This window comes from Arachis stenosperma, chromosome 1 (genome assembly GCF_014773155.1).
Source record: "Arachis stenosperma cultivar V10309 chromosome 1, arast.V10309.gnm1.PFL2, whole genome shotgun sequence".
NCBI classification, from domain to species: Eukaryota; Viridiplantae; Streptophyta; class Magnoliopsida; order Fabales; family Fabaceae; genus Arachis; species Arachis stenosperma.
This window is the reverse complement of record NC_080377.1, coordinates 75,284,565-75,352,159: the sequence shown is the minus strand read 5'-3', so window position 1 is coordinate 75,352,159 and position 67,595 is coordinate 75,284,565. Positions and strand designations below refer to the sequence as shown.

Sequence of the window (67,595 nt, the reverse complement as noted above, 5' to 3'; positions counted from 1 at the left end):
GTTGTGATGAGCGGATAATTTGTACGCTTTTTGGCATTGTTTTTAGTATGTTTTTAGTATGATCTAGTTAGTTTTTAGTATATTTTTATTAGTTTTTAGTTAAAATTCACTTTTCTGGACTTTACTATGAGTTCGTGTGTTTTTCTGTGATTTCAGGTATTTTCTGGCTGAAATTGAGGGACCTGAGCAAAAATCTGATTCAGAGACTGAAAAGGACTGCAGATGCTGTTGGATTCTGACCTCCCTGCACTCGAAGTGGATTTTCTGGAGCTACAGAAGCCCAATTGGCGCGCTCTCAACGGCGTTGGAAAGTAGACATTCTGGGCTTTCCAGCAATATATGATAGTCCATACTTAACCCAAGTTTTGATAGCCCAAACCGGCGTTCAAAGTCACCCTCAAGATTTCCAGCGTTAAACGCCGGAACTGGCACCAAAATGGGAGTTAAACGCCCAAACTGGCATAAAAGCTGGCGTTTAACTCCAAGAAGAGTCTCTACACGAAAATGCTTCAATGCTCAGCCCAAACATACACCAAGTGGGCCCGGAAGTGGATTTTTATGTCATTTACTCATCTTTGTAATTCTTAAGCTACTAGTTCCCTATAAATAGGACCTCTTACTATTGTATTTTACATCTTTTGATCATGTTTTGATGATTGAACCCTCTTTGGGAGGCTGGCCTCACGGCCATGCCTAGACCTTATTCTTATGTATTTTCAACAGTGGAGTTTCTGCACACCATAGATTAAGGTATGGAGCTCTGCTGTACCTCGAGTATTAATGCAATTACTATTGTTCTTCTATTCAATTCCGCTTGTTCTTGTTCCAAGATATCACTTGTTCTTCAACTTGATGAATGTGATGATCCGTGACACTCATCATCATTCTCACCTATGAACGTGTGACTGACAACCACCTCCGTTCTACCTTAGATTGGGTGAATATCTCTTGGATTCCTGATACACGATGCATGGTTGATCGCCTGACAATCGAGCGCTCGCCTGACAACCGAGCCAGCCATTCCGTGAGATCAGAGTCTTCGTGGTATAGGCTAGAACTGATGGCGGCATTCAAGAGAATCCGGAAGGTCTAACCTTGTCTGTGGTATTCTGAGTAGGATTCAATGATTGAATGACTGTGACGTGCTTCAAACTCCTGAAGGCGGGGCGTTAGTGACAGACGCAAAAGAATCACTGGATTCTATTCCGGCCTGATTGAGAACCGACAGATGGATAGCCGTGCCGTGACAGGGTGCGTTGAACATTTCCACTGAGAGGATGGGAGGTAGCCACTGACAACGGTGAAACCCTTGCATAAGCTTGCCATGGAAGGAGTAAGAAGGATTGGATGAAGACAGTAGGAAAGCAGAGAGACGGAAGGGACCAAGCATCTCCATTCGCTTATCTGAAGTTCTCACCAATGAATTGCATAAGTATCTCTATCTTTATTTATGTTTTATTCATATCACCCATACCCATTTGAGTCTGCCTGACTAAGATTTACAAGGTGACCATAGCTTGCTTCATACCAACAATCTCCGTGGGATCGACCCTTACTCACGTAAGGTTTATTACTTGGACGACCCAGTGCACTTGCTGGTTAGTTGTGCGGAGTTGTGATAGAGAGTTGAGATTGCAATGAGCGTACCATGTTGATGGCGCCATTGATGATCACAATTTCGTGCACCAACCGTCCACATAGAGATTCCATTCTGTGAGGGTTTCCAGGACATATGTGAATTCTGCGATAAAGTCGGCCAGATACTGTGATTTGATGGCCGTCCGAGCTTCATATTGGAGGTCGAATTCTGACAGCTCGACTGCCCATTGTAGAATTCTGCCTGCTAAGTCTATTTTCTGCAATATTCCTTTTAGAGGCTGGTTAGTTCGAACCTTAATGGTGTGAGCCAGGAAGTAAGAGTGGACGTCAGGATGTTAGAATGAGAGTATAGGCAAATTTTTCTATTTTTTGGTAGTTCAGCTCGGATCCCTGTAGTGCTTTGCTGATGAAGTAGACGGGTTGTTGTCCATTCTAGTCTTCTCTGACTAGTGCTGAGGCTATTGCCCGGTTTCCTACTGCGAGATATAATATGAGTGGTTCTCCTTCTCGTGGTCGAGATAGGATAGGTGGCCGTCCTAAGAACTTCTTAAAGTCTTGGAAGGCTTGCTCACATTCTGTTGTCCATTCGAACTGTTTTCCCTTTCTTAAAGTAGCATAGAAGGGGAGAGATCTTATCGCAGCTCCTGCTAAGAATCGGGATAAGGCGGCCAATCTCCCGTTGAGTTGCTGATAAGCGGATAATTTATACGCTTTTTGGCATTGTTTTTAGTATGTTTTTAGTATGTTTTAGTTAGTTTTTATTATATTTTTATTAGTTTTTAGTTAAAATTCACTTTTCTGGAGTTTACTATGAGTTTGTGTGTTTTTCTGTGATTTCAGATATTTTCTGGCTGAAATTGAGGGACCTGAGCAAAAATCTGATTCAGAGGCTGAAAAGGACTGCAGATGCTGTTGGATTCTGACCTCCCTGCACTCGTAGTGAATTTTCTGGAGCTACAGAAACCCAATTGGCGCGCTCTTAATTGTGTTGGAAAGTAGACATCCTGGGCTTTCCAGAAATATATAATAGTCCATACTTTGCCCGAGATTTGATGGCCCAAACCGGTATTCCAAATCAGCTCAAAACTGCCCGGCGTTAAACGCCGGAACTGGCAAAAGAATGGGAGTTAAACGCCTAAACTGGCACAAAAGCTGGCGTTTAACTCCAAGAAAAGTCTCTACACGAAAATGCTTCAATTCTCAGCTCAAGCACACACCAAGTGGGCCCATAAGTGGATTTTTATGTCATTTACTCATCTTTGTAAACCTTAGGCTACTAGTTCTTTATAAATAAGACCTTTTGCTATTGTATTTTCATCTTGGTTCTTCTGGTTCCCTCTCTGGGGCCGAAGCCAATGATCACCATTATCACTTATGTATTTTCAACGGTGGAGTTTCTACACACCATAGATTAAGGTGTGGAGCTCTGCTGTACCTCGAGTATTAATGCAATTACTATTTTTCTTCTATTCAATTCAGCTTATTCTTGTTCTAAGATATCACTTGTTCTTCAACTTGATGAATGTGATGATCTGTGACACTTATCATTATTCTCACTTATGAACGTGTGCCTGACAACCACCTCCGTTCTACCTTCGATTAAGTGTGTATCTCTTGGATTCTTTAATCAGAATCTTCGTGGTATAAGCTAGAATTGATGGCGGCATTCAAGAGAATCCGGAAGGTCTAAACCTTGTCTGTGGTATTCTGAGTAGGATTCAAGGATTGAATGACTGTGACGAGCTTCAAACTCGCGATTGTGGGGCGTTAGTGACAGACGCAAAAGAATCAATGGATTCTATTCCGACATGATCGAGAACCGACTGCTGAATAGCCGTGCTGTGACAGAGCGCGTTGAACATTTTCACTGAGAGGACGGGACTGTAGCCACTGACAACGGTGATGCCCAATGTACAGCTTGCCATGGAAAGGAGTAAGAAGGATTGGATGAAGACAGTAGGAAAGTAGAGAGACGGAAAGGACAAAGCATCTCCATACGCTTATCTGAAATTCTCACCAATGAATTACATAAGTATCTCTATCCTTATTTTATATTCTATGTTATCCTCCATAACCATTTGAGTCTGCCTGACTGAGATTTACAAGGTGACCATAGCTTGCTTTATACCAACAATCTCCGTGGGATCGACCCTTACTCGCGTAAGGTTTATTACTTGGACGACCCAGTGCACTTGCTGGTTAGTTGTGCGAAGTTGTGATAAAGAGTGAGATTGTAATTGAGCGTACATGTTGATGGCGCCATTGATGATCACAATTTCGTGCACCAAGTTTTTGGCGCCGTTGCCGGGGATTGTTTGAGTTTGGACAACTGACAGTTCATCTTGTTGCTTAGATTAGGCATTTTTCTTCAGAGTTCTTAAGAATGAATTCTAGTGTTTCAAGGTGATGTTCTTATCATCACCAAAGCTGATTGATTCTTATCAATTTAGCTCTTGAATATAATGTCCTGCTGAAGCTTGGCTAGCCATGTCTAATTTCTTTAGACTAAAGCTTTAGACTAACATTGCATGATTCCTGGAATTCTCATTAAGAATTTTGATATCTTTATTTTCTTTTCCATATAATTTTCGAAAAAAATCCAAAAAAATTACAAAATCATAAAAACCAAAAATATTTTTATGTTTCTTGTTGAGTCTACTGTCTCATTTTAAGTTTAGTGTCAATTGCATGTTTCTATTCTTCTTGCATCTTTCGAATTCATGCATGTGTCTTCATTGATCTTCAAGTTGTTCTTGATGATTTCCTTACTCTAATCTTTAAATTCTCTTGTCTTGAGTGTTTTGTTGTTTCTCATATGCATTCTCATTTTGTTAGTGTCAATAGTATACAAACTTCTAAGTTTGGTATCTTGCATGCATTGTTTATTTGATTTTAGTTGCATTTTAATTATTCCTCATCATTAAAAATTTAAAAATTTTTTTTTATGTCTTTTCAAGTCAATAATACAGAGAATTGAAGATTCAGAACATACAGCAGAGGAATTACACAGAAAAAGCTGGGCGTTCAAAATGCCCAGTGAGGAAGGAAAACTGCGTTTAAACGCCAGCCAGGGTACCTGGCTGGGCGTTTAACGCCCAAAAGGGTAGTGTTTTGGGCGTTAAACGCCAGAATGGATACCATTCTGGGCATTTAACGCCAGGATGGCACTAGAGGGAAGATTTTGTTTTTAATTCAAATTTTTTTTTTCAGGTTTTCAAAATTTTTCAAAATCAAATCTTTTTCCAAATCATATCTTTTCAATCATATGTTTTCAAAATCAATTTCTTTCCATTTTCAAAAATACTTGCTAACAATTAAGGATTTGATTCAACATTTCAAGTATGTTGCCTTTTCTGTTGAGAAAGGTTTAATGTCTGAATCATATCTTTCTTGTTAGGCAGGTCATCAATTTTTCAAAATCAAATCTTTTTAAATTGTTTTTCAAATCATATCTTCTCAATCATATCTTTTTAAAACAATATCTTTTCAATCATATCTCTTAATCACATCTTTTTCAAAATAGTTTTCAATCATATCTTTTTAATTTCTAATTTCAAAATCTTTTTCAAAAATCACTTGATTTCTTTTCCACTCTTAGTTTTCGAAAATCAATTAGTATTTTTCAAAATGTTTTTTTAAAAAATCTTTTTAATTAATTTTTCGAAAATTTCTTCCCCTCTTCTCACATCCTTCTATTTATGGACTAACACTCCTCCTTAATGCACAATTCGAACTCCATCTTTCTTGATAAGTTCAAATTTTCTACCTCTTCCTTCTAATTTTCTTTTCCTCTGACACCTCAAGGAATCTCTATACTGTGATATAGAGGATTCCATATTTTTTTGTTCTCTTCTCTTTCATATGAGTAGGAGCAAAGACAAAAGCATTCTTGTTGAGGCTGACCCTGAACCTGAAAGGACGTTGAAGCGAAAGCTAAGAGAAGCTAAGGCACAACTCTCCATAGAGGACCTAATAGAAATCTTCAAAGAAGAAGAACCCATGGCAACCGAAAACAACAACAATGCCAACAATGCAAGGAAGGTGTTGGGTGACTTTACTGCACCTACTCCTGACTTCTATGGGAGAAGCATCACTATCCCTGCCATTGGAGCAAACAACTTTGAGCTTAAGCCTCAATTAGTTTCTTTAATGCAACAGAATTGCAAGTTCCATGGACTTCCATTGGAAGATCCTCATCAGTTTTTAGCTGAGTTCTTGCAAATCTGTGACACTTTCAAGACTAATGGGGTTGACCCTAAGGTCTACAGACTTATGCTATTCCCTTTTCCTGTAAGAGACAGAGCTAGGATATGGTTAGACTCACAACCTAAAGAAAGCCTGAACTCTTGGGAAAAGCTAGTCAATGCCTTCTTGGCAAAGTTCTTTCCACCTCAAAAATTGAGTAAGCTTAGAGTGGAAGTCCAAACCTTCAGACAGAAGGAAGGTGAATCCCTCTATGAAGCTTGGGAAAGATACAAACAATTGATTAGAAAGTGTCCTTCTGACATGCTTTCTGAATGGAGCATCATAGGTATCTTCTATGATGGTCTGTCTGAACTATCCAAGATGTCATTGGACAGCTCTGCTGGAGGATCTCTTCATCTGAAGAAGACGCCTACAGAAGCTCAAGAACTCATTGAAATGGTTGCAAATAACCAATTCATGTACACTTCTAAAAGGAATCCTGTGAACAATGGGACGAATCAGAAGAAAGGAGTTCTTGAGATTGATACTCTGAATGCCATATTGGCTCTGAACAAAATATTGACTCAGCAAGTCAATATGATCTCTCAAAGTCTGTCTGGAATGCAAGCTGCACCAGGCAGTACTAAGGATGCTTCATCTGAAGAAGAAGCTTATGATCCTGAGAACCCATCAATGGAAGAGGTGAACTACATGGGAGAATCCTATGGAAACACCTATAATCCGTCATGGAGAAATCATCCAAATCTCACATGGAAGGATCAACAGAGACCTCAACAAGGTTTCAACAACAATAATGGTGGAAGAAACAGGTTTAGCAATGGCAAGCCTTTTCCATCATATTCTCAGCAACAGACAAAGAATTCTAAGCAGAGCCACTCTGACTTAGCAACCATGGTCTCTGATCTAATCAAAACCACTCAAAGTTTTATGACTGAAACAAGGTCCTCCATTAGGAATTTGGAGGCACAAGTGGGACAGCTGAGCAAGAAAATTACTGAACTCCCTCCTAGTACTCTTCCAAGCAATACAGAAGAGAATCCAAAAGGAGAATGCAAGGCCATTAACATGAACCACATGGCCGAACTTGGAGAGGAGGAAGAGGCAGTGATCGCCACTGAGGAAGACCTCAATGGACGTCCACTGGCCTCCAATGAGTTCCCTAATGAGGAACCATGGGAATCTAAGGCTCATAATGAGACCATAGAGATTCCATTGGATTTGCTTCTGCCATTCATGAGCTCTGATGAGTATTCCTCCTCTGAAGAGGATGAATATGTCACTGAAGAGCAAGTTGCTAAATACCTTGGAGCAATCATGAAGCTAAATGACAAGTTATTTGGTAATGAGACTTGGGAGGATGAACCCCCTTTGCTCACCAAAGCACTGGATGACTTGACTAGGCAGAGATTACCTCAAAAGAGACAGGATCCTGGGAAGTTTTCAATACCTTGTACCATAGGCACCATGACCTTTAAGAAGGCTCTGTGTGACTTAGGGTCAAGTATAAACCTTATGCCTCTCTCTGTAATGGAGAAGCTAGGGATCTTTGAGGTGCAAGCTGTAAGAATCTCACTAGAGATGGCAGACAATTCAAACAAATAAGCTTATGGACTTGTAGAGGATGTTCTGGTAAAGGTTGAAGACCATTACATCCCTGCTGATTTCATAGTCCTAGAGACTGGGAAGTGCATGGATGAATCCATCATCCTTGGCAGACCCTTCCTAGCCATAGCAAAGGCTGTGATTGATGTTGATAGAGGAGAATTGATCATTCAAGTGAATGAAGAATCCCTTGTGTTTAAGACTCAAGGATATCCCTCTGTAACCATGGAGAAGAAGCATGAAGAGCTTCTCTCAAAATAGAGTCAAACAGAGCCCCCACAGTCAAACTCTAAGTTTGGTGTTGGGAGGCCACAACCATCTTCTAAGTTTGGTGTTGAACCCCCACATTCAAACTCTAAGTTTGGTGTTGGGAGGTTCCAACATTGCTCTGAACATCTGTGAGGCTCAATGAGAGCCAACTGTCAAGCTACTGACATTAAAGAAGCGCTTGTTGGGAGGCAACCCAATGTTATATTTATCTATTTTCTTTTGTTACTTTATGTTTTCTGTAGGTTGATGATCATGGGAAGTCACAAAATCAATTGAAAAAGTAAAAACAGAATGAAAAACAGAAAGAAAAATAGCACACCCTAGAGGAAGATCTTGCTGGCATTTAAACGCCAGTAAGGGCAGCAATTGGGCGTTTAACGCCCAGTCTAGCACCATTCTGGGCGTTTAACGCCAGAAATGGGTACCAGACTGGCGTTAAACGCCAGGAAAGGGCAAGAAGCTGGCGTTAAACGCCAGAAATGGGCACCAGCCCGGCGTTTAATGCCAGAATTGGCATAAAGAGCATTTTTGCTCGCCACTTGGTGCAGGGATGAATTTTCCTTGACACCTCAGGATCTGTGGACCCCACAGGATCCCCACCTACCCTACCACTCTCTCTCTTCTTCACCCAATCACCTCAACACCTCTTCCCCAAAAACCCCCCACCTATCAAATCTCACTATTCTCTTCACCACTCACATCCATCCTTAATAAAACCCCACCTACCCTACCATCCAAATTCAAACCACTATCCCTCCCAAACCCACCCATACATGACCGAACCTTACCCCTCTCCCCACTCCTATATAAACCCATCTTCACTCCTTCATTTTCACACAACCTAAACACTACTTCTCCCCCTTAGCCGAACCACAAAGCCACCTCCATCTCCTCTATTTGTTCTTCTTCTACTCTCTTCTTTCTTCTTTTGCTCGAGGACGAGCAAACCTTCTAAGTTTGGTGTGGTAAAAGCATTGCTTTTTGTTTTTCCATAACCATTTATGGCACCTAAGGCCGGAGAAACCTCTAGAAAGAGGAAAGGGAAAGCAAAAGCTTCCACCTCCGAGTCATGGGAGATGGAGAAATTCATCTCAAGGGTGCATCAAGACCACTTCTATGAAGTTGTGGCCATGAAGAAGGTGATCCCCGAGGTCCCTTTCAAACTCAAGAAGAGTAAATATCCGGAGATCCGACATGAGATCCGAAGAAGAGGTTGGGAAGTTCTTACCAACCCCATTCAACAAGTCAGAATCTTAATGGTTCAAGAGTTCTATGCCAATGCATGGATCACCAAGAACCATGATCAAAGTGTGAACCCAGACCCAAAGAATTGGATTACAATGGTTCGGGGGAAATGCTTAGATTTTAGTCCGGAAAATGTAAGGTTGGCATTTAACTTGCCCATGATGCAAGGAGATGAACACCCTTACACTAGAAGGGTCAACTTTGATCAAAGGTTGGACCAAGTTCTCATAGACATTTGTGAAAAGGGTGCTCAATGGAAGAGAGATTCAAGAGGGAAGCCGGTTCAACTGAGAAGGCATGACCTCAAGCCCGTGGCTAGGGGATGGTTGGAGTTTATCCAACGCTCAATCATTCCCACTAGCAACCGGTCTGAAGTTACTATAGACCGGGCCATCATGATTCATAGCATCATGATTTGAGCGGAAGTAGAAGTTCATGAGCTTATAGCCCAAGAACTTTATAAGGTGGCGGACAAGTCCTCTACCTTGGCAAGGTTAGCCTTTCCTCATCTCATTTGTCACCTCTGTTATTCAGTTGGAATTGACATAGAGGGAGACATCCTCATTGATGAGGACAAGCCCATTGATAAACCACTATTTTATGGTTTATATTATGTTTAATTGTGTGGTTTTATCGTGATCCTTACCCACTTATTCATTAAAATAGCATGCATTTAGATTTCCTTCCTGAATTCATTACATGTTTGAAAACTGCTTCCTAAAGACTTTAATTATGTAGTTTTAATTCTCCTTTATCCCATTCAATGCCGTGATCTGTGTGTTGAGTGTTTCAGACTTTACAGGGCATGAATGAGTTAGAGATTGGAAAGGAAGCTGGCAAAAAATGGAAGGAACACAAGAATTTGAGGAGATAACCAGCGAGAAGTGACGTGGTCGCATGGCTCACGCGACCGCACGAAGGAGAGCAAATCGCAGTGACGCGACCGCATGGATCGCGCGGCCGCACGGATTGGAAAAGCTCAAGCGACGCGGTAGCGTGGACGACGCGAACGCGTGGCATGGAAAAGCGCGAGTGACGCGTCCGCATGAGTGACGCAATCGCGTGACATGTGCGATCTGCATAATCTGCAGAATTCGTTTGGGGCAATGTTGGACCCTATTTCGACCTAGTTTTCGGCCCAGAACAGCAGACTAGAACCAGAGAATATGCAGAAACAAACACAACATTCATTCTACACAGTTTGGAGTTTTTAGATCTAGTTTTACTCCTCTTCTAGGTTTTCCTTCTCTGAAAACAATTGATACTTTTAGGATTTTATTTTTCTACTATCTTTTGCATTGGGATATTGAGAAGAGTCATTGCCTCATCAAAACTTCGTCACTCTAGTTCGTTTTCTTAACTTGGTTTTATTCTTCCATGTTCTTTGCTTTGTTCAATTTTATCAGTTAAATATTTTTATGATTATTTAATACGATAATTATTCCTTTCATTTTAATCCATTTTACATTCCAATAATCATGTCTTCTTTTAATTCCTTTTCATATGTTATGGATTTGTTATTTACAATGAGCGAGTAGTTCCCCTCACTTGATGGGGAGTTGATTGAAAGGAACTCTTGAGTTGGAAGGATTGAAAGAGAATTTGTAATTGGGATAATTATTGGATTGCTCTCTAGTCACTAATACCAACTCATTTTTATTAATTGAATTACAACTTGTGAACAGACATAGCATTCCAATTTGTTTGACTTTCCCTTACTTAGTAAGGGATAATTAAACAAACCAATTTTTAATTATCAATTACTTTGAGAGAATTCTAGCAACATTAGAGATTCTAACTGATCAACTCCCAGTCAAGGCTTTTTTTTACATTATTCAATTCTATTAACTTTAAATTTTCCTGTTACAAAATTCACTTCTTTGAAAACCTCTGGTTAATAAAATAGCACACTTTCTGCAACTCGTTGGGAGACGACCTGGGATTCATACTCCTAGTAATTTTTAATTTAAATTTTCTGTGACACATTTTAAATTGATAGGCAGATTTTGGTGAGTTAAGAACTATACTTACAACGGAACCATTTTAATAATTTTTAATTCACTGATTTCTGCTGACATCAATTTTTGGCGCCGTTGCCGGGGAGTTGCAATAGTGCTTAATTTATTGATTGGTATTTATTTTTATTGCAAAAATTTTTTCTTTTCGTTTTATCATTATGAACTGCACGTTTCTTTCGTTAAATGACGCGTTCGCTTCTTGATCCAAGCTTGCCAGCAATTGACCCTGAAATTGAAAGAACTCTTTCACATATAAGGCGAGTTAGGCGTAGGCGACTCCTCTTTGAGGACGAACCGGAACCGTCATTTAAGGAAGAAACAACCCCCCTTTCTACTGATCCAGTTCATTTACGTGCAGGTGACATGGCTGCACTCAGAAGAGTTACCATCCAGGAGGAAGGAGCCCCTGATTTTACGCTCCAACCATTCCAGGGGCACTACCCAGCAGTAGCTGTAGATTTTGAAATAAAATCTTCACTACTCAACTTGATGCCCAAATTTCATGGCTTACCTGCTCAAGAGCCTATCAAGCATCTTAGGGATTTCCACACCGCTTGCTCTACTGTTAAGTGTGATGGATCTGACGAAATCTCTATTCTATTAAAAGCCTTCCCGTTTTCTCTGCAGGAAAAGGCAAGAGACTGGTACTACACTCAACCCAGAGAAACTATTTCCGACTGGGATACACTTAGGAGAGAATTTCTGGATAAATTCTTTCTAGCTGAAGTTGCTGACAAGCTAAGGAAGGACATGTCTATGATCGTCCAGGATGAATCTGAGACCCTCTATGAATACTTAGAACGCTTTAATACACTTCAAAATGCATGTCCCCATCATATGATTGACAAGGTCGTCTTACTCGGTTACTTTACACAAGGTCTGAAACCTCAGGATAGAACCACACTGGAAGGTGCTTGCAATGGTTCTATGAAAAAGCACAAGACTACAGACGAAGCATGGGAATTGATCAGAGACTTAGCTAACTCCACTAGGAATTATAGACAAAGACAAAGTCGATCAAGAGCTGTTGCGGAGGTATCCACTAATACAGAGACTACCGCTATAACCCATAGTCTTGTGAAATTACTAACTTGCTGAAGCAGATGCAACTGAATCAACGACAATCTCAGCAAGTTTAGCCTTCTCCACCACAGCACAGCCAGCAGTTAGTCCCACAAAGAGTGTGCGGCGTCTGTGCAGATTATAGTCACTATACCGATGAGTGTCCGCAGCTCCAACAAGAAGACAATACTGTAGCAGCCACTCACAATTTTTATGACCGCCCCAATCAAGGGTACAGTCAAGGTGGCAACTATAATCAAGGATGGCAAGATAATTCCAACCAAGGCTGGAGAGATAATTCCAACCAAGGCTGGAGAGACAATTCTAACAGAGGAGGCGGAGATAACAATGGAAACCAGAGGTGGAACAACAATCACAACAGGCAGCAGAATCAACCTTACAGAGCACCTCATTTAAGACAACCTTAAGCCCCTCAACAAATCTCTCAGGCCACCAGCATCTCTTCATCTCCTAATGCTGACTTACTATAAACCATTGTTCAGAGACATCAGGCTATGGAGGATCATCTTAAAACAACCCTGGATACTTTCACTTCTACTGTCACTTCTACTTTACAAACTCTTGTCTCACAGAAGAGATCAATGCAAATTTCCAATAACCAGTCCTCAAGCTCTGGTGGACTCCCCTCTCAACCACTCTCCAACCCGAAGGGTGGTATTAATGCCGTCACCCTAAGGTCTGGAACCACACTGCAGGAGAGAAGTCAGGAGGAACCACGCCACACAGAACACGCCTCAGCTGAAGAGGTTGTGGAATTAGAAGATGTTGAAGAGGAAGAGGACATACAGGACATAGCTGAGAGAGAAGAGGCTCAACCATAGGAGAAAGCACCGAAAGGCGCAGACCCTACAGAAAACACCACTCCTATTCCATTTCCACAACTTGCAAGGAAGCCCAAGAAACAATTGGAACCTGACCCCAAAATGGTAGAAATCTTCAAAAAGGTTGAGGTAACTGTTCCCCTTTTTGACGTCATTCAACAGGTACCTAAATATGTAAAGTTTCTAAAAGATTTATGTATACATAAGGACAAAATTAATGAATTAGAAACTATTCCTTTAGGAAGTGCCATATCTGCTTTAATGGGAAGTTTACCTGAAAAATGTAGTGACCCAGGCCCTTGTATAGTTAGTTGTACTATTGGTGGTGTAGTAATTTATGATTGCATGTGTGATTTGGGAGCATGTGTTAGTATTATGCCTTTATCTGTATATGATGTTTTAAGGCTCCCTCCCTTGAAAAGGTCGACAGCTCGTTTTATGTTGGCAGATAAAAGCATTATTACGGTAGCTGGAGTTGCTGAAGATGTTTTAGTAAACATTAAAGGGCTCACATTTCCCACTGATTTCTATATCTTGGAGATGCCCAATAATGACTCAGATAAGCCATCATCAATCTTACTTGGCAGACCATTCCTGAAGACATCAAGATTCAGATTAGATGCCTTTTCCGGAACATATTCCTTTGAAATAGATGGCCGAATAGCAATCTTCAATTTGAATGGAGTCACAAACAACCCTCCAGAAGATCATTCCATCTTCCAATGTGATGTCATAGATGAAACTGTAGCTGAAATTCACCAGGAAGAACTGGAAGAGAAGTACACAGAACAAAGTCCAAGTGTGGGGACTCTATTAGCTAACAATAAGGACACTTCTGGATTTTCATAAGCTCCAGACAATCAGAGCCTACCCATGACCAGAAGACTGAGTTGAAACCTCTCCCTCCACATCTCAAATACGCTTATCTTAAAGAAGGGCAGAAGTTTCCAGTTATTATTGCACAGGATCTCACTCCTGAACAGGAAGAGCAGCTACTTAATGTGTTGAGGAAGCACAAGAAAGCAATTGGATGGAGTTTGGCAGATATCATAGGCATCGACCCTCAGGTATGTGAGCACAGAATATTTTTAGAGGAAGGAGCAAGACCTGTCCGCCAACCCCAGAGAAGATTGAATCCCACTATCTTGGAAGTCGTCAAAAAGGAGTTGACCAGACTATTGGAAGCAGGTATCATATATCCCATTTCAGACAGTGAATGGGTAAGCCCAGTACAAGTGGTGCCCAAGAAGTCTGGAGTCACTACAGTGAAGAATGAGCATGGAGAGCTCATAGCAACTAGAGTTCAGAATGCTTGGAGAGTGTGCATTGATTACAGGCATCTCAACCAAGCTACCCGTAAGGATCACTACCCACTTCCATTCATTGATCAAATGCTGGATCACCTGTCAGGTAAATCACATTATTGTTTTTTAGATGGTTACACAGGTTATTTCCAAATTCATATAGCCCCTGAGGATCAGGAAAAGACCACTTTTACATGTCCCTTCGGAACATATGCTTATAAGAGAATGCCCTTTGGCTTGTGCAATGCACCAGCTACCTTCCAAAGGTGCATGATGAGTCTTTTCTCTGACCTTATTGAGGATTGTATGGAAGTTTTTATGGACGATTTTAGGTTTATGGTGATTCTTTTAGCCTTTGCTTAGATGGATTATCTAGAGTTTTAGATAGATGTGTTAATACAAACCTTGTATTAAATTTTGAAAAATGTCACTTTATGGTAAAACAAGGGATTGTATTAGGACATGTGGTATCTAATAATGGCATTTCTATAGACCCAGCAAAGGTGAATGTTATTTCTAGTTTACCTTACCCCTCTTCTGTGAGGGAAGTCCGTTCGTTCCTTGGCCATGCAGGTTTTTACAGGAGATTTATCAAGGACTTTAGTAAGGTAGCACTTCCCTTATCCAGATTACTGCAGAAGGATATTGAGTTCGAGTTCAGTGATGATTGCAAACAAGCGTTTGATAAGCTGAAGACTGCTCTGACTCAAGCTCCAATTGTGAGAGGACCAGACTGGAGCCAGCCGTTTGAAATCATGTGCGATGCTTCCAACCATGCAGTAGGAGCAGCGCTGGCTCAGCGTAAAGGTAAGGATCCTTTTGTTATTGCTTATGCGTCTAAAACTTTAGACGCTGCCCAGTCCAATTATACTACTACTGAGAAAGAGCTTCTTGCTATTGTTTTTGCTCTGGATAAATTTCGAGCTTATCTACTTGGTACTAGAGTAGTAGTGTATTCGGACCATGCAGCTTTGAAGTATTTATTAGCCAAAAAGGAGTCCAAACCAAGGCTCATACGTTGGATACTGCTTTTACAAGAATTTGATTTAGAAATAAAGGATAGGAGTGGCAATCAAAATCTAGTGGCAGACCACTTGAGTCGCCTTGAGCACATTAAGGATGATTCTACTCCTATAGATGATAATTTTCCATTTGATAACCTGCAAGCAGTATTTGAGGTAGCACCTTGGTACGCACCTGTAGCTAATTATCTAGTTCGCCGCACATTTCCTCCACATTTTTCTAAGCATCAAAGGGACAAGCTGAAAAGCGAGTCTAAATATTATATATGGGATGACCCATATTTGTGGAGATGTGGTGCTGATCAGGTAATTAGACGTTGTATACCCCAATCAAAATTCCAGTTCATTTTGGAGGCCTGTCACTCATCTGAGAGTGGAGGACATTTTGGCCCTCAAAGAACAGCTAGAAAGATCATAGACTGTGGATTCTGGTGGCCTACTCTTTTTAGAGACGCTGCTGAGTTTTGTAAATCTTGTCTTCCATGCCAAAAATTTGGTAATATATCCAGAAGGGATGAGATGCCTCAACAATTTATGCTTTTTTGTGAAATTTTTGATGTTTGGGGCATTGACTTCATGGGTCCGTTCCCAAATTCTAATGGTCAATTTTATATATTGTTAGCTGTGGATTGTGTTTCCAAGTGGGTGGAAGCAATTCCCACCCACACTGATGATGCTAACACTGTAGTTTCCTTTGTGAGAAACCATATTATTTGCCGCTTTGGATCACCACGAGCAATCGTGAGTGATCAAGGCGCCCATTTCTGTAACAGGAAACTAGCAGGATTGATGAAGAAGCATGGGATAATTCATATGGTTGCAACAGCATACCATCCTCAGACCAATGGGCAAGCCGAGGTGTCAAACAGAGAGATAAAGCGTATCTTGCAGAAGATAGTCAAACCGCATAGAAAAGACTGGAGCACCAGGCTGCAAGATGCACTATGGGCATACCAGATAGCATACAAAATACCCATTGGAATGAGCCCTTTCCGCTTAGTTTATGGAAAAGCTTGTCATCTCCCAGTTGAGATAGAGCATAGAGCCTTTTGGGCAGTCAAGGAGTGCAACATGGGAATTGAGCAAGCTGGAGCTGAAAGGAAGTTGCAACTGCAAGAATTGAAGAGCCTTCGCCTAGAAGCCTATGAGAACTCAAGAATATACAAGGAGAAGATGAAGGCTGTACATGATCAAAACATCAAGAAGAAAGAGTTCCAACCTGGAGATTTAATCCTCATTTACAAATCTTGACTAAGGCTCATGCCAGGTAAGTTGAGATCAAGATGGGAAGGTCCATATAGAGTAGAGAAGGCAGAACCATACGGAGTTTGTCACCTAAGCCATCCTTCAAGCTCTGAACTCAATAAAGTTAATGGACAACGCCTGAAGCTATACCATAGCGAGCAGAGGCAGAGAAACAAGGAGTTTGAGATCTTTCTCTTGGAAGATCCCTACACAGCAGAAGACTGAGCTAGTGGAGCGTCCAACTTAAGGACGTTAAAGCAAAGTGCTAGGTGGGAGACAACCCACCATGGTATGATCGTTCTTTTCCTTATTTTTAGTTTTTCCTATTCAATAACTATTTTCTTTATTAGTATTTTTGTGCATTTTCATTTACATGTTTCATAAATATATATATATATATATATATATATATATATATATATATATATATATTTCGCTACGCAACGCGATCGCATCAGCGACGCGTCCGCGTTGCCTGGAGAGCGAAGAAAAATAAAAGTGAACAGAGAGTCACGTTGGAGCGTGGCTGGAGGCGTGCCTTTGGCACGGATCAACCCACGCTACCGCGTCCCTAACGCGTTCGCGTCGCATGGGAATCATGGCCTCCCACGCGACCGCGTACCCCACGCGACCGCGTACCCCACGCGGCCGCGTACCCTGCATTTTCGACGTAAAAGGGTGCACACCCGAATGTTGTGCGAGAGTGGTGCTGAATTGGGGCTGAACGCACAATCCTACCCACGCGGCCGCGTGTCCCACGCGACCCCGTCACATTCCCCTAAAGGCCCACTCACGCGATCGCATGCCCCATGCGATCGCGTCACCCTATTTTGGCAAATAAATTAATTTGAACAGAGAGTTGTGCGGCTGCGAGGCTGTACTCGTGCCAGAAGCCTACTATGAGTCACGCGACCGCGTGCCTGACGCAATCGCGCGACCATACCCTAAAGCGCATCCACGCGAACGCGTGCCCCACGCGGCCGTGTCGCTTGCGCCGCACAGCCCCACTAGAACTGCCACATTATCTTATCTTTCTCTCCTCCAAATCCTCATTTTTATTTTCCCCCCTTATTTCTCCCCTCTCCCTTCCCCCTTCTATCCCACCCTTCACACTCTTTTTCTCTCACCTCCATTAACAAAGTTTTCTTTTCTTTCCCCCTTTTTTATCATTCTTCTTATTTTAGATGTTATTTTCTTTTCTTTTTCTTTTCTTTATCGTTATTTTCTTTCTTCTTCTTTCCTTTTTCCATGGTGCTAGCATATTATTTAAGTCATCATTCTTCATTATTTGCTTGTGGTTTATTCTATATTGTTTGGCACTTATATCTTATTCTCACTAAAGGATTGCTTACATGTTTACTTTAATACTTTCTATGCCTTATTTACCATGCATGCTATGTGTTTGTGAAAAGGCCCGTATGGCATCATGCACTTTTCTACATTATCCTACCATACTATTCCATGCATGTTTTTCACAACATTCATTTACTATTTTATTAATCGAATTTAATTGCCAATACAAATTATTACTTTGTTACGAAGTGGTGCTTGATCTATGCTACTCATGCCCTTGCCAGCATGCCAATAATCATCTTGCATCTACTTCCCTTTTTGTGCACCTATCCTATTTCCTTTCTTGATCTTTTCACATGTTGTCTAGACCATGTGTTTAGTTCATTCATTTTTACCGTGCACTGTTTATTACCCACCCCATCTTTTCCCTTGCTATTTATCTATTTGAACTTAATTTACTTTCTCCTCCCTTTTTCAGGATGGCCACCAAGAAAGGAAAGGAGAGAGCAAATCTTAAACCCCCAGCAAGAAGAGGAACTACAAGAGCATTAGTGGCAGAGCCCCCTTCAACCGCAGTCAAGCCCTCAACAAAGAGAGTTAAGAGGATAATAAAAGTTGATGAAAAGGAGAAAGCCTTTCCAGCAAAGGACACTGCGCGATTTCCCAATCGTTACTGTGAGCAGATGTTCCCTATCCTCGCAGAAAGGAACTATAACAATGAATACCTTCTTATCCTCCCGTCCAATATTGCTTCCTTTGTTGAGCCGCAAATTGAACGAAGACAATGGGGTTTCCTACGGAGACAGCCGAGACAGGTCAATCTTTCTTGGGTGGTTGAGTTCTACTCTAACTTCTACATGCCAACCCTGCAATCTGTTTATGTCCGGCAGAAACAAGTCCCCATTACAGAAGAGGCTATTCAGCAAGCTCTGAGTCTTCCCCCTATTCCAGAAGGAATGGACGCCATCCAAGAAGCCGCACTTAAGCGCCAGAGGTACCAATTTGACTGGGACTCCGTTCTCGGAGTTATCGCTTTACCTGGCAGCCGTTGGATCTACGGATACCACCGTACCTTCCCTAAGGGAATCTTGGCTTCAGCACTTACTTTGGAGGCTCGTGTATGGGCACAGATCATGTCCCATTACGTCTTTCCGAGCACTCACGAGTCCTCCTTCACTGCAGACATGGCCGTTCTGCTATGGTGCATCCTTACAGGCCAACCTCTGAATCTCTCACGCCATATCCGGAATGCTATGGGACATGTACAAATTGCGGGCAATTTACCTTTTTCCCGCCTTGGTCTTCGATATTGTCTCAGCAGCCAGAGTCTCCTACAGAGCTGGGGACACCAAGGCCATGCTTCCACGGAATGATCAGTTTGTCCCTAACGGGAAATACCTCAGACTTCCAGCAGCCACTACAAGTCTTCCTACTGCTCTAGTTAAAGATAATCCTTCTTCAACCCCACAAGCACCTACAACTGATGAATTGCTCCAGCAGATAATCCAAAGGTTGGATCAGCAAGAACGCAAAGCTAAATTGAGAGAGAGCCGCAACAACCGAAGATTCAAACACCTCAGGGAGCTAATTAGAGGAGATTGCAAAGACTCAGACACCCCGGGCTCCACATCCTTCACCAGCACCGGGAGCCATGACGGCCCCAACTGCGGAGACACTGCCACCAGCCCACCATTGTTCTTGACAGATGGCACCGAGGATGGTGCAAAGCCTTAAGTGTGGGGAGGTCGGTCTGTACCTGACTTTCGGAGGTAAATTCTCTTTCCTAGCACCAATAATTAGGATATTTTTAGTTAGATTTTCTTTCTTTTATAGAATAGTATAATTTGCATAGGTTAGGATAGTTGCATGCATGTTCTACTTGATTGAAAAGACAATAAGTTTCTTCTAAGACTCTATCTTTGGAACAAAAATTTCACTAATTTTTCAAAAAAATTTTATGATAAATTTGCTTGAGTTGTATTTGGAACATGATGTTTGAGCTAAAGAACACACAACCTATGAAAGATTTGAACCTTTATATATGGTTACATTATTTAACCATAATTATTTTATCCTTGCGTGTTTACTTCTATATGATTGTAATCTATATTTTGTTTTATCTTATATGTCCAATATTTATTATATTTGCATGCTTGCACATGATTGAGGCCATTATTTGTTTAAACTCATTTATCCAAATTAAGCATACCCTTTTCAATTACCTTTGTTAACCACTTTGAGCCTTTAACTCCCATCTGTTCTATATTCTACCACATTAATAACCTTAAGCTGAAAAACAATTGTATATCCCATATTGAATCTTTGGTTAGCTTAAGATAAAATTGTGTGTGCTAGTTAAGTATATATGGGAAATTGTGGGAACAAAGGTTGTTAAAGAAATGTGTCATTTAATAGGAATTTGGATACCTACTCATGTGAAACTACAAGAACCGAAAATCAATGTGCATTGATAAGATATATTTATTTTAATCTTTCAAAAAAATACTAATAAATAAATGAATAAATAAGGGGACAAAATTTCCCCAATGTTGAATTCAAAATTCAAAGATCAATGCACATATGATAGAACCAAAATATAAGTTGAAACATGAGTATGGATTGGAAAAGGGAATTCTGGGTAGCTAGGTATGAACTTTAAGATTACATTAAAATATATAGGTTGGGTTGAAGCTTGTGTTAATCAAAGATTCAATTTATCAGCTCACTTAACCAAATGTATATCCATACCCTCACCTTGGCCCCAGTACAACCTTGAAAAGACCTCATGATGTTTGCATTGGTATTGATGAGCGGATGATTTGTACGCTTTTTGGCATTGTTTTTAGTATGTTTTTAGTAGGATTTAGTTAGTTTTTCATATATTTTTATTAGTTTTTAGTTAAAATTCACTTTTCTGGACTTTACTATGAGTTTGTGTGTTTTTCTGTGATTTCAGGTATTTTCTGGCTGAAATTGAGGGACCTGAGCAAAAATCTGATTCAGAGACTGAAAAGGACTACAGATGCTGTTGGATTCTGACCTCCCTACACTCGAAGTAGATTTTCTGGAGCTACAAAAGTCCAATTGGCGCGCTCTCAACGGCGTTAAAAAGTAGACATCCTGGGCTTTCCAGCAATATATGATAGTCCATACTTTTCTCAAGATTTGATGGCCCAAACCGGCGTTCAAAGTCACCTTCAGAATTCCCAGCGTTAAACGCCGGAACTGGCACAAGAATGGGAGTTAAACGCCCAAACTGGCACAAAAGCTGGCGTTTAACTCCAAGAAGAGTCTCTACACGAAAATGCTTCAATGCTCAGCCCAAGCACACACCAAGTGGGCCCAGAAGTGGATTTTTATGTCATTTACTCATCTTTGTAATTCTTAAGCTACTAGTTCTCTATATATAGGACCTTTTGCTATTTGTATTTGAATCTTTTGATCACTTCAGATCTCTATATCATCTTTGGATGTCTAGTTCATAGATCATTGGGAGGCTGGCCTCACGGCCATGCCTAGACCTTGTTCTTATGTATTTTCAACGGTGGAGTTTCTACACACCAGGAACTCCCTTTGAGTTCTGATTTTTCTTTCAGTTACTCCTAGACAGTGGTGCTCAAAGCCTTTGGCATACTCTGTTAAACGCGCTTGGTCTCGACTCTAAGTGTTTTGTCTCAAGGATTACTTGACACAATCACACCACAAGCATATGACTAGGGAAACAACTCTTTGAGCTTTTAATCATGTCCGACCTCCCTAGTCATTGATGCTCAGAGCCTTGGACCTTGCTTTTATTATTATTTATAATGATTTTTTTTCTTTTGCTATTTCTTTTGCTTCAAGGATTAAATTTTTGTTTACTTCAGAGAAGTCATAATAATTCTCTAAATTCCTGTTCCTTATACATCAACATCCCTTGATTCAGATTCAAATATGCACTGTTCATATCATGCATTCAAAAATTACAGAAAATACCACCACATTTAAGTAAATAAGACTATTCTTAGAATTAAACTCAATTTCTCATGCAATACATCACTTCTTTTTCTTTTCTTTTTAGATTCAAGTTCAGTGAGTGGTACATGAAACATCTTTTCAGCATTAAAGAAATTAAAAAAAACTAGTCCTAGAATTCTAACTAATAAAAGATCATGCAACAAACAAAGCAAAATAGTAGAAAGCCAGAACATAACATAGAAAAAAGAGGGGAGGAATAAAAATGAAAGGAACTCAACCACCTTAGTTATCCTAGCGGTCGCTTTATTCTTCAGGTTGTGCTCCTCTGTGAAGATGATTCGCCTCCCTTTTGGTGCCAGAAAACCAATAAGCGCAGCGTCCAACAACACCAAACTTAAAGGTTTGCTTGTCCTCAAGCAAATAAGAACTTAAAATAGAAGAGATAAATATTATGAGGAGAGAAAAATAAAAGGATAAAAGAATAGGAGAGAATTAGGATAGGGAGAGAGAGAAAGAAAACTGGGCGGCGCAAGCGACACGGACGCGTGCAGCACGCGTCCGCGTGGGTCGTGAATTCTTCATAATGACGCGTTAGCATCAGGCACGCGTCCGCGTGCCCTGGAGTTTGTGCGATTTGCGCGAAGCCAGCCGCGCGCCCGCGCAACTTTCTGTTCGCATGGCTTGGGAATCAAAATTTCATACGACGCGTTCGCATCACGCACGCGCACGCGTGGATGGCCAAATGTGCAATTGAAGAAGGCAGACTGGCGTTTAAACGCCAGCCAGGGTACCTGGTTGGGCGTTTAACGCCCAAAAAGGTAGTGCATTGGGCGTTAAACGCCAGAATGTGCACCATTCTGGGCGTTTAACGCCAGGATGGCACAAGAGGGAAGATTTTGTTTTCAAGTCAATTTTTTTTCAAGTTTTCAAAATTTTTCAAAATCAAATCTTTTTCAAATCATATCTTTTCAATCAAATGTTTTCAAAATCAATTTCTTTCTTTTTCAAAGATACTTGCTAACAATTAATGATTTGATTGAACAATTCAAGTATGTTGCCTTTTCTGTTGAGAAAGGTTTAATGTTTGAATCATATCTTTTCTTGTTAGGCAAGTCATTAATTTTTAAAATCAAATCTTTTTAAATTGTTTTTCAAATCATATATTTTCAATCATATCTTTTTAAAACCATGATTTTTCAAACATATCTTTTTAATCACATCTTTTTTAAAATAGTTTTCAATCATATCTTTTTAATTTCTAATTTCAAAATCTTTTTCAAAAATTACTTGATTTCTTTCCCACTCTTGATTTTCGAAAATCAATTAAAGTTTTTCAAAATGTTTTTAAAATCTTTTTAATTTAATTTTCGAAATTTCTTCCCCTCTTCTCACATCCTTCTATTTATGGAGTACCACTCCTCCTTAATGCACAATTCGAACTCTATCTGACTAAGTTCGAATTCTTCTACCTCTTCCTTCTAATTTTTTTTTCTCTGACACCTCAAGGAATCTCTATACTGTGACATAGAGGATTCCATATTTTCTTGTTCTCTTCTCTTTCATATGAGCAGGAACAAAGACAAAGGCATTCTTGTTGAAGCTGACCCTGAACCTGAAAGGACCTTGAAGCGAAAGCTAAGAGAAGCTAAGGCACAACTCTCTGTAGAGGACCTAACAGAAATCTTCAAAGAAGAAGAACCCATGGCAGCCGAAAATAACAACAATGCTAACAATGCAAAGAAGGTGCTGGGTGACTTTACTGCACCTACTCCCGACTTCTATGGGAGAAGCATCTCTATCCCTGCCATTGGAGCAAACAACTTTGAGCTTAAGCCTCAACTAGTTTCTCTAATGCAACAGAATTGCAAGTTCTATGGACTTCCATTGGAAGATCCCCATCAGTTCTTAGCTGAGTTCTTGCAAATCTGTGACACTGTCAAGACTAATGGGGTTGACCCTGAGGTCTACAGACTTATGCTATTCCCTTTTGCTGTAAGAGACAGAGCTAGGACATGGTTGGACTCACAACCTAAAGAAAGCCTGAACTCTTGGGAAAAGCTAGTCAATGCCTTCTTGGCAAAGTTCTTTCCACCTCAAAAATTGAGTAAGCTTAGAGTGGAAGTCCAAACCTTCAGACAGAAGGAAGGAGAATCCCTCTATGAAGCTTGGGAAAGATACAAACAATTGATCAGAAAGTGTCCCTCTGACATGCTTTCTGAATGGAGCATCATAGGTATTTTCTATGATGGTCTCTCTGAACTATCCAAGATGTCTTTGGATAGCTCTGCTGGAGGATCTCTTCATCTGAAGAAGACGCCTACAGAAGCTCAAGAACTAATTGAAATGGTTGCAAATAACCAATTCATGTACACTTCTGAAAGGAATCCTGTGAACAATGGGACAAATCAGAAGAAAGGAGTTCTTGAGATTGATACTCTGAATGCCATATTGGCTCAGAACAAAATATTGACTCAACAAGTCAATTTGATCTCTCAAAGTCTGTCTGGAATGCAAAATGCACCAAGCAGTACTAAGGATGCTTCATCTGAAGAAGAAGCTTATGATCCTGAGAACCCTTCAATGGAACAGGTGAATTACATGGGAGAACCCTATGGAAACACCTATAATTCTTCATGGAGAAATCATCCAAATCTCTCATGGAAGGATCAACAGAGACCTCAACAAGGTTTCAACAATAATAATGGTGGAAGAAACAGGTTTAGCAATGGCAAGCCTTTTCCATCATCTTCTCAGCAACAGACAGAGAATTCTAAGCAGAACCACTCTGACTTAGCAACCATGGTCTCTGATCTAATCAAAACCACTCAAAGTTTCATGACTGAAACAAGGTCCTCCATTAGAAACTTGGAGGCACAAGTGGGACAGCTGAGCAAGAAAATTACTGAACTCCCTCCTAGTACTCTTCCAAGCAATACAGAACAAAATCCAAAAGGAGAGTGCAAGGCCATCAACATGGCCGAATGTGGAGAGGAGGAAGAGGCAGTGAACGCCACTGAGGAAGACCTCAATGGACGTCCACTGGCCTCCACTGAGTTCCCCAATGAGGAACCATGGGAATCTGAGGCTCAAAATGAGACCATAGAGATTCCATTGGACTTACTTCTGCCTTTCATGAGCTCTGATGAGTATTCTTCCTCTGAAGAGGATGAGTATGTCACTGAAGAGCAAGTTGCTAAATACCTTGGAGCAATCATGAAGCTAAATGACAAGTTATTTGGTAATGAGACTTGGGAGAACGAACCTCCTTTGCTCACCAAAGAACTAGATGACTTGTCTAGGCAGAAATTACCTCAAAAGAGACAAGATCCTGGGAAGTTTTCAATACCTTGTACCATAGGCACCATGTCCTTCAAGAAGGCTCTGTGTGATTTAGGGTCAAGTGTAAACCTCATGCCTCTCTCTGTAATGGAGAAGCTTGGGATCTTTGAGGTACAAGCTGCAAGAATCTCACTAGAGATGGCAGACAATTCAAGAAAATAAGCTTATGGACTTGTAGAGGATGTTTTGGTGAAGATTGAAGACCATTACATCCATGCTAATTTCATAGTCCTAGAGACTGGGAAGTGCATGGATGAATCCATCATCCTTGGCAGACCCTTCCTATCCACAGCAAAGGCTGTGATTGATGTTGATAGAGGAGAATTGATCATTCAAGTGAATGAAGAATCCTTTGTGTTTAAGGCTCAAGGATATCCCTCTGTCACCATGGAGAGGAAGCATGAAGAGCTTCTCTCAAAACAGAGTCAAACAGAGCCCCCACAGTCAAACTCTAAGTTTGTTGTTGGGAGGCCACAACCAACCTCTAAGTTTGGTGTTGAACCCCCACATTCAAACTCTAAGTTTGGTGTTGGGAGGTTCCAACATTGCTCTGAGTATCTGTGAGGCTCCATGAGAGCCCTCTGTCAAGCTACTGACATTAAAGAAGCGCTTGTTGGGAGGCAACCCAATGTTATATTTTATCTATTTTCTTTTGTTATTTTATGTTTTCTGTAGGTTGATGATCATGAGAAGTCACAAAATCAATTGAAAAAGCAAAAACAGAATGAAAAGCAGGAAGAAAAAACAGCACACCCTGGAGGAAGAACCTACTGGCATTTAAACGCCAGTAAGGCTAGCAGGTGGGCGTTTAACGCCCAGTCTGGCACCCTTCTGGGCGTTTAACGCCAGAAAGGGGCACCAGACTGGCGTTAAACGCCAGGAAAGGGCAAGAACCTGGCGTTAAACGCCAGAAATGGGCACCAGCCCGGCGTTTAACGCCAGAATTGGCTCAAAACGCATTTTCTGCATGCCATTTGGTGCAGGGATGACTTTTCTTTGACACCTCAGGATCTGTGGACCCCACAGGATCCCCACCAACCCCACCACCCTCTTTCTTCTTCACCCATTCACCAATCACCTCAATACCTCTTCCCCAAAAACCCTTCACCTATCAAATCCCATCTATTCTCTTCACCACTCACATCCATCCTTCATAAAACCCCACTACCTCACCATTCAAAATTCAAACCACTCTCCCTCCCAAACCCACCCATAATGGCCGAACCCTACCCCTCTCCTCACCCCTATATAAACCCATCTTCACTCCTTCATTTTCACACACCCTAAACACTACTTCTTCCCCTTTTGACCGAATCACAAAGCCATCCTCTATTTCTTCTTCTTCTACTCTCTTCTTTCTTCTTTTGCTCGAGGACGAGCAACCCTTTTAAGTTTGGTGTGGTAAAAGCATTGCTTTTTGTTTTTCCATAACCATTTATGGCATCCAAGGCCGGAGAAACCTCTAGAAAAAGGAAAGGGAAGGCAAAAGCTTTCACCTCTGAGTCATGGGAGATGGAGAGATTCATCTCAAGGGTGCATCAAGACCACTTCTATGAAGTTGTGGCCATGAAGAAGGTGATCCATGAGGTCCCTTTCAAACTCAAAAAGGGTCAACTTTGATCAAAGGTTGGACCAAGTCCTCATAGACATTTGTGAAGAGGGCGCTCAATGGAAGAGAGATTCAAGAGGGAAGCCAACAAGAGATCCCACTCATGAACATGAGGAAATTCCTCATCATGAAATCCCTGAGATACCTCAAGGGATGCACTTTCCTCCACAAAACTACTGGGAGCAAATCAACACCTCCCTAGGAGAATTGAGTTCCAACATGGGACAACTAAGGGTGGAGCACCAAGAACAGTCCATCCTCCTCCATGAAATTAGAGAAGATCAAAGAATCATGAGAGAGGAGCAACAAAGGCAAGGAAGAAACATTGAGGAGCTCAAGCACTCCATAAGACCTTCAAGAGGAAGAACAAGCCGCCATCACTAAGGTGGACCCGTTCTTTAATCTCCTTGTTCTTTATTTTTCTGTTTTTTTCGAATTTTATGCTTATGTTTATCCATGTTTGTGTCTTATGATCATTAGTGTCTTAGTGTCTATGCCTTAAAGTTATGAATGTCCTATGAATCCATCACCTTTCTTAAATGAAAAATGTTTTAATCACAAAAGAACAAGAAGTACATGATTTCGAATTCATCCTTAAAACTAGCTTAATTATTTTGATGTGGTGACAATACTTTTTGTTTTCTGAATGTATGCTTGAACAGTGCATATGTCTTTTGAATTTGTTGTTCATGAATGTTAAAATTGTTGGCTCTTGAAAGAATGATGAAAAAGGAGACATGTTACTGAGGATCTGAAAAATCATAAAAAATGATTCTTGAAGCAAGAAAAAGCAGTGAATACAAAAAAAAACAAAAAAAGGAGAAAGAGAAAAAGAAGAAAAAGAAAGAAATAAAGTTGTGATCCAAGGCAAAAAGAGTGTGCTTAAGAACCCTGGACACCTCTAATTGGGGACTCTAGCAAAGCTGAGTCACAATCTGAAAAGGTTCACCCAATTATGTGTCTGTGGCATGTATGTATCCGGTGGTAATACTGGAAAACAGAGTGCTTTGGGCCACGGCCAAGACTCAATAAGTAGCTGTGTTCAAGAATCATCATACTTAACTAGGAGAATCAATAACACTATCTGGATTCTGAGTTCCTAAAGAAGCCAATCATTCTGAATTTCAAAGGATAAAGTGAGATGCCAAAACTGTTCGGAGGCAAAAAGCTACTAGTCCCGCTCATCTAATTTGGAGCTAAGTTTCATTGATAATTTGGAGTGTATAGTATATTCTCTTCTTTTTATCTTATTTGATTTTTAGTTGCTTGGGGACAAGCAACAATTTAAGTTTGGTGTTGTGATGAGCGGATAATTTGTACGCTTTTTGGCATTGTTTTTAGTATGTTTCTAGTAGGATTTAGTTAGTTTTTAGTATATTTTTATTAGTTTTTAGTTAAAATTCACTTTTCTGGAATTTACTATGAGTTTGTGTGTTTTTCTGTGATTTCAGGTATTTTCTGGCTGAAATTGAGGGACCTGAGCAAAAATCTGATTCAGAGACTGAAAAGGACTGCGGATGCTGTTGGATTCTGACCTCCCTGCACTCGAAGTGGATTTTCTGGAGCTACAGAAGCCCAATTGGCGCACTCTCAACGGCGTTGAAAAGTAGACATCCTGGGATTTCCAGAAATATATGATAGTCTATACTTTGCCCAAGATTTGATGGCCCAAACCGGCGTTCAAAGTCACCTTCAGAATTCCCAGCGTTAAACGCCGGAACTGGCACCAAAGTGGGAGTTAAACGCCCAAACTGGCACAAAAGCTGGCGTTTAACTCCAAGAAAAGTCTCTACACGAAAATGCTTCAATGCTCAGCCCAAGCACACACCAAGTGGGCCCGGAAGTGGATTTTTATGTCTTTTACTCATCTTTGTAATTCTTAAGCTACTAGTTCCCTATAAATAGGACCTTTTACTATTGTATTTTCATCTTTTGATCACTTTAGATCTCTAGATCATCTTTGGACATCTAGTTCTTAGATCATGGGGGCTGGCCTCACGGCCATGCCTAGACCTTGTTCTTATGTATTTTCAACGGTGGAGTTTCTACACACCAGGAACTCCCTTTGAGTTCTGATTTTTCTTTCAGTTACTCCCAGACAGTGGTGCTCAAAGCCTTTGGCATACTCTGTTAAACGCGCTTGGTCTCGACTCTAAGTGTTCTGTCTCAAGGATTACTTGACACAATCACACCACAAGCATATGACTAGGGAAACAACTCTTTGAGCTTTTAATCATGTCCGACCTCCCTAGTCATTGATGCTCAGAGCCTTGGACCTTGCTTTTATTATTATTTATAATGATTTTTTTTCTTTTGCTATTTCTTTTGCTTCAAGGATTAAATTTTTGTTTACTTCAGAGAAGTCATAATAATTCTCTAAATTCCTGTTCCTTATACATCAACATCCCTTGATTCAGATTCAAATATGCACTGTTCATATCATGCATTCAAAAATTACAGAAAATACCACCACATTTAAGTAAATAAGACTATTCTTAGAATTAAACTCAATTTCTCATGCAATACATCACTTCTTTTTCTTTTCTTTTTAGATTCAAGTTCAGTGAGTGGTACATGAAACATCTTTTCAGCATTAAAGAAATTAAAAAAAAAACTAGTCCTAGAATTCTAACTAATAAAAGATCATGCAACAAACAAAGCAAAATAGCAGAAAGCCAGAACATAACATAGAAAAAAGAGGGGAGGAATAAAAATGAAAGGAACTCAACCACCTTAGTTATCCTAGCGGTCGCTTTATTCTTCAGGTTGTGCTCCTCTGTGAAGATGATTCGCCTCCCTTTTGGTGCCAGAAAACCAATAAGCGCAGCGTCCAACAACACCAAACTTAAAGGTTTGCTTGTCCTCAAGCAAATAAGAACTTAAAATAGAAGAGATAAATATTATGAGGAGAGAAAAATAAAAGGATAAAAGAATAGGAGAGAATTAGGATAGGGAGAGAGAGAGAAAGAAAACTGGGCGGCGCAAGCGACGCGGACGCGTGCAGCACGCGTCCGCGTGGGTCGTGAATTCTTCATAATGACGCGTTAGCGTCAGGCACGCGTCCGCGTGCCCTGGAGTTTGTGTGATTTGCGCAATGCCAGCCGCGCGCCCGCGCGACTTTCTGTTCGCATGGCTTGGGAATTAAAATTTCATACGACGCGTTCGCATCACGCACGCGCACGCGTGGATGGCCAAATGTGCAATTGACGCGGACGCGTCCGCGTGACCAAATTTGTGCTTCTAGCACACTTCCTGCCCCAAGCTAGCACAACTCTCTGCGCAAACACTATTTTACGTCGAATTTGTAGGTCACGCGTCCGCGTCAGTGACGCGTCCGCGTGAATGGCGAAAATCACAAACGACGCGAACGCGTGGTATCGTTTGTGTGAAAGGCTCCATTCTGGCGCCACTCCTGCGCAACTCTCTGTTATATTTTTTTACTCACACATGATCGACGCGCTCGCGTCAGTGACGCTTGCGCGTCGTATGCGCCTTTTTTTTTTGAAATATATAGAGCTTGAGGTGTTCGGTTCCTGTGATAAAATAGCAGCATGATCAGAAAATTAGTAAGAACTCAACAAAAATCAAATAAGAAAATTACTACTACGAAAATTAAAAATAGCTAAGTGATGAGCGGATAATTTATACGCTTTTTGGCATTGTTTTCAAGTAGTTTTTAGTAAGTTCAAGCTACTTTTAGGGATGTTTTCATTAGTTTTTATGCTAAATTCACATTTCTGGACTTTACTATGAGTTTGTGTGTTTTTTTGTGATTTCAGGTAATTTCTGGCTGAAATTGAGGGACCTGAGCAAAACTCTGAAAAAGGCTGACAAAAGGACTGCTGATGCTGTTGGAATCTGACCTCCCTGCACTCAAAATGGATTTTCTGGAGCTACAGAACTCCAAATGGCGCGCTCTCAACGGCTTTGGAAAGTAGACATCCAGAGCTTTCCAGCAATATATAATAGTTTATACTTTATTCGGAAATTGACGACGTAACTTGGCGTTGAACGCCAAGTACATGCTGCTGTCTGGAGTTAAACGCCAGAAAAACGTCATGATCCGGAGTTGAACGCCCAAAACACGTCATAACCCGGAGTTCAACTCCAAGAGAAGCCTCAGCTCGTGGATTGATCAAGCTCAGCCCAAACATACACCAAGTGGGCCCCGGAAGTGGATTTATGCATCAATTACTTACTCATGTAAACCCTAGGAGCTAGTTTATTATAAATAGAACTTTTTACTATCATAATGGCATCCTGGATTGAATTTTGAATCCTGTGATCACGTTTTGGGGGCTGGCCATTCGGCCATGCCTGAACCTCTTACTTATGTATTTTCAACGGTGGAGTTTCTGCACACCATAAATTAAGGGTGTGGAGCTCTGCTGTACCTCAAGTATTAATGCAATTCTATTTTCTTTTATTCAATTCCATCTTATTCTCATTCCAAGATATACGCTACATTTAACCTTGATGAATATGATGATCCGTGACACTCATCATCATTCTCACCTATGAACGCGCGTGATTGACAACCACTTCCGTTCTACTCTAGGCCGGGCGCATATCTCTTAGATTCCCCAACAGAATCTTCGTGGTATAAGTTAGATAGATGGCGGCATTTATGAGGATCCGGAAAGTCTAACCTTGTCTGTGGTATTCCGAGTAGGATCCTGGGAATCTGGAAAGTCTAACCTTGTCTGTGGTATTCCGAGTAGGATTCCGGAAATGAATGACTGTGACGTGCTTCAAACTCCTGAAGGTTGGGCGTTAGTGACAGACGCAAAAGAATCAATGGATTCTATTCCAACCTGATTGAGAACCGACAGATGATTAGCCGTGCTGTGACAGAGCATTTGGAACGTTTTCACTGAGAGGATGGGATGTAGCTATCAACCAAGGGTGATGCCTCCAGACGATTAGCCGTGCAGTGACAGCGCATAGGACCATTTTCCCGAGAGGATTGAAAGTAGCCATTGATGATAGTGAACCCCTACATACAGCTTGCCATGGAAAGGAGTAAGAAGGATTGAGTTGAAGCAATAGGAGAGTAGGCGTTCTTGAGTCATACAGCATCTTCATGCACTTATCTGAAATTCCCACCATTAATTTACATAAGTATTTCTATCCCTTTTTGTTTTCCATTTATTTTATTTAAACCAATAATCTATTAATCATTTAAATCCGCCTGACTGGGATGTACAAGATGACCATAGCTTGCTTCATACCAACAATCTCTGTGGGATCGACCCTTACTCACGTAAGGTTTATTACTTGGACGACCCAGTACACTTGCTGGTTAGTTGAACGGAGTTGTGTTCACTCGTGCCAATTTCAAATTCCATAATTTTATAATGAGTACAACTTAAAGAATATGGATCACAATTTCGTCCACCAAGTTTTTGGCGCCGTTGCCGGGGATTGTTCGAGTATGGACAACTGACGGTTCATCTTGTTGCTCAGATTAGGTAATTTTCTTTTCAAAAATCTTTTTCAAAATTTTTCTTTTCTTTTTCGTTTTTCCAAGCCTTATTTTCGAAAAAAATTAATAAAAATTCAAAAAAATCATAAAATCATAAAAACCAAAAATATTTTGTGTCTCTTGTTTGAGTCTTGAGTCTATTTTTAAGTTTGGTGTCAATTGCATGCTTTAAAAATTTTTCTTGCATTTTTTCGAAAAATCCATGCATTCATAGTGTTCTTCATGATCTTCAAGTTGTTCTTGACAAGTCCTCTTGTTTGATCTTGATGATTTCTTGTTTTGTGTCTTTTCTTGTTTTTCATGTGCATCTTTGCATTCATATTTTTCATGCATTAAAGATTTCTAAGTTTGGTGTCTTGCATGTTTTTTTGCATTAAAAATTTTTCAAAAATATGTTCTTGATGTTCATCATGATCTTCAAAGTGTTCTTGGTGTTCATCTTGACATTCATAGTGTTCTTGCATGCATCATGTGTTTGATCCAAAATTTTCATGTTTTGGGTTATAATTGTGTTTTTCTCTCTCATCATAAAAAATTTCAAAAAAATCAAAAAAATATCTTTTCCTTATTTTTCTCATAATTTTCGAAAAGTTTGAGTTGACTTAGTCAAAAATTTTCAAAATTAGTTGTTTCTTACAAGTCAAGTCAAATTTTCAATTTTAAAAATCTTATCTTTTCAAAATCTTTTTCAAAAATCATATCTTTTCCAATTTTTCCTCTTTTTCGAAAATTCCAAAAATCTTTTTCAAATTATTTTCAAAATCTTTCTCTTATCTTTATATCATATTTTCGAAAATTAGCTAACAATTAATGTGATTGGTTCAAAAATTTGAAGTTTGTTACTTTCTTGTTAAGAAAGGTTCAATCTTTAAGTTCTAGAATCTTATCTTGTAGTTTCTTGTTAGTGAAGTAAGTAATTTCAAAATTTAAAAATTAAAATCTTTTTTATCTTTTCTATCTTATCTTGTTATATCTTATCTTGTTATCATATCTTTTTCAAAATTTTATCTTTTTCAAAAATTTGATTTTAAAATATCTTATCTTATCTTCTTATCTTCTTATCTTTTCAACTTTGACTTTAATATCTTTTTCAACTAACTAATTGACTTTTTGTTTGTTTCTTATCTTTTTCAAAACCACCTAACTACTTTTTCCTCTCTAATTTTCGAAAATATCTCATCCCTTTTTGAAAAATTCTTTTTTTTGTTTTAAATTTTAATTTTAATTATGTATTATCTTTAATTTTCGAAAATCACTAACCACTTTTTCAAAATTATTTTCAAAAATCTCTCTCTCCTCTTCTTCTATTCATTTATTTAATTACTAACACATCTCTTCACCTCTCTTCATCCAAAAATCCGAATCTCATTCTTCAATCTTCTACCCCTTTCTTCTTCTACTAACATAAAGGAATCTCTATACTGTGACATAGAAGATTCCTCTTTCTTTTCTTGTTTTCTTCTCTTTCATATGAGCAGGAACAAGGATAAAGGCACTCTTGTTGAAATTGATCCAGAACCTGAAAGGACTCTGAAGAGAAAATTAAGAGAAGCTAAATTACAACAATCCAGAAACAACCTTTCAGAAATTTTCGAACAAGAGAAGGAGATGGCAGCCGAAAATAATAATAATGCAAGGAGAATGCTTGGTGACTTCACAAAGCCAACATCCAAGTTTGATGGAAGAAGCATCTCCATTCCTGCCATTGGAGCCAACAACTTTGAGCTAAAACCTCAGCTAGTTGCTTTAATGCAACAAAACTGCAAGTTTTATGGACTTCCATCTGAAGATCCCTATCAGTTCTTAACTGAGTTCTTGCAGATCTGTGAGACTGTAAAGACGAATGGAGTTGATCCTGAAGTCTACAGACTCATGCTTTTCCCTTTTGCTGTAAGAGACAGAGCTAGAATATGGTTGGATTCACAACCTAAGGATAGCCTGGACTCCTGGGATAAGCTGGTCACGGCTTTCTTGGACAAATTCTTTCCTCCTCAAAAGCTGAGCAAGCTGAGAGTGGATGTTCAAACCTTCAAACAAAAAGATGGTGAATCCCTCTATGAAGCTTGGGAAAGATACAAGCAGCTGACCAAAAGATGTCCATCTGACATGTTTTCAGAATGGACCATATTAGATATATTTTATTATGGTCTCTCTGAATTTTCGAAAATGTTATTGGACCATTCTGCAGGTGGATCTATTCACCTGAAGAAAACGCCTGAAGAGGCTCAAGAACTCATTGACATGGTTTTAAATAACCAGTTCATGTACACTTCTGAGAGGAATTCCGTGAACAATGGGATACCTCAGAAGAAAGGAGTTCTTGAAATTGATGCTCTGAATGCCATATTGGCTCAGAACAAAGTGTTGACTCAACAGGTCAACATGATCTCTCAAAATCTGAATGGATGGCAACATGCATCCAACAGTACTAGAGAGGCAGCTTCTGAAGAAGCTTATGATCCTGAGAACCCTGCCATGGCAGAGGTTAATTACATGGGTGAACCTTATGGAAACACCTATAACTCATCATGGAGGAATCACCCAAATTTCTCATGGAAGGATCAACAAAAACCTCAACAAGATTTTAACAATGGTGGACGCAATAGGCTGAGCAATAGCAAGCCATATCCATCATCTTCTCAGCAACAGACAAAGAATTCTGAACAAAACAATTCTAATTTAGCAAATTTAGTCTCTGATCTGTCAAAGGCCACTTTAAGTTTCATGAATGAAACAAGATCCTCAATTAGAAATTTAGAGGCACAAGTGGGCCAGCTGAGTAAGAAAATCATTGAAACTCCTCCCAGTATTCTCCCAAGCAATACAGAAGAGAATCCAAAAGGAGAGTGCAAAGCCATTGATGTGATCAAAAAGGCCGAAAGCACAAGGGAGGAAGAAGACGAAAATCCTAGTGAGAAACACCTCCTGGGACGTCCCTCAAGCAAGAAGGAATCTCCTATTAAGGATCCAAGGGAATCTGAGGCTCATATAGAGACTATAGAGATCCCAATAAATCTCCTTCTGCCATTCATGAGCTCTAAAGAATATTCTTCCTCTGAAGAGGATGAAGATATAACTGGAGAGCAAGTTGCTCAGTATCTAGGAGCTATCATGAAGCTGAATGCCAAATTGTTTGGTAATGAGACTTGGGAAGGTGAACCTCCCTTGCTCATTAGTGAACTGAATACATGGATTCAGAAAACTTTACCTCAAAAGAGACAAGATCCTGGAAAATTCTTAATATCCTGTACTATAGGCACCATGACTTTTAACAAGGCCCTGTGTGACCTGGGGTCAGGAGTAAATCTTATGCCACTCTCTTTAATGGAGAAACTAGGGATCATTGAGGTACAACCTGCCTTATTCTCATTACAATTGGCAGATAAGTCAGTAAGACAACCTTATGGGTTAGTGGAGGACGTGTTAGTAAAGGTTGAAGGCCTTTACATCCCTGCTGATTTCATAGTATTAGACACTAGGAAGGAAGAGGATGATTGCATCATCCTTGGAAGACCTTTCCTAGCCACAGCAGAAGCTGTGATTGATGTCAAAAGAGGTGAATTAGTCCTTCAATTGAATGGGGACTACCTTGTGTTTAAAGCACATGGCCATCCCTCTATGACAAAAGAAAGTAAGCATGAAGAGCTTCTCTCAGTTCAGAGTCAAGAAGAGCCCACACAGTCAAACTCTAAGTTTGGTGTTGTGAAGCCACAACCAAACTCTAAGTTTGGTGTTAAGACCCCATATCCAAACTCTAAGTTTGGTGTTGGCAACTATACAACATTGACCTGATCACGTTGTGGCTCCATGAGAGCCACTGTCAAGCTATTGACATTAAAGAAGCGCTTGTTGGGAGGCAACCCAATTTTATTTATCTAATTTTATTTTATTCTATTTTATTGTTATTTTGTGTTTTATTAGGTACATGATCATGAGGAGTCATGAGAAAATCATAAAAATTAAAAACAGAATCAAAAACAGCAGAAGAAAAAAATCACACCCTGGAGGACGCACAGGCTGGCGTTCAACGCCAGTAAGAAGCATCTGGCCGGCGTTCAACGCCAGAACAGAGCATCATTCTGGCGCTGAACGCCAGAAACAAGCAACATTCTGGCACTGAACGCCAGGAATGTGCCCAGAGAAGAAAAACTGGCGCTGAACGCCAGTAACAAGCATGAAACTGACGTTCAACGCCAGAAACATGCTTTACATGGGCGTTGAACGCTCAGAATGTGCACCAATGGGCGTTTAAATGCCAGAATGGTGTGCCAAGGCATTTTACATGCCTATTTGGTGCAGGGATGGAATTCCTTGACACCTCAGGATCTGTGGACCTCACAGGATCCCCACCTACCTCGCCCTCTCTCTCTCCATTCATGGTCATCACTTCTGTTTTTCATTCACCACTCACTCTTTCCCATAAACCCCACTCACCTTCAAAAATTCAAAATTCTTTCCCACCCATATAGCCGAATCCATCTCCCCTCACTCTCCTCTATTTTCTTCTTCTTCGTCTTCTTCTATTCTTTCTTCTCTTGCTGGAGGGCGAGCAATTTTTAAGTTTGGTGTGGTAAAAGCATAGCTTTTTTTTGCCTTTCCATTACCATTAATGGCACCTAAGGCCAGAGAAACCTCAAAGGGAAGACAAAAGCTTCCACCTCTGAGTCTTGGGAGATGGAAAGACTCATACAAGCCGTCATAGCTCAGTGGTAGACCATGTGGCTGCAAATCAAGAGATCCCTGAGATACCTCAGAGGATAAGTTGTCCTCCACACAAAAATTGGAAGCAACTAAGTGTGGAACATCATGAGCACTCCATCATTCTCCAAGAAATAAGAGAAGATCAAAGAGCAATGAGGGAGGAGCAACAAAGGCAAGGAAGGGACATAGAAGAGCTTAAGAACATCATTGGTCCTTCAAAAAGAAGACGCCACTAAAGGTGGATTCATTCCTTGTTCTTTATTTCTTTCTGCTTTTCGGTTTTTAATATTGTGTTTATCTATGTTTTGTGTCTTTATTTCATGATCATTAGTATGTAGTAACTATGCCTTAAAGCTATGAATAAAATCCATTAATCCTTCATCTCTCTTAAATGAAAAATGTTTTAATTCAAAAAAAAACAAGAAGTACATGAATTTTGAAATTATCCTTGAATTTAATTTAATTATATTGATGTGGTGACAATACTTTTGTTTTCTGAATGAATGCTTGAACAGTGCATATTTTTGATCTTGTTGTTTATGAATGTTAAAATTGTTGGCTCTTGAAAGAATGATGAACAAAGAGAAATGTTATTGATGATCTGAAAAATCATGAAATTGATTCTTGAAGCAAGAAAAAGCAGTGAAAAAGAAAAAGGCTTGAGAAAAAAAATTTGGCGAAAAAAATAGAAAGAAAAAGAAAAAGCAAGCAGAAAAAGCCAATAGCCCTTAAAACCAAAAGGCAAGGGTAAAAAGGATCCAAGGCTTTGAGCATCAATGGATAGGAGGGCCCAAGGAAATAAAATCCAGGCCTAAGCGGCTAAATCAAGCTGTCCCTAACCATGTGCTTGTGTCATGAAGGTCCAATCATTCTAAACTTCAAGGGAAAAAGTGAGATGCCAAAACTGTTCAGAAGCAAAAAGCTACAAGTCCCGCTCATCTAATTAAATTAATATTCATTGATATTCTGGAATTTATAGTATATTCTCTTGTTTTATCCTAATTGATTTTAAGTTGCTTGGGGACAAGCAACAATTTAAGTTTGGTGTTGTGATGAGCGGATAATTTATACGCTTTTTGGCATTGTTTTCAGGTAGTTTTTAGTAAGTTCAAGCTACTTTTAGGGATGTTTTCATTAGTTTTTATGCTAAATTCACATTTCTGGACTTTACTATAAGTTTGTGTGTTTTTCTGTGATTTCAGGTAATTTCTGGCTGAAATTGAGGGAGCTGAGCAAAACTCTGAAAAAGGTTGACAAAAGGACTGCTGATGCTGTTGGAATCTGACCTCCCTGCACTCAAAATGGATTTTCTGGAGCTACAGAACTCCAAATTGTGCGCTCTCAACGGCGTTGGAAAGTAGACATCCCGAACTTTCCAGCAATATATAATAGTCCATACTTTATTCGGAAATTGATGACGTAACTTGGCGTTGAACGCCAAGTACATGCTGCTGTCTGGAGTTAAACGCCAGAAAAACGTCATGATCCGGAGTTGAACGCCCAAAACACGTCATAACTCGGAGTTCAACTCCAAGAGAAGCCTCAGCTCGTGGATTGATCAAGCTCAGCCCAAACATACACCAAGTGGGCCCCGGAAGTATGCATCAATTACTTACTCATGTAAACCCTAGGAGCTAGTTTATTATAAATAGAACTTTTTACTATCATAATGGCATCCTGGATTGAATTTTAAATCCTGTGATCACGTTTTGGGGGCTGGCCATTCGGCCATGCCTGAACCTCTTACTTATGTATTTTCAACGGTGGAGTTTCTGCACACCATAGATTAAGGGTGTGGAGCTCTGCTGTACCTCAAGTATTAATGCAATTCTATTTTCTTTTATTCAATTCCATCTTATTCTCATTCCAAGATATACGCTACACTTAACCTTGATGAATATGATGATCCGTGACACTCATCATCATTCTCACCTATGAACGCGCGTGATTGACAACCACTTCCGTTCTACTCTAGGCCGGGCGCATATCTCTTAGATTCCCCAACAGAATCTTCGTGGTATAAGTTAGATAGATGGCGGCATTTATGAGGATCCGGAAAGTCTAACCTTGTCTGTGGTATTCCGAGTAGGATCCTGGGAATCCGGAAAGTCTAACCTTGTCTGTGGTATTCCGAGTAGGATTCCGGTAATGAATGACTGTGACGTGCTTCAAACTCTTGAAGGCTGGGCGTTAGTGACAGACGCAAAAGAATCAATGGATTCTATTCCAACCTGATTGAGAACCGACAGATGATTAGCCGTGCTGTGACAGAGCATTTGGAACGTTTTCACTGAGAGGATGGGATGTAGCTATCAACCAAGGGTGATGCCTCCAGACGATTAGCCGTGCAGTGACAGCGCATAGGACCATTTTCCCGAGAGGATTGAAAGTAGCCATTGATGATAGTGAACCCCTACATACAGCTTGCCATGGAAAGGAGTAAGAAGGATTGAGTTGAAGCAATAGGAGAGTAGGAGTTCTTGAGTCATACAGCATCTTCATGCACTTATCTGAAATTCCCACCATTAATTTACATAAGTATTTCTATCCCTTTTTATTTTCCATTTATTTTATTTAAACCAATAATCTCTTAATCATTTAAATCCGCCTGACTGGGATGTACAAGATGACCATAGCTTGCTTCATACCAACAATCTCTGTGGGATCGACCCTTACTCACGTAAGGTTTATTACTTGGACGACCCAGTACACTTGCTGGTTAGTTGAACGGAGTTGTGTTCACTCGTGCCAATTTCAAATTCCATAATTTTACAATGAGTACAACTTAAAGAATATGGATCACAATTTCGTCCACCACTAAGGATACGAAATTATCGGGTTGCCTCCCGACAAGCGCTTCTTTATCGTCACTAGCTTGACGGTCAGCTCCTCTAAGGAGGAGGATCATAGGGTCTCAACTCTTCACCCCTTACTTTGAACTTTTTCCTATATCTCCATAACGTAGCTCAATATGCTCCAGAGAGAGGATTCTGATTACTGTATAAACCCATGCTGGATTGCTGGTCAATACTACCTTCATTCCTGGGGAGAAACCTTCAGTGGGGATCTTTTTGTTTCTCCATCCTCTGGGTACTTTCTTCTTTTTGGGAACCTCTTCCTTGGTAGAAGATGCATTCCCAACACCAAACTTAGGTTTGATGTCAGGAGGAATTTTATTGACTGTTACCAAGGGAGGTTTGAGTTGCAAATTCTGCTGTGTATCATCAGGCGGTTTTTGAAGGTTTGGATCAATAAGCTCAGCCTGCATGCACCTCTCTTCTTCACCTGTTGGATGTATATCTTTAAAGACATGAAAGACCAGTTGCTCATTATGCACTCTAAGCACTAATTCACCCACTTCTACATAAATCAGAACTCTTCCAGTGGCTAGGAATGGTCTTCCTAGAATTATAGAGGCATTCTCATCCTCCCGTGTGTCCAAAATCACAAAGTCTGCTGGGAGGAAGAACTTACCCACTTTGACCAAGATATTCTCCACTAATCCGTATGCAGGCTTCATAGATTTATCTGCCATCTGCAATGCTATCTTTGTGGGTTGTGCCTCTTGGATTTGCAGCTTTTTCGTCACAGATAAGGGCATTACATTTATGCTTGCCCCTAGATCACATAGGGCTTTCTCAAAGGTTGTGCTCCAAATGGTGCATGGAATTTGAAAGCTTCCTGGATCTGGCATCTTCTTTGGCAAGTTATTCTGAATTACAGCACTACATTCCTTAGTCAAGACTACTGTCTCATCTCCCTTTAAACGCTTTTTCTTTGACAACAGCTCCTTCATGAATTTGGCATAGATAGGCATTTGCTCCAAAACCTCAGCAAAAGGAATATTGATTTGTAACTTTCTGAAGATTTCCAAGAACTTTGAAAACTGCTTGTCCTTGTTCTCCTTTTGAAGTCTCTGAGGATATGGCATCTTAGGCTTGTACTCAGGAGCCTTTGGCAGTGTAGGATAAGTGTCAAGAGAGTCTGGGAATGGATTGTCCGCACGCTTTGGATGGGCGTGCTCCAACTCTCACCTCTTTTTCTCTGGAGCTTCCTTTTCAACTAGCTCTTCATTGACCTTGGTCTCAGAACCATCTACTTTACCACTTCTTAATTGAATAGCCTTGCAATCTTCTCCTGGGTTCACCACTGTATCACCTTGAAATGTACTTGCAGACCTCTCAAGTATTTGCTTGCTCAGTTGACCCACTAGTACTTCTAAATTTTTAATGGAGGCTCTGGTTTCCTGCATAGCTTGTGCTTCTTCACTTGCCACTTGTCCACTTATCACAGTGATAGCCTTACATTCCTCTCTTGGATTTGGAATTGTGTTACTAGGAAGGCTATTAGTGGTCCTCTGATCAATTTCATTAACTCTGGTGGCTATTTGACCCATTTGAATCTCCATGTTCTTGATGAATGCTCTGGTTTCCTGTCTAAAACCTGTCAATATTGCTTCCAAATTATTGTTCTATTGGAAGTCGCCCTGAGAATTATTGTTGAAGTTCTGAGGTCTCTGAGGTTGATCCCTCCATCCAAAATTTGGGTGATTCCTCCATCCCTAGTTGTATGTCTTAGAATATGGGTCATTGTTAGGATTTCTAGGACCACTCCCCATGTAATTCACCTGTTCAAAAGAAGGTTGAGCATAATCATAATTATTATTTTGCACAAAATTACCTGCCATGTCATAGGAGACTTCTTGTGGGGGATTTTGGGTGTTGATAGCTGAAACTTGCATGCCACCCATCTGTTGAGTTAGTAGATTTATTGGCTAAGACATCAGCTTGTTCTGAGCAAGAAGAGCATTAATAGCATCTACTTCCAACACGCCTCTCTTCTGAGGGTTTCAGAGTTCACAAGATTCATGTTAGAGGAGTATAAATGTTGGTTACTAGCAACCAATTCAATAAGCTCAATAGTCTCCTCCGGTGTCTTCTTCTTGTACAATGAACCTCCTACAGAATTATCTAAGCACATTTTGGACATTTCACCCAAGCCTTCATAAAATATGTCTATTTGTGTCCATTTGGAGAGCATGTCTGGAGGGCATTGCCTAGTCAGTAACTTGTATCTCTCCCAAGCTTCATACAGAGTCTCACCATCCTTCTGTCTGAAGGTCTGAACCTCCATCCTAAGCTTAGTCAGCTTCTTTGGTGGGAAAAATTTTGTGAGAAACTTAGCAACCACCTTGTTCCAAGTATCCAAACTGTCCTTGGGTTGAGAATCTAGCCATAGTTTTGCGCCATCCCTCAGAGCAAACGGGAAGAGAATTAGTTTGTACACATCTGGGTTCACTCTATTTATTTTCACAGTGTCACAAATTTGCAGAAAACTAGAAATAAACTGATTTGGATCTTCGTGGGGGAGACCGTAATACTAGAAGTTTTGTTGCACGAGAGTGACCAGTTGAGGCTTCAACTCAAAGTTGTTTGCAGTAATAGGAAGCACCACGATGCTTTTTCCATAAAGATCTGCGGTAGGAGAAGAGTAGGAGCCAAGCACTCTCCTTTGTTGCTCATTCCCATTCGGGTTTGTCGCATTGGGATTATCATTATTATTCGGATCCATAGTGGATTCTGTAGCCTTGTAAAGTCTTGCCTGTTGTAAATGCCGCCTGAAAGTCCTTTTAGGTTCAGGATCAAAGTCTAAGAGATGTTCTTCGTCTCTGTTCCTGCGCATAAACAACCAGAAAACAAAAAAGAATGGGAATCTCTACGTTAAAGTGCAGAGAATTCTCAGTGTGGTAACCTGTGTAAAGAGATAAAAATATTGAATAAAATAAATAGAAGAAAAATAATAAATAGTCAAAACCAAACTTAATTTCAGAAATTAAGAAAAATATTGGTGCTATTTATTTATTTAAAAATTTTTTTAAATTTTATTTTATTTTTTTTATTTTTTTTTATAAAAGGAAAAAAAACAAAAAGAAAAGAAAGAAGGAAAAACGTGACAGGGGAGGGGGAACAAAAGAATAAAAGAAGGAAGTGTAAAAAGAAAAAAATATTAACGTAAAAAAAGAGTTTTTTTTTTTGAAAAAATAATAAAACAATATTTAAATAAAAATTAAAACTAAAACGCCTAATCTAAGCAATCAAACAACTAATAGTTGTTAATCACTATCAATCCCCAGCAACGGCGCCAAAAACTTGGTGCGGAATTTATAACCCACACTTACTAACCGGCAAGTGCACCGGGTCGTACCAAGTAATACCTTACGTGAGTAAGGGTCGATCCCACGAGGATTGATGGATCAAGCAACAATGATTGGTTGATTGGATTAGTTAGGCAAGCGAAAATTGGTTTTCCAAGTTTTACAAGAACTCAATTAGAACATGGGTCATACTTCCGTTCCACCCAATATTCATTAAATTAAGAGCAAAAACAATTATTGAAATATAAATCAAAACATGAATAAATTAGAAAGATCAAACGAATTAATCCATTACAAATAGACAGAGCTCCTAACCTTAACAATGAAGGATTAGTTGCTCATGGTTCAGAGAAGAAAAATAAGGGTTCTCGTAACAATCTCCTACTTGTCTAAATGTACAGAGTTTCTATTTATTACTAATCCTACTAGGTTTAAAATCAAAAATTAAAAATAATATCTTTTCCTAAAAGATAAGATTTGAATTTAAATTCGAATTAATTAACAGATCTTCAGTTTATGGGTGGGGACCACTTGATTTGTCCATTCTGCAGCTTCTAATATGTGTTTTCTGGGCTGGAAACTGGGTCAATAACAGCCCAGAAATCGTAACCAGCATTTTCTGAATTATTGCAGATCGCGCATGTGACGCGTCCGCGTCGTCCAAGCGTTCGCGTCATTTGTGCATATTCCAGTCCAGGCGTTCGCGTCAGGCACGTGATCGCGTCATTGCGATATCTCCATTCCGCGCGGTCGCGTGAGCCATGCGTCCGCGTCGGCCTTCGCTGGTCATCTCTTTGGTTTCTTCTTTTTCTCTGCAGAAACTTCATCAAATCCTTCCGAATGCTACCTAAAATGAATAAATTTGCACAAAACTCAAAATAGCATCCATAGTGGCTAAAATATAATTAATTCTAAATTAAACTCAACAATTTAGATGCAAATTCACTAGGAAAAGATAGATAAGATGCTCACACATCATTCAACGCCCATTTGCAGCATGTTTCTGGCGTTGAACGCCAGTTCCATGCTTGTTTCTGGCGTTCAGCACCAACTTTCCTCAGGGTGTATTCCTGGTGTTTAAAAGCCAGGATGCTGCTTGTTTCTGGCGTTCAACGCCAGATCCATGCTCTGTTCTGGCGTTGAACGTCAGCCAGATGCTCCTTACTGGCGTTTAAATGCCAGTAAGCCCTTCCTCCAGGGTGTGCTTTTTCTTCTGCTATTTTTTATTCTATTTTTAATTTTAGTATTTATTTTGTGACTCCACATAATCATGAACCTAATAAAACATAAAAGAACAATAAAAGAAAAATAAAATTAGATAAATAAAAATTGGGTTGCCTCCAATAAGCGCTTCTTTAATGTCAATAGCTTGACAGTGGGCTCTCATGGAGCCTCACAGGTGATCAGGTCAATGTTGTAGACTCCCAACACCAAACTTAGAGTTTGGATGTAGGGATTCAACACCAAACTTAGAATTTGGCTGTGGCCTCCCAACACCAAACTCAGAGTTTGATTGTGGGGGCTTTGTTTGACTCTGCACTGAGAGAAGCTTTTCATGCTTCCTCTCCATTGTTAAAGAAGAACACCGTTGGGTCTTAAACACAAGGTAGTCCCCATTCAATTGAAGGACTAATTCTCCTCTGTTAACATCTATCACAATTCCTGATGTGGCTAGGTAAGGTCTTCCAAGGATGATTGGTGGACGAAATTGTGATCATCAATAATGGCTCTTTGGTATGTGCATTTATTAACTCAGCACTTTCTTTCCACAACTTCGCTCAACTAACCAGCAAGTGTACTGGGTCGTCCAAGTAATAAACCTTACGTGAGTAAGGGTCAATCCCACAGAGATTGTTGGTATGAAGCAAGCTATGGTCATCTTGTAAATCCCAGTCAGGTGGAATCAAATTTGATTGGATTAGATAATTAAAAGATAAATAAAATAGGATAGAAATACTTATGTAAATTAATGGTGGGAATTTCAGATAGGCGTATGGAGATGTTGTGCTCCTCCTGAATCTCTGCTTTCCTATTACTTTCGTCCAATCCTTCTTACTCCTTTCCATGGCAAGCTGTATGTAGGGCATCACCGTTGTCAATGGCTATATCCCATCCTCTCAGAGAAAAAGGTCCAAATGCTCTGTCACAGCACGGCTAATCATCTGCCGGTTCTCAATCAGGTTGGAATAGAATCCGTTATTCTTTTGCGTCTGTCACTAATGCCCAGCCTTCAGGAGTTTGAAGCTCGTCACCATCATTCAATCCCGGAATCCTACTCGAAATACCACAGACAAGGTTAGACTTTCCGAATTCCCATGAATGCCGCCATCAATTCTAGCTTATACCACGAAGATTCTGATTAAGGAATCCAAGAGATATGCGTCCGGTCTAGGTAGAACAGAAGTGATTATCAATCACGCGCGTTCATAGGTGAGAATAATGATGAGTGTCACGGATCATCATATTCATCAAGTTGAAGTGCAACGAATATCTTAGAACATGAATAAATCGAATTGGATACAAGATGATAGTAATTGCATTAAAACTTGAGGTACAGCAGAGCTCCACACCCTTAATCTATGGTGTGTAGAAACTCCACCGTTGAAAATACATAAGTGAAAGATGTTCAGGCATGGCCGAATGGCCAGCCCCCATGTGTTCACAAGACCGAATGATCAAAGAATCCCAATACACTAGTAAAAAAGTTCTATTTATAATAAACTAGCTACTAGGGTTTACAGAAGTAAGTAATTGATGCATAAATCCACTTCCGGGGCCCACTTGGTGTATGTTTGGGCTGAGCTTGATCTATCCACGAGCTGAGGCTTCTCTTGGAGTTGAACACCAAGTTGTAACTTGTTTTGGGCGTTCAACTCTGGTTCGTGACGTGTTTTTGGCGTTTGACTCCAGACAGCAACATGGAGCTGGCGTTGAGCGCCAGTTTACATCGTCTAATCATGAATAAAGTATAGACTATTATATATTGCTGGAAATCTCTAGATAACGCTGTTGAGTGCGCGTCATTTGGAGTTCCATAGCTCCAGAAAATCCATTTCGAGTGCAGGGAGGTCAGATTCCAACAGCATCAGCAGTCCTTTGTCAGCCTCCTATCAGAGTTTTGCTCAGGTCCCTTAATTTCAGCCAGAAAATACCTGAAATCACAGAAAAACACACAAACTCATAGTGAAGTCCAGAAATGTGAATTTAGCATAAAAACTAATGAAAACATCCCTAAAAGTTACTAGATCATACTAAAAACTACCTAAAAACAATGCCAAAAAGCGTATAAATTATCCGCTCGTCACAACACCAAACTTAAATTGTTGCTTGTCCCCAAGCAACTGAAATTCAATTAGGATAAAAAGAAGAGAATATACTATAAATTCCAGAATATCAATGAATATTAATTCTAATTAGATGATCGGGACTTGTAGCTTTTTGCTTTTGAACAGTTTTGGCACCTCACTTTTTCCTTTGAAGTTTAGAATGATTGGCTTCTCTAGGAACTTAGAATTTCGAATAGTGCTATTGATTCTCCTAGTTAAGTATGTTGATTCTTGAATACAGCTACTTTTATGAGTCTTGGTTGTGGCCCTAAGCACTTTGTTTTCCAGTATTACCACCGGATACATAAATGCCACAGACACATGACTGGGTGAACCTTTTCAGATTGTGACTCAGCTTTGCTAGAGTCCCCAGTTAGAGGTGTCCAAAGCTCTTAAGCACACTCTTTTTGCTTTGGATCACGACTTTAACCACTCAGTCTCAAGCTTTTCACTTGGACCTGCATGCCACAAGCACATGGTTAGGGATAGCTTGATTTAGCCGCTTAGGCCTGGATTTTATTTCCTTGGGCCCTCCTATCCATTGATACTCAAAGCCTTGGATCCTTTTTACCCTTGCCTTTTTATTTTAAGGGCTATTGTCTTTTTCTATTTGCTTTTTCTTTTTCTTTCTATTTTTTTCGCCAAATTTTTTTTCTCAAGCCTTTTTCTTTTTCACTGCTTTTTCTTGCTTCAAGAATCAATTTCATGATTTTTCAGATTATCAATAACATTTCTCTTTGTTCATCATTCTTTCAAGAGCCAACAATTTTAACATTCATAAACAACAAGATCAAAAGTATGCACTGTTTAAGCATTCATTCAAAAAACAAAAAGTATTGTTACCACATCAATATAATTAAACTAAATTCAAGGATAAATTCGAAATTCATGTACTTCTTGTTCTTTTTGAATTTAAAAACATTTTTTATTTAAGAGAGGTGAAGGATTAATAGAATTATTCATAGCTTTAAGACATAGTTACTAACTACTAATGTTCATGAAGTAGAGACACAAAACATAAACAAACATATAGCATAAAAATCGAAAAATAGAAAAATAAGAACAAGGAATGAATCCACCTTAGTGAGGGTGGCGCCTTCTTGAAGGACCAATGGTGCTTTTTGAGCTCCTCTATGTCTCTTCCTTGCCTTTGTTGCATGATCCTTAATAATTTTGGTGCTCTTATCCTTAGTTGCTCCCAATAATTGTGTGGAGGGCAATCTATCCCCTGAGGTATCTTAGGGATTTCTTGATTTGCAGTCAAATGTTCTACCACTGAGCTATAGATCCTTTAGATGAATCTTTCCATCTCCCATGACTCAGAGGTGGAAGCTTTTGTCTTCCCTTTTCTCTTTTTTTTTTTTTGAGGTTTCTCTGGCCTTAGGTGCCAACAATGGTTATGGAAAAACAAAAAAGCTATGCTTTTATCACACCAAACTTAAAATGTTGCTCGCCCTCGAGCAAAAAAGAAAGAATGGAAGAAGAAGAAGATATGGAGGAGAAGGAGAGAGGTGTATGTTTCGGCCATATGGGTGGGATTGGGTGGGGAAGAGATGGATGGATGTGAGTGGTGAAGATGTGATGGGGAAGAGAGATTGAGGTGATTAGTGAAGGGTTTTTGGGAAAGTGTGTTATAGGATTAATTAGGAGGTAAGGTGGGAATATGTTAGGTGGGGATCCTGTGGGGTCCACAGATCCTGAGATGATCTTGTGGGGTCCATAGATCCTGAGGTGTTAAGGATTTACATCCCTGCACCAATTAGTCATGTAAAATGCCTTAGCATGCAATTCTGGCGTTTAAACGCCGAAGTGATGCTCATTCTGGGTGTTCAACGCCCATGTGCAGCATGTTTCTGGCGTTGAATGCCAGGTCCATGCTTGTTTCTGGCGTTCAGCGCCAGATCCATGCTCTGTTCTGGCGTTGAACGCCAGCCAGATGCACCTTACTGGCGTTTAAACGCCAGTAAGTCCTTCCTCCAGGGTGTGATTTTTCTTCTACTATTTTTTTATTCTGTTTTTAATTTTAATATTTTTTTCGTGACTCCTCATGATCATGAACCTACTAAAACACAAAATAATAATAAAAATAAAATTAGATAAATAAAAATTGGGTTGCCTCCCAACAAGCGCTCTTTTAATGTCACTAGCTTGACAGTGGGCTCTCATGGAGCCTTAGAGAAGTTCAGAGCATGATGAAGGTCTCCCAACACCAAACTTAGAGTTTGAATGTGGGGTCTTCTCAACACCAAACTTAGATTTTGGTTGTGGCCTCCCAACACCAAACTTAGAGTTTGACTGTGGGGGCTTTGTCTGACTCTGTACTGAGCTAAGCTCTTCATGCTTTCTCTCCAGTGTTACAGAGGGATGGCCGTGTGCCTTAAACACAAGGTAGTCCCCATTCAATTGAAGGACTAATTCTCCTCTGTTAACATCAATCATAGCACTTGCTATGGCTAGGAAAGGTCTTCCAAGGATGATGCATTCATCCTCTTCCTTCCTAGTATCTAAGATTATGAAATCAGCAGGGATGTAAAGGCCTTCAACCTTTACTAACACGTCCTCTACTAATCCATAAGCCTGTCTTATTGACTTGTCTGCCAATTGTAATGAGAATAAAGCAGGTTGTACCTCAATGATCCCCAGCTTCTCCATTACAGAGAGTGGCATAAGATTTATCCCTGACCCCAGGTCACACAGAGCCTTGTTAAAGGTCATGGTGCCTATGGTACAGGGTATTAAAAATTTACCAGGATCTTATCTCTTATGAGGTAAAGTTTTCTGAACCCATGTATCTAGTTCACTAATGAGCAAGGGAGGTTCACCTTCCCAAGTCTCATTACCAAATAACTTGGCACTCAGCTTCATGATAGCTCCTAGATATTGAGCAACTTGCTCTCCAGTTATATCTTCATCCTCTTCTGAGGAAAAATAGTCTTCAGAGCTCATGAATGGCAGAAGGAGATTTAGTGGAATCTCTATGGTCTCTATATGAGCCTCAGATTCCTTTAGGTCCTCAATAGGGAATTCCTTCTTGTTTGAGAGACGTCCCAGGAGGTCTTCCTCACTAGGATTTTCGTCCTTCTCCTCCCTTGTGCATTCGGCCATATTGATTACATCAATGGCCTTGCACTCTTCCTTTGGATTCTCTTCTGTATTGCTTGGGAGGATACTGGGAGGAGTTTTAATGATTTTCTTACTCAGCTGGCCGACTTGTGCCTCCAAATTTCAAATGGAGGATCTTGTTTCACTCATGAAACTTAAAGTAGCCTTAGACTGATCAGAGACTATATTTGATAAGTTAGAAGGGCTCTGTTCAGAATTCTCTGTTTGTTGCTGAGAAGATGATGGAAAAGGCTTGTTATTGCTTAGCCTGTTTCTTCCACCATTATTAAAGCCTTGTTGAGGCTTTTGTTGATCCTTCCATGAGAAATTTGGATGATTTCTCCATGATGAATTATAGGTGTTTCCATAAGGTTCACCCATGTAATTAACCTCTGCCATTGCAGGGTTCTCAGGATCATAAGCTTCTTCAGAAGCTGCCTCTTTAGTATTGTTGGATGCATTTTGCCATCCATTCAGACTTTGAGAGATCATGTTGACTTGCTGAGTTAACACTTTGTTCTGAGCCAATATGGCATTTAGAGCATCAATTTCAAGAACCCCCTTCCTCTGAGGCGTCCCATTATTCACAGAATTCCTCTCAGAAGTGTACATGAATTGGTTATTTGCAACCATGTCAATAAGTTATTGAGCTTCTGCAGGCGTTTTCTTTAAGTGAATGGATCCACCTGCAGAATGGTCCAATGACATTTTGGAAAACTCAGATAGACCATAATAGAATATATCCAATATGGTCCATTATGAAAACATGTCAAAAGGACACTTTTTGGTCATCTGCTTGTATCTTTCCCAAGCTTCATAGAGGGATTCACCATCTTTTTGCTTGAAGGTCTGAACATCCACTCTAAGCTTGCTCAGCTTTTGAGGAGGAAAGAATTTATCCAAGAAGGCCGTAACCAGCTTATCCCAAGAGTCCAGGCTATCTTTAGGTTGTGAGTCCAACCATGTTTTAGCTCTGTCTCTTACAGCAAAAGGGAAAAGCATGAGCCTGTAGACTTCAGGATCTAATCCATTCATCTTTACAGTCTCACAAATCTTCAAGAACTCAGTTAAAAACTGATAAGGATCTTCAGATGGAAGTCCATGAAACTTGCAGTTCTATTGTATTAGAGCAACTAATTGAGGCTTCTGCTCAAAATTGTTTGCTTCAATGGCAGGAATTGAGACGCTTCTTCCATCAAACTTGGACATTGGTTTTGTGAAATCACCCAGCATCCTCCTTGCATTATTGTTGTTGGGTTTGGCTGCCATCTCGTTCTCTTGTTCGAAAATTTCAGAAAGGTTGTCTTTGGATTGTTGTAATTTAGCTTCTCTTAGTTTCCTCTTCAGAGTCCTTTCAGGTTCAGGATCAGCTTCAACAAGAGTGTCTTTTTCCTTGTTCCTGCTCATATGAAAGAGAAGAGAAAAAGAAAAGGAAGAAGAATCCTCTATATCTGGACAAAGAGGATCCTTATTATTAGTAGAAGAAGAAAGGAATAAAAGTGGAGAATCCAATCACAAGGGTGAGGATAGAGGCAGTGATTGGAGATGAAGAGAGGTGAAGAGAAGTGTTAGTAAATAAATAAATAAATAGAAGAGAAGAGAGGGAGAATTCAAAAATAATTTTGAAAAAGTAGTTAATAATTTTCGAAAATTAAAGATAAGATATAATTAAAAGATAAGAAACAAACAAAAAGTTAATTAGTTAGTTGAAAAAGATATTAAAGTCAAATTTGAAAAGATAAGAAGATAAGAAGTTAGATAAGATATTTTGAAATCAAATTTTTGAAAAAGATAAAATTTTGAAAAAGATATGATAAAAAGATAAGATAAGAAGATATGTTAAAAAGATAGGATTGAAAAAGATTTAACTTTTAAAATTAAAATTAATTACTTAACTAACAAGAAACTAAAAGATAAGATTCTAGAATTCAAAGATTGAACATTTCTTAACAAGAAAGTAACAAACTTGAAATTTTTGAATCAATCATATTAATTGTTAGCATAATTTTCGAAAATAAAGATAAAAATTAAGAAAAAGATTTTTGAAAAACATTTTTAAAATTTTTGAAAATAAAAAAATGAAAAAGATTTGATTTTTGAAAAAAGTTTTTGCAAAGATAAGATTTTTAAAATTGAAAATTTGACTTGACTTGTAAGAAACAACTAATTTTTAAATTTTTTTGACCAAGTCAACCAAAAATTTCGAAAATTTGGAGAGAAATAAGGAAAAGATATTTTTTTTATTTTTGAATTTTTAATGATGAGTGAGAAAAACACAATTATGACCCAAAACATGAAAATTTTGGATCAAAACACATTATGCATGCAAGAACACTATGAATGTCAAGATGAACACCAAGAACACTTTGAAGATCATGATGAACATCAAGAACATAATTTTGAAAAATTTTTTTATGCAAAGAAAACATGCAAGACACCAAACTTAGAAATCTTTAATGCATGGACTCTAACAAACGAAAAATGCATATAAAAAACAACAAACAACACAAAACAAGAAATCATCAAGATCAAACAAGAAGACTTACCAAGAATAACTTGAAGATCATGAAGAACACCATGAATGCATGAATTTTCGAAAATTGCAAGCAAAATTTTTAAAGCATGCAATTGACACCAAACTTAAAAATTGACTCAAGACTCAAACAAGAAACACAGAATATTTTTTATTTTTATGATTTTGTAATTTTTTTGTATTTTCTTTTATTTTCTTCGAAAAACATATGGAAAAAAAATAAGAAATTCAAAATCTTTAAGAAGAATTCTAGGAATCTTTCAATGTTAGCCCAAATCTCCAATCAAAGGGTTTGACATGGCTTAATAGCTAGTCAGCTTTAGGATGGAATCACATGCATTGTGGTGATTAGTTGAAGACCAATTCCAAAGGAGTTTGAATATGGCTTTGCAGCCAGCTAGGATTCAACATGCTTCATGAAACTCTGGAATCCATTCTTAACTGTTTTGAAGCCACAGAATGATTTATTTTAAAAAAAAATTCAAAAATAGGAATAAAAATTTTTTTTGAAAGATTTTTGAAAAGTTTTTGAAAGGAAAATTACCTAATCTGAGCAACAAGATGAACCGTCAGTTGTCCATACTCGAACATTCCCCAACAACGGCGCCAAAAACTTGGTGGACGAAATTGTGATCATCAATAATGGCTCTTTGGTATGTGCATTTATTAACTCAGCACTTTCTTTCCACAACTTCGCTCAACTAACCAGCAAGTGTACTGGGTCGTCCAAGTAATAAACCTTACGTGAGTAAGGGTCGATCCCACAGAGATTGTTGGTATGAAGCAAGCTATGGTCATCTTGTAAATCCCAGTCAGGCGGAATCAAATGTGATTGGATTAGATAATTAAAAGATAAATAAAATATGATAGAAATACTTATGTAAATTAATGGTGGGAATTTCAGATAGGCGTATGGAGATGCTGTGCTCCTCTTGAATCTCTGTTTTCCTACTACTTTCATCCAATCCTTCTTACTCATTTCCATGGTAAGCTGTATGTAGGGCATCACCGTTGTCAATGGCTACATCCCATCCTCTCAGTGAAAAGGTCCAAATGCTCTGTCACAACACGGCTAATCATCTGTCGGTTCTCAATCAGGTTGGAATAGAATCCCGTGATTCTTTTGAGTCTGTCACTAACGCCCAGCCTTCAAGAGTTTGAAGCTCGTCACAGTCATTCAATCCCAGAATCCTACTCGGAATACCATAGACAAGGTTAGACTTTCCGGATTCCCATGACTGCCGCCATCAATTCTAGCTTATGCCACGAAGATTCTGATTAAGGAATCCAAGAGATATGCGTACGGTCTAAGGTAGAACGGAAGTGGTTGTCAATCACGCACGTTCATAGGTGAGAATGATGATGAGTGTCACGGATCAACATATTCATCAAGTTGAAGTGCAACGAATATCTTAGAACATGAATAAATCGAATTGGATACAAGATGATAGTAATTGCATTAAAACTTGAGGTATAGCAGAGCTCCACACCCTTAATCTATGGTGTGTAGAAACTCCACCGTTGAAAATACATAAGTGAAAGATGTTCAGGCATGGCCGAATGGCCAGCCCCCATGTGGTCACAAGACCGAATGATCAAAGACTCCCAATACACTAGTAAAAAAGTTCTATTTATAATAAACTAGCTACTAGGGTTTACAGAAGTAAGTAATTGATGCATAAATCCACTTTCGGGGCCCACTTGGTGTATGTTTGGGCTGAGCTTGATCTATCCACGAGCTGAGGCTTATTTTGGAGTTGAACGCCAAGTTGTAACGTGTTTTAGGCGTTCAACTCTGGTTCGTGACGTGTTTCTGGCGTTTGACTCTAGACAGCAACATGGAGCTGGCGTTGAGCGCCAGTTTATGTCATCTAATCACGGATAAAGTATAGACTATTATATATTGCTGGAAAGATCTGAATGTCTACTTTCCAACGCCGTTAAGACCGTGCCATTTGGAGTTCTGTAGCTCCAGAAACGCTATTTCGAGTGCAGGGAGGTCGGATTCCAATAGCATCAGCAGTCCTTTGTCAGCCTCCTATCAGAGTTTTGCTCAGGTCCCTCAATTTCAGCCAGAAAATACCTCAAATCGCAGAAAAACACACAAACTCATAGTGAAGTCCAGAAATGTGAATTTAGCATAAAAACTAATGAAAACATCCCTAAAAGTAACTAGATCATACTAAAAACTACCTAAAAATAATGCCAAAAAGCATATAAATTATCCGCTCATCAATGATGCATTCATCCTCCTCCTTCCTAGTGTCTAAGATTATGAAATCAGCAGGGATGTAAAGGCCTTCAACCTTCACTAACATGTCCTCTACCAATCCATAAGCTTGTCTTACTGACTTATCTGCCATTTGCAATGAGAATATGGCAGGCTGTACCTCAATGATTCCCAGCTTCTCCATTCCAGAGAGTGACATAAGATTTATGTCTGACCCTAGGTCACACAGAGCCTTTTCAAAGATCATGGTGCCTATGGTACATGGTATTAATAATTTGCCAGGATCTTGTTTCTTTTGAGGTAAAGTTTGCTGAATCCATGTATCTAGTTCATTAATGAGCAGGGGAGGTTTGTCTTCCCAAGTCTCATTACCAAACAATTTGGCATTCAGCTTTATGACAGCTCCTAGATATTGAGCCACTTGCTCTCCAGTTACATCTTCATCCTCTTTAGAGGAAGAATAGTTTTCAGAGCTCATGAATGGTAGAATGAGGTTTAATGGAATCTCTATGGTCTCTATATGAGCCTCAGATTCCTTTAGGTCCTCAATAGGGAACTCCTTCTTGCTTGAGAGACGTCCCATGAGGTCTTCCTCATTGGGATTCACGTCCTCTCATTCCTCCCTAGGTTCGGCCATGTTGATTATGTCAATAGCCTTGCACTCTCTTTTTGGATTCTCTTCAGTGTTGCTTGGGAGAGTACTAGGAGGAGTTTCAGTGATTTTCTTACTCAGCTGGCCCACTTGTGCCTCCAGATTTCTAATGGAGGACCTTGTTTCACTCATGAAAATTAAAGTGGCCTTAGACAGATTAGAGACTAAGTTTGCTAAGTTAGAGGTGCTCTACTCAGAATTCTCTGTCTGTTGCTGAGACGATGATGGATAAGGCTTGCTATTGCTGAGCCTATTTCTTCCACCATTATTAAAGCCTTGTTGAGGCTTTTGTTGATCTCTCAATGAGAAATTTGGATGATTTCTCCATGATAAATTATAGGTGTTTCCATAAGGTTCACCCATATATTTTACCTCTGCTATTGCAGGGTTCTCAGGATCATAAGCTTCTTCTTCAGAAGATGCCTCTTTAGTACCGTTGGATGCATTTTGCCATCCATTCAGACTTTGAGAAATCATGTTGACTTGCTGAGTCAACATTTTGTTCTGAGCCAATATGGCATTCAGAGCATCAAGTTCAAGAACTCCCTTCTTTTAAGGCGTCCCATTGTTCACGGAATTTCTTTCAGAAGTGTACATGAACTACTTATTTGCAACCATGTCAATAAGTTCTTGAGCTTCTGCAGGCGTTTTCTTTAGCTGAATGGATCCACCTGCAGAATGGTCCAATGACATCTTGGAGAACTCAGATAGACCATAATAGAATATATCCAAAATGGTCCACTTTAAAAGCATGTCAGAATGACACCTTTTGGTCATCTGCTTGTATCTTTCCCAAGCTTCATAGAGGGATTCACCATCTTTTTGTTTGAAAGTCTGAACATCCACTCTAAGCTTGCTCAGCTTTTGAGGAGGAAAAAACTTAGCCAAGAAGGCCGCGACCAGCTTATCCCAGGAGTCCAGGCTATCTTTAGGTTGTGAATCCAACCATATTCTAGCTCTGTCTCTTACAGCAAAGGGGAAAAGCATGAGCCTGTGGACTTCAGGATCTACTCCATTAGTCTTAACAGTCTCACAGATCTGCAAGAACTCAGTTAAAAACTGGTAGAGATCTTCTGATGGAAGTCCATGGAACTTGCAGTTCTGTTGCAGTAGAGCAACTAGTTGAGGTTTCAGCTCAAAATTGTTTGCTCCAATGGCAAGGATTGAGATGCTTCTTCCATCAAATTTGGAAGTAGGTGTAGTATAGTCACCAAGCATCCTCCTTGCATTATTATTTTCGGCTGCCATCTCCTCTTCCTTTTCAAAAATTTCTGTAAGGTTGTCTCTGGACTATTGTAATTTAGCTTCTCTTAGTTTCCTCTTCAGAGTCCTTTCAGGTTCAGGATCTGCCTCAACAAGAATATTCTTGTCCTTGCTCCTGCTCATATGAAAAAGAAGGGAATAGAAAATAATAATAGGGATCCTCTTTACCACAGTAGAGAGATTCCTTTATGTTAGTAGAAGAAGAAAGGAATAGAAGAAAGAACAGGTAAGAATCCAAACACAAGGGTGAAGATAGGTTCAGATTCTTGAGATGAAGAGAAGTGTTAGTAAATAAATAAATAAATAGAAGAAGATAAGAGGGAGAGAATTCGAAAATTAATTTTAAAAAGGGTTAGTGATTTTCAAAAATTAAGAGAAGAAATAAAATTAAAATTAAAATTTAAAATAATTAGTTAATTAAAAGAATTTTAAAAAAGAGGGAGGTAATTTTTGAAAATTAGAGAGCTAAAATTAGTTAGGTGGTTTTGAAAAAAATAAAAAATAAACAAAAGTTAATTGGTTAGTTAAAAAAAGATTTGAAAATCAATTTTGAAAAGATAAGAAGTTGGAAAAGACATTTTAGAATCAAATTTTTGAAAAAGATAAAATTTTGAAAAAGATATGATAGAAAAGATATTTTGAAAAAGAATTGAATTTTTTTTTTAAAATTAAAATTTAATTACTTGACTAACAAGAAACTAAAAGATATGATTCTAGAATTTAAAGATTGAACCTTTCTTAACAAGAAAGTAACAAACTTCAAATTTTTGAATCAATCACATTAATTGTTAGTAAAGTTTTTGAAATTTTGAAATAAAGATAAGAAAAAGATTTTAAAATTCAAATTAAAAATTTTCAAAAAATAGTAAGAAAAATGAAAAAGATTTGATTTTTGAAAAAGTTTTGAAAAGATAAGATTTTTAAATTTGAAAATTTGACTTGACTTATGAGAAATAGTTAAGTTTTAAAATTTTTTTTGACTAAGTCAACTCAAATTTTTGAAATTTATGAGAGAAAAAGGGAAAAGATATATTTTTGATTTTTGAATTTTTAATGATGAGAGAGAAAAACAACAAAAATGACTTACAACATGAAAATTATGAATCAAAATACATGATGCATGCAAGAACACTATGAATGTCAAGATGAACACCAAGAACACTTTGAAGATCAAGATGAACATCAAGACTTATTTTTGAAAAATTTCAAGAAAAGAAAAACATGTAAGACACCAAACTTAGAAATTCTCAGTGCTTAGACACTATGAATGCAAAAATGCATATGAAAAACAACAAAAAACACAAAACAAGAAAATATCAAGATCAAACAAGAAGACTTACCAAAAACAACATGAAGATCATGAAGAACACTATGAATGCATGAATTTTCGAAAAATGCAAGAACAAGATGAATATGCAATTGACACCAAACTTAAAACATAACATAAGAATCAAACAAGAATCACAAAATATTTTGGTTTTTATGACTTTATGAATTTTTTTGTATTTTCTTTTATTTTTTTGAAAAATATATAGGAAAAAGAAAATAAGAAATTCAAAATTTTTAAGAAGAATTCCAGAAATCTTTCAATGTTAGCCTAAAGCTCCAATCCAAGGGTTGGACATGGCTTAATAGCCAGCCAGCTTTAGGATATAAATCAGGCATCCAACAGCTGATACTTCATCCAACTCCATATACATGTCTTTTATGTTGACAAGTGGAAGCCTCAATCCAAAAGAATTTGGATATGGCTTTACAGCCAGCCAGGCTTCAACATGTTACCATGAAACTCTAGAATTCATTCTTAAAAATTTAAAATAATTTTCGAAAACAAAAGGAAACATTTTTTTGAAAGAATTTTGAAAAATAATTTTTTTTTTCGAAAATAAAGCAAAAAGAAAATTACCTAATCTGAGCAACAAGATGAATCATCAGTTGTCCATACTCGAACAATCCTCGGCAACGGTGCCAAAAACTTGGTGCACGAAATTGTGATCTCTAATAATGGCATTCAACTTGCTATGCGTGTTTATAACTCAGCACTTTCTTCACTACTCCGCACAACTAACCAGCAAGTGCACTGGGTCGTCCAAGTAATAAACCTTATGTGAGTAAGGGTCGATCCCACAGAGATTGTTGGTATGAAGCAAGCTATGGTCATCTTGTAAATCTCAGTTAGGCAGATAATAAATGGTTATGGATTTTTCAAATAATAATAATAAATAAACAGAAAATAAAGATAGAAATACTTATGTAAATCATTGGTGAGAATTTCAAATAAGTATATGGAGATGCTTTATCCCTGTTGGATCTCTGCTTTCCTACTGCCTTCCTTCAATTCTTCTTACTACTTTCCATGGTAAGCTGTATGTAGGGCATCACCGTTGTCAATTGCTACATCCCATCCTCTCAGTGAAAAAGGTCCAAACGCTCTGTCACGGCACGGATAATCATCTGTCGGTTCTCAATCATGTCGGAATAGAATCCATTGATTCTTTTGCGTTTGTCATCACGCCCAACAATCACGAGTTTGAAGCTCGTCACAGTCATCCAATTCCTGAATCCTACTCGGAATACCACAAACAAGGTTTAGACTTTCCGGATTTTCATGAATGCCGCCATCAATTCTAGCTTATACCACGAAGATTCTGATTAAGGAATCCAAGAGATATGCGCTCGGTCTAAGGTAGAACGGAGGTGGTTGTCAGTCACGCATTCATAGGTGAGAATGATGATGAGTGTCACGGATCATCACATTCATCATGGTGAAGTGCAACGAATATCTTAGAAAAGGAATAAACTGAATTGAATAGAAAATAGTAGTAATTGCATTGAAACTTGAGGTACAGCAGAGCTCCACACCCTTAATCTATGGTGTGCAGAAACTCCACCATTGAAAATACATAAGTGATGGTCCAGGCGTGGCCGAATGGCCAGCCCTCATGGTTTAAGAACAAAACGTCCAAAGATGTGGTCAAAGACTATACTATCAAAAGACGACTAATACAAGAGTAAAATGTCCTATTTATACTAGACTAGCTACTAGGGTTTACAGAAGTAAGTAATTGATGCAGAAATCCACTTCTGAGGCCCACTTGGTGTGTGTTTGGGATGAGCTTGAGCTTTACACATGCAGAGGCTTCTATTGGAGTTGAACGCCAAGTTGTAACGTGTTTTTGGCGTTCAACTCTGGTTCGTGACGTGTTTCTGGCGTTTGACTCCAGAATGCAGCATGGAACTGGCGTTGAGCACCAGTTTACGTCATCTAATCTGGAATAAAGTATGGACTATTAGATATTGCTGGAAATCTCTGGATGTCTACTTTCAAACACCGTTGAGAGCGTGTCATTTGGAGTTCTGTAGCTCCAGAAAATCTATTTCGAGTGCAGGGAGGTCATAATCCAACAACATTAGTAGTCCTTTTGTCAGCCTTTTATCAGAGTTTTGCTCAGGTCCCTCAATTTCAACCAGAAAATACCTGAAATCACAGAAAAATACACAAACTCATATTAAAGTCCAGAAATGTGAATTTAGCATAAAAACTAATGAAAACATCCCTAAAAGTAGCTAGATTCTACTAAAAATCACCTAAAAATAATGCTAAAAAGCATATAAATTATCCGCTCATCAGCGGGCTGGTGGACTAATCCCGCCTAATCTTTTTTTTTAATAATATTTATAAAGACATAAAAAATGTCTTATGTTTTAATCAATATAAAAGTTAATGTTAATTATAAATAGTCTCCAAAACAAAATAAACATAATCCAAAATCTAAAAACATAATTATAAATAGTCTCCAAAACAAAATAAACATAATTTGAGACACTTAACTTTCATCTTCATCTTCATATAAGTCAATAACATCATTGGAACCAACTCCTGAAAATAGTAGCCTTCTCCTTTTGCAATATCTTCTTCATCTAAATTTTCCTCTAAAAAAAATAAATAAATATATTAGAAAAATAATACATAATAATGAACAAAATAACTCAAGTATGTATGTTATAAATATAATTATACCATAATCATCATATCCATGTATCCGATTTCAAGTGCAAATCACAGCTTCAACATTATCTGGCAATAAACGGCTTCTATACGTATTCAAAACATGAGAACCCATGCTAAATACAGATTCTGAAGCCACGGTGGTAATAGGAATGCTCAACAAATCTCATGCCATTAGTGATAGTGTTGAAAAACGATGATGGTTGTCTTTCCACCATTGTAAAACATCTATGATTGCATCATTGTAAAATAATGTTGCCTCACACAAATAAATATCAAGTTGGTTCTTTCCACTTTTCACTTCAGCTTCTTGATTACGAGACATCAAGTTCTTTGCATTGCAAACAATATATGACTCAAAAAACATGAACAATAAAAAATACATATAACCAAGTAGAGTGAATATAAGATAAAAATACTTACACCAACAATTTTAATAAGCTGAGTTCCTATTGCAGAAGATGTCGCTTGAGAAACTGTTCATACCCTGGGTCAAGCTGTCCGACCCGGGATGTTTAGCAACAAGCCGACCGACCTCTTCTCAAAGAGCTCGGCTAAATTGCCAAAGGAGCCCAAAGCAGGCCCAAAATGAAGGAACACAGCCAAATCTAAAGGCAGCCAAAGCCCAGAAAGATAAAGGCGGTTCCCCTAAAGATAAGATGACTTCACTCAAAGATAAGATAAGATAAGATAACTAACTTATCTTATCTAAAGAAGGTCACATCTCACCATTATAAATACACTGGAGCACCCAGGTATAACTCATACTCTGATTCTACTCAATACCTGTTTAATACCCTTGATAACTTAAGCATCGGAGTCCCTTGCAGGTACCCCCCACCCTTCGGTGACAAGGGATCAGCAGTGCAGTCAGTCCAACAAGTCAGACACGACAGCTCCGGCCGTCTTCCACCAGCCGGACACATTATCACCGACCAATACAGAAGATCTCGTCCGAGATCGACCTCCAGTTTCAGGTAACCCTTGATGAGCGGATAATTTATACGCTTTTTGGCATTGTTTTTAGGTAGTTTTTAGTAAGTTCAAGCTACTTTTAGGGATGTTTTCATTAGTTTTTATGTTAAATTCACATTTCTGGACTTTACTTTGAGTTTGTGTGTTTTTCTATGATTTCAGGTAATTTCTGGCTGAAATTGAGGGACTTGAGCAAAACTCTGAAAAAGGCTGACAAAAGGACTGCTGATGCTGTTGGAATCTGACCTCCATGCACTCGAAATGGATTTTCTGGAGCTAAAGAACTTCAAATGGCACGCTCTCAACGGCGTTGGAAAGTAGACATCCAGAGCTTTCCAGCAATATATAATAGTTTATACTTTATTCGGAAATTGATGACGTAACTTGGCGTTGAACGCCAAGTACATGCTGCTGTCTGGAGTTAAACGCCAGAAACACGTCATGATCCGGAGTTGAACGCCCAAAACACGTTATAACTTGGAGTTCAACTCCAATAAACGCCTCAGCTTGTGGATAGATCAAGCTCAGCCCAAACATACACCAAGTGGGCCCCGGAAGTGGATCTATGCATCAATTACTTACTCATGTAAACCCTAGTAGCTAGTTTATTATAAATAGGAATTTTACTAGTGTATTAGACATCTCTGGATGCCTAGTCCTTAGACCAAGGGGGCTGGCCATTCGGCCATGCCTGAACCTTTCACTTATGTATTTTCAACGGTGGAGTTTCTGCACACCATAGATTAAGGGTGTGGAGCTCTGCTGTACCTCAAGTTTCAATACAATTACTATTACTTTCTATTCAATTCTCTTTTATTCTTATTCCAAGATATACGTTGCACAACACTTTGATGAATGTGATGATCTGTGACACTCATCATCATTCTCACCTATGAACGCGCGTGACTGACAACCACTTCCGTTCTACTCTAGGCCGGGCGTATATCTCTTAGATTCCCCAACAGAATCTTCGTGGTATAAGCTAGATAGATGGCGGCATTCATGGGGATCCGGAAAGTCTAACCTTGTCTGTGGTATTCCGAGTAGGATCCCAGGAATCCGGAAAGTCTAACCTTGTCTGTGGTATTCCGAGTAGGATTCCGATATTGAATGACTGTGACGAGCTTCAAACTCCTGAAGGATGGGCGTTAGTGACAGAAGCAAAAGAATCAAGGGATTCTACTCCAACCTGATTGAGAACCGACAGATGATTAGTCGTGCTGTGACAGAGCATTTGGACCATTTTCACTGAGAGGATGGGATGTAGCTATCAACAAGGGTGATGCCTCCAGACGATTAGCCGTGTAGTGACAGCGCATATGACCATTTTCCCGAGAGGATTAAAAGTAGCCATTGATGATGGTGATGCCCTACATATAGCTTGCCATGGAAAGGAGTAAGAAGGATTGGATGAAAGTAGTAAGAAAGTAGAGATTCGAAAGGATTCTAGCATCTCCACACGCCTATCTGAAATTCCCACTATTGATTTACATAAGTATTTCTATCCCTTTTTATTTTCTATTTATTATTAATTTACGAAACCTATAACCTTTTAATCTGCCTAACTGAGATTTACAAGGTGACCATAGCCTGCTTCATACCAACAATCTCTGTGGGATCGACCCTTACTCACGTAAGGTATTACTTGGATGACCCAGTACACTTGCTGGTTAAGTTGAACGGAGTTGTGTCCACACATAGCCAAGAGCCATAATAATGATTCCATACAATAACAAAGAGTACTACATTGATGTGATCACAATTTCGTCCACCAAGTTTTTGGCGCCGTTGCCGGGGATTGTTCGAGTATGGACAACTGACGGTTCATCTTGTTGCTCAGATTAGGTAATTTTCTTTTCAAAAAAAAGTTTTCAAAAATTTTTCAAAATTTTTCTTTTCTTTTTCATTTTTCTAATAATGTTTTTTGAAAAAATTAAACAAAATACAAAAAAATCATAAAATCATAAAAACCAAAAATATTTTGTGTTTCTTGTTTAAGTTTTGAGTCAATTTTTAAGTTTGGTGTCAATTGCATGCTTTAAAAATTTTTCTTGCATTTTTCGAAAATCTCATGCATTCATAGTGTTCTTCATGATCTTCAAGTTATTCTTGACAAGTCTTCTTGTTTGATCTTGATGATTTCTTGTTTTGTGTTGTTTGTTGTTTTTCATGTGCATTTTTCGTTTGTTAGAGTCCATGCATTAAAGATTCCTAAGTTTGGTGTCTTGCATGTTTTCTTTGCATCAAAAATTTTTCAAAAATATGTTCTTGATGTTCATCATGATCTTCAAAGTGTTCTTGGTGTTCATCTTGACATTCATAGTGTTCTTGCATGCATCATGTGTTTTGATCCAAAATTTTTAAGTTTTGGGTCATGTTTGTGTTTTTCTCTCTCATAATTAAAAATTCAAAAATCAAAAAAGTATTTTTTCCTTATTTTTCTCATAATTTTCGAAAATTTGAGTTGACTTAGTCAAAAATTTTCAAAATTAGTTGTTTCTTACAAGCTAAGTCAAGTCAAATTTTCAATTTTAAAAATCTTATCTTTTCAAAATCTTTTTCAAAAATCATATCTTTTTCATTTTTTTTTCTATTTTTTGAAAATTTTAAAAATCTTTTCTAAAATTATTTTCAAAATCTTTTCCTTATCTTTATATCAAATTTTCGAAAACTCACTAACAATTAATGTGATTGATTCAAAATTTTGAAGTTTGTTACTTTCTTGTTAAGAAAGGTTCAATCTTTAAGTTCTAGAATCTTATCTTGTAGTTTCTTGTTAGTGAAGTAAGTAATTTCAAATTTTTGAATTAAATCTTTTTATCTTTTATCTTATCTTTTTCAAAAATTTGATTTCAAATATCTTATCTAACTTCTTATCTTCTTATCTTTTCAAATTTGATTTTAATATCTTTTTCAACTAACTATTTGACTTTTTGTTTGTTTCTTATCTTTTTCAAAACCACCTAACTACTTTTCCCTCTTCAATTTTCGAAAATATCTCACCCTTTTTCAAAATTCTTTTTAATTAATTAATCAGTTTTAATTTAAATTTAATCCTATTTCTTATCTCTAATTTTCAAAAATTTCTAACCCTTTTTAAAAAAAAAGATTTATTTTTGAAATTCTCCCTCTCTTCTCTTCTTCTATTTAATCATTTAATTACTAACACTTATCTTCATCTCTCTCCATCTAAATATCCGAACCCACTCTTCTACATTCTTCTCCCCTTTCTTCTTCTACTAACATAAAGGAATCTCTATACTGTGACATAGAGGATTCCTCTTCTTTTCTTGTTTTCTTCTCTTTCATATGAGCAGGAACAAGAAAAAAGGCACTCTTGTTGAAATTGATCCAGAACCTGAAAGGACTCTGAAGAGAAAATTAAGAGAAGCTAAGTTACAACAATCTAATGGTAACCTTTCAGAAACATTAGAACAAGAGAAGGAGATGGCAGCCGAAAATAATAATAATGCAAGGAGAATGCTTGGTGACTTCACAAAGCCAACGTCCAAATTTGATGGAAGAAGCATCTCCATTCCTGCCATTGGAGCCAATAATTTTGAGCTTAAGCCTCAACTAGTTGCCTTAATGCAACAAAACTGCAAGTTTTATGGACTTCCATCTGAAGATCCTTATCAGTTTTTAACTGAGTTCTTGCAGATCTGTGAGACTGTAAAGACGAATGGAGTTGATCCTGAAGTCTACAGACTCATGCTTTTCCCTTTTGCTGTAAGAGACAGAGCTAGAATATGGTTGGATTCACAACCCAAGGATAGCCTGGACTCCTGGGATAAGCTGGTCACTGCCTTTTTGGATAAATTCTTTCCTCCTCAAAAGCTGAGCAAGCTGAGAGTGGATGTTCAAACCTTCAAACAAAAAGATGGTGAATCCCTCTATGAAGCTTGGGAAAGATACAAGCAGCTGACCAAAAGATGTCCATCTGACATGTTTTCAGAATGGACCATATTGGATATATTCTATTATGGTCTATCTGAATTTTCGAAAATGTCATTGGACCATTCTGCAGGTGGATCTATTCCCCTAAAGAAAATGCCTGAAGAAGCTCAAGAACTCATTGACATGGTTACAAACAACCAATTCATGTACACTTCTGAGAGGAACTCTGTGAATAATGGGACGCCTCAGAGGAAGGGAGTTCTTGAAATTGATGCTCTGAATGCCATATTGGCTCAGAACAAAGTGTTGACTCAACAGGTCAACATGATCTCTCAAAATCTAAATGGATGGCAACATGCATCCAATAGTACTACAGAGGCAGCTTCTGAAGAAGCTTATGATCCTGAGAACCCTGCCATGGCAGAGGTTAATTACATGGGTGAACCTTATGGAAACACCTATAATTCATCATGGAGAAATCATCCCAATTTCTCATGGAAGGATCAACAAAAGCCTCAACAAGGCTTTAACAATGGTGGACGCAACAGGCTGAGCAATAGCAAGCCTTTTCCATCATCTTCTCAGCAACAGACAGAGGATTCTGAACAAAACACTTCCAATTTAGCCAATCTAGTCTCTGATCTGTCAAAGGCCACTTTCAGTTTCATGAGTGAAACAAGATCTTCCATCAGAAATCTGGAGGCACAAGTGGGCCAGCTGAGTAAGAAAGTCATTGAAACTCTTCCCAATATTCTCCCAAGCAATACAGAAGAGAATCCAAAAGGAGAGTGCAAGGCCATTGATGTGATCAATATGGCCGAATGCACAAGGGAGGAGGAGGACGAAAATCCTAGTGAGGAAGACCTCCTGGGATGTCCCCCAAGTAAGAAGGAGTTTCCTATTAAGGATACAAAGGAATCTGAGACTCATATAGAGACCATAGTGATTCTATTAGATCTCCTTCTGCCATTCATGAGCTCTAAAGACTATTCTTCCTCTGAAGAGGATGAAGATGTGACTGGAGAGCAAGTTGCTGATGAGCGGATAATTTGTACGCTTTTTGGCATTGTTTTTAGTATGTTTTTAGTATATTTGGTTGAGTTTTTAGTATATTTTTATTAGTTTTTAGTTAAAATTCACTTTTCTGGACTTTACTATGAGTTTGTGTGTTTTTCTGTGATTTCAGGTATTTTCTGGCTGAAATTGAGGGACCTGAGCAAAAATCTGATTCAGAGACTGAAAAGGACTACAGATGCTGTTGGATTCTGACCTCCCTGCACTCGAAGTGGATTTTCTGGAGCTACAGAAGCTCAATTGGCGCGCTCTTAATGGCGTTGGAAAGTAGACATCCTGGGCTTTCTAGCAATATATGATGGCCCATACTTTGCCCAAGATTTGATGGCCCAAACCGGCGTTCAAAGTCACCTTCAGTTTTCCCAGCGTTAAACGCCGGAACTGGCACCTAAGTGGGAGTTAAACGCCCAAACTGGCACAAAAGCTGGCGTTTAACTCCAAGAGAAGTCTCTACACGAAAATGCTTCAATGCTCAGCCCAAGCACACACCAAGTGGGCCCGGAAGTGGATTTTTATGTCATTTACTCATCTTTGTAATTCTTAAGCTACTAGTTCCCTATAAATAGGACCTTTTACTATTGTATTTTCATCTTTTGATCATGTTTTGATGATTGAACCCTCTTTGGGAGGCTGGCATCACGGCCATGCCTAGACCTTATTCTTATGTATTTTCAACGGTGGAGTTTCTACACACCATAGATTAAGGTGTGGAGCTCTGCTGTACCTCGAGTATTAATGCAATTACTATTGTTCTTCTATTCAATTCCGCTTGTTCTTGTTCCAAGACATCACTTGTTCTTCAACTTGATGAATGTGATGATCCGTGACACTCATCATCATTCTCACCTATGAACGTGTGACTGACAACCACCTCCGTTCTACCTTAGATTGGGTGAATATCTCTTGGATTCCTGATACACGATGCATGGTTGATCGCCTGACAACCGAGCGCTCGCCTGACAACCGAGCCAGCCATTCCGTGAGATCAGAGTCTTCGTGATATAGGCTAGAATTGATGACGGCATTTAAGAGAATCCGGAAGGTCTAACCTTGTCTGTGGTATTCTGAGTAGGATTCAATGATTGAATGACTCTGACGTGCTTCAAACTCCTGAAGGCGGGGCGTTAGTGACAGACGCAAAAGAATCACTGGATTCTATTCCGGCCTGATTGAGAACCGAAAGATGGATAGCCGTGCCGTGACAGGGTGCGTTGAACATTTCCACTGAGAGGATGGGAGGTAGCCACTGACAACGGTGAAACCCTTGCATAAGCTTGCCATGGAAAGGAATAAGAAGGATTGGATGAAAACAGTAGGAAAGTAGAGAGACGGAAGGGACCAAGCATCTCCATTCGCTTATCTGAAGCTCTCACCAATGAATTGCATAAGTATCTATATCTTTATCTTTATGTTTTATTCATATATCACCCATACCCATTTGAGTCTGCCTGACTAATTACAAGGTGACCATAGCTTGCTTCATACCACAATCTCCGTGGGATCGACCCTTACTCGCGTAAGGTTTATACTTGGACGACCCAGTGCACTTGCTGGTTAGTTGTGCGAAGTTGTAGTGATCAC

General features: G+C 39.0%; 3 non-coding genes across 3 annotated transcripts; 2 read left to right on the top strand and 1 right to left on the bottom strand.

Moving 5' to 3' along the window:
- Positions 1-6,003: 6,003 nt before the first annotated feature.
- Positions 6,004-6,111, bottom strand: LOC130951113 (small nucleolar RNA R71). Its single transcript, XR_009073837.1, has one exon. It is a non-coding gene; the product is annotated as a small nucleolar RNA R71 (small nucleolar RNA).
- Positions 6,112-50,147: 44,036 nt separating this feature from the next.
- On the top strand, positions 50,148-50,251 carry LOC130952743 (small nucleolar RNA R71). The gene has a single exon (XR_009074924.1). It is a non-coding gene; the product is annotated as a small nucleolar RNA R71 (small nucleolar RNA).
- A 5,296-nt stretch (positions 50,252-55,547) lies between these two features.
- Positions 55,548-55,651, top strand: LOC130949986 (small nucleolar RNA R71). The gene has a single exon (XR_009073500.1). It is a non-coding gene; the product is annotated as a small nucleolar RNA R71 (small nucleolar RNA).
- The last annotated feature ends 11,944 nt before the right edge of the window (positions 55,652-67,595 follow it).